We start from the raw sequence: 62,576 nt of genomic DNA, 5'->3' as shown, positions 1-62,576 counted from the left end.
CAGCCTCCTCCTCTACCACACTGTCTTCAGTATCTCTACTGTGATCAGCCTCCTCCTCCACCACACTGTGTTCAGTATCTCTACTGTGATCAGCCTCCTCCTCCACCACACTGTCTTCAGTATCTCTACTGTGATCAGCCTCCTCCTCTACCACACTGTCTTCAGTATCTCTACTGTGATCAGCCTCCTCCTCCACCACACTGTCTTCAGTATCTCTACTGTGATCAGCCTCCTCCTCTACCACACTGTCTTCAGTATCTCTACTGTGATCAGCCTCCTCCTCCACCACACTGTGTTCAGTATCTCTACTGTGATCAGCCTCCTCCTCCACCACACTGTGTTCAGTATCTCTACTGTGATCAGCCTCCTCCTCCTCATCCACACTGTCTTCAGTATCTCTACTGTGATCAGCCTCCTCCACACTGTCTTCAGTATCTCTACTGTGATCAGCCTCCTCCTCCACCACACTGTGTTCAGTATCTCTACTGTGATCAGCCTCCTCCTCTACCACACTGTGTTCAGTATCTCTACTGTGATCAGCCTCCACCTCTACCACACTGTGTTCAGTATCTCTACTGTGATCAGCCTCCTCCTCCACCACACTGTCTTCAGTATCTCTACTGTGATCAGCCTCCTCCTCCACCACACTGTCTTCAGTATCTCTACTGTGATCAGCCTCCTCCTCCACCACACTGTCTTCAGTATCTCTACTGTGATCAGCCTCCTCCTCCACCACACTGTGTTCAGTATCTCTACTGTGATCAGCCTCCTCCTCCTCATCCACACTCTTCAGTATCTCTACTGTGATCAGCCTCCTCCTCCACCACACTGTCTTCAGTATCTCTACTGTGATCAGCCTCCTCCTCTACCACACTGTGTTCAGTATCTCTACTGTGATCAGCCTCCTCCTCCACCACACTGTCTTCAGTATCTCTACTGTGATCAGCCTCCTCCTCCTCATCCACACTGTCTTCAGTATCTCTACTGTGATCAGCCTCCTCCTCCACCACACTGTCTTCAGTATCTCTACTGTGATCAGCCTCCTCCTCCTCCACACTGTCTTCAGTATCTCTACTGTGATCAGCCTCCTCCTCCACCACACTGTGTTCAGTATCTCTACTGTGATCAGCCTCCTCCTCCACCACACTGTCTTCAGTATCTCTACTGTGATCAGCCTCCTCCTCCACCACACTGTGTTCAGTATCTCTACTGTGATCAGCCTCCTCCTCCACCACACTGTCTTCAGTATCTCTACTGTGATCAGCCTCCACCACACTGTGTTCAGTATCTCTACTGTGATCAGCCTCCACCACACTGTGTTCAGTATCTCTACTGTGATCAGCCTCCTCCTCCACCACACTGTGTTCAGTATCTCTACTGTGATCAGCCTCCTCCTCCACCACACTGGGTTCAGTATCTCTACTGTGATCAGCCTCCACCACACTGTGTTCAGTATCTCTACTGTGATCAGCCTCCTCCTCCACCACACTGTGTTCAGTATCTCTACTGTGATCAGCCTCCACCTCCACCACACTGTGTTCAGTATCTCTACTGTGATCAGCCTCCACCTCCACCACACTGTGTTCAGTATCTCTACTGTGATCAGCCTCCACCTCTACCACACTGTCTTCAGTGTCTCTACTGTGATCAGCCTCCTCCACACTGTCTTCAGTATCTCTACTGTGATCAGCCTCCTCCTCCACCACACTGTGTTCAGTATCTCTACTGTGATCAGCCTCCTCCTCCTCCACCACACTGTGTTCAGTATCTCTACTGTGATCAGCCTCCTCCTCCACCACACTGTCTTCAGTATCTCTACTGTGATCAGCCTCCTCCTCCACCACACTGTCTTCAGTATCTCTACTGTGATCAGCCTCCTCCTCTACCACACTGTGTTCAGTATCTCTACTGTGATCAGCCTCCTCCTCCACCACACTGTGTTCAGTATCTCTACTGTGATCAGCCTCCTCCTCCACCACACTGTGTTCAGTATCTCTACTGTGATCAGCCTCCTCCTCCACCACACTGTGTTCAGTATCTCTACTGTGATCAGCCTCCTCCTCCACCACACTGTGTTCAGTATCTCTACTGTGATCAGCCTCCTCCTCCACCACACTGTGTTCAGTATCTCTACTGTGCTCAGCCTCCTCCTCCACCACACTGTCTTCAGTATCTCTACTGTGCTCAGCCTCCTCCTCTACCACACTGTGTTCAGTATCTCTACTGTGATCAGCCTCCTCCTCTACCACACTGTCTTCAGTATCTCTACTGTGATCAGCCTCCTCCTCTACCACACTGTGTTCAGTATCTCTACTGTGATCAGCCTCCTCCTCTACCACACTGTCTTCAGTATCTCTACTGTGATCAGCCTCCTCCTCTACCACACTGTGTTCAGTATCTCTACTGTGATCAGCCTCCTCCTCTACCACACTGTCTTCAGTATCTCTACTGTGCTCGTACATCTTGTTAACTCAGTTGGAATGATACTGAGGCTCACCTCATCCAAGCCGGGTGATGGGTTAGGGTTAGGGTTAGGGTTAGGGGCAAGGCACATATTTACACAAGATGAAGAGAAAAGTATTGGATGGATCATTGCCCATGTTATCACCCCTAATGACAAGGCTTTAGACTGGATCCTTGCCCATGTTATCACCCCTAATGACAAGGCTTTAGACTGGATCCTTACCCATGTTATCACCCCTAATGACAAGGCTTTAGACTGGATCCTTGCCCATGTTATCACCCCTAATGACAAGGCTTTAGACTGGATCCTTACCCATGTTATCACCCCTAATGACTAAGCTTTAGACTGGATCCTTACCCATGTTATTACCCCTAATGACAAGGCTTTAGACTGGATCCTTACCCATGTTATCACCCCTAAAGACAAGGCTTTAGACTGGATCCTTGCCCATGTTATCATCCCTAATGACAAGGCTTTAGATTGGATCCTTGCCCATGTTATCATCCCTAATGACAAGCCTTTAGACTGGATCCTTACCCATGTTATCACCCCTAAAGACAAGGCTTTAGCTTCCTGTATTTCTCTCTCCTCCACAGGAACAATTTACAGCCATGAGAGATCTGTACATGAAGAACGGCCAGGGCTTTGCCTTAGTATACTCCATCACAGCCCAGTCCACGTTCAACGATCTGCAAGACCTACGAGAACAGATCCTCCGAGTCAAAGACACTGACGATGTAAGTTATCACATACACACACATGAATACACACACACAGAAGACACACAACTACACTCACACACACATACACTGAGATCCTAGGAGAGCAGATAGCATGCTGCTACCTTGGGCAGATAGCATGCTGCTACCTTGGGCAGATAGCATGCTGCTACCTTGGGTTGATGGCATGCTGCTACCTTGGGCAGATAGCATGCTGCTACCTTGGGCTGATGGCATGCTGCTACCTTGGGTTGATGGCATGCTGCTACCTTGGGCAGATAGCATGCTGCTACCTTGGGCAGATGGCATGCTGCTACCTTGGGCTGATGGCATGCTGCTACCTTGGGCAGATAGCATGCTGCTACCTTGGGCAGATAGCATGCTGCTACCTTGGGCAGATAGCATGCTGCTACGTTGGGCAGATAGCATGCTGCTACCTTGGGCAGATAGCATGCTGCTACCTTGGGTTGATGGCATGCTGCTACCTTGGGCTGATGGCATGCTGCTACCTTGGGTTGATGGCATGCTGCTACCTTGGGCTGATGGCATGCTGCTACCTTGGGCAGATAGCATGCTGCTACCTTGGGCAGATAGCATGCTGCTACCTTGGGTTGATGGCATGCTGCTACCTTGGGCTGATGGCATGCTGCTACCTTGGGCAGATAGCATGCTGCTACCTTGGGCAGATAGCATGCTGCTACCTTGGGTGTTTCATTTCATTCCTCTCTCTCTACAGTAAACCAGGGGAGGATACTCACAGCAGAAACCCTTCATACCTAAGTGTTTAATGTGACCTAGGATATTATAAAACGTATCTCTCTCTCCCTATATTCTCTCCCTCTCTCTTTCCTGTCTCCACTCCTCCCTCCTCCCCCCCTCCTCCCCTCCCCCCTCCTCCCTCCTCCCCCTCCCCCTTCCACCTCCTCCTTCCCTCCCCCCTCATCCTCCATCCTCCCTCCTCCCCCCCTCCACCTCCTCCTCCCCTCCCCCCTCATCCTCCCTCCTCCTCCTCCCCCCTCCTCCCCCCCCCTCCTCCCCCCTCTCCCCCTCCTCTCTCCAGGTTCCGATGATTCTGGTGGGTAATAAATGTGATCTGGAGGATGAGCGTGTTGTGGGGAAGGAACAGGGACAGAACCTGGCCAGACAGTGGAGCAGCTGTGCATTCCTGGAGTCCTCCGCAAAGTCCAAGATCAACGTCAACGAGGTGAGCACAACACACTCACACCTCTCACACCCTGCATCAGTACACACACCCTGCATCAGTACACACACCCTGCATCAGTACACACACACCCTGCATCAGTACACACATCCTGCATCAGTATACACACCCTGCATCAGTACCCACACACCCTGCATCAGTACACACACCCTGCATCAGTACACACACCCTGCATCAGTATACACACCCTGCATCAGTATACACACCCTGCATCAGTATACACACCCTGCATCAGTATACACACCCTGCATAAGTACACACCCTGCATAAGTACACACCCTGCATCAGTATACACACCCTGCATCAGTATACACACCCTGCATAAGTACACACCCTGCATCAGTACCCACCCTGCATCAGTACACACACCCTGCATCAGTACACACACCCTGCATCAGTACCCACACACCCTGCATCAGTACACACACCCTGCATCAGTACACACACCCTGCATCAGTACACACACCCTGCATCAGTACACACACCCTGCATCAGTACACACACCCTGCATCAGTACACACACTCTGCATCAGTACACACACCCTGCATCAGTACACACACCCTGCATCAGTACACACATCCTGCATCAGTATACACACCCTGCATCAGTATACACACCCTGCATCAGTACACACACCCTGCATAAGTACACACCCTGCATCAGTACACACCCTGCATCAGTACCCACACACCCTGCATCAGTACCCACACACCCTGCATCAGTACCCACACACCCTGCATCAGTACACACACACCCTGCATCAGTACACACATCCTGCATCAGTACACACCCTGCATCAGTACACACACCCTGCATCAGTATACACACCCTGCATCAGTACACACACACCCTGCATCAGTACACACATCCTGCATCAGTATACACACCCTGCATCAGTATACACACCCTGCATAAGTACACACCCTGCATAAGTACACACCCTGCATCAGTATACACACCCTGCATCAGTATACACACCCTGCATAAGTACACACCCTGCATCAGTACCCACCCTGCATCAGTACACACACCCTGCATCAGTACACACACCCTGCATCAGTACCCACACACCCTGCATCAGTACACACACCCTGCATCAGTACACACACCCTGCATCAGTACACACACCCTGCATCAGTACACACACCCTGCATCAGTACACACACCCTGCATCAGTACACACACTCTGCATCAGTACACACACACCCTGCATCAGTACACACATCCTGCATCAGTACACACACCCTGCATCAGTACACACATCCTGCATCAGTATACACACCCTGCATCAGTACACACACCCTGCATCAGTACACACACCCTGCATCAGTACACACATCCTGCATCAGTATACACACCCTGCATCAGTATACACACCCTGCATCAGTACACACACCCTGCATAAGTACACACCCTGCATCAGTACACACCCTGCATCAGTACCCACACACCCTGCATCAGTACCCACACACCCTGCATCAGTACCCACACACCCTGCATCAGTACACACACACCCTGCATCAGTACACACATCCTGCATCAGTACACACCCTGCATCAGTACACACACCCTGCATCAGTATACACACCCTGCATCAGTACACATACCCTGCATCAGTACACACACCCTGCATCAGTACACACACACCCTGCATCAGTACCCACACCCTGCATCAGTATACACACCCTGCATCAGTACACACACCCTGCATCAGTACCCACACACCCTGCATCAGTACCCACACACCCTGCATCAGTACACACCCTGCATCAGTACCCACACACCCTTCATCAGTATACACACCCTGCATCAGTAAACACACCCTGCATCAGTATACACACCCTGCATCAGTACCCACACACCCTGCATCAGTCCCCACACACCCTGCATCAGTACCCACCCTGCATCAGTCCCCACACACCCTGCATCAGTACCCACACACCCTGCATCAGTACCCACACACCCTGCATCAGTACCCACCCTGCATCAGTACATTCCACATCTGGACACTCATTCGAGAGAATGATTGTTACTATTGACACTGGAGTCTTTTCTAATCCAGTTTCAAACAACAGGTTCTCTACCTCCTATCAACAGAAACTTGAAACAACAGGTTCTCTACCTCCTATCAACATAAACTTTAAACAACAGGTTCTCTACCTCCTATCAACATAAACTTTAAACAGGTTCTCTACCTCCTATCAACAGAAACTTTAAACAACAGGTTCTCTACCTCCTATCAACAGAAACTTTAAACAACAGGTTCTCTACCTCCTATCAACAGATACATTTAAACAACAGGTTCTCTACCTCCTATCAACAGAAACTTTAAACAACAGGTTCTCTACCTCCTATCAACAGAAAATGTAAACAACAGGTTCTCTACCTCCTATCAACAGAAAATTTAAACAACAGGTTCTCTACCTCCTATCAACAGAAACTTTAAACAACAGGTTCTCTACCTCCTATCAACAGAACATTTAAACAACAGGTTCTCTACCTCCTATCAACAGAAACTTTAAACAACAGGTTATCTACCTCCTATCAACAGAAACTTTTAACAACAGGTTCTCTACCTCCTATCAACAGAAACTTTAAACAACGGGTTCTCTACCTCCTATCAACAGAAACTTTAAACAACAGGTTCTCTACCTCCTATCAACAGAAACTTTAAACAACGGGTTCTCTACCTCCTATCAACATAAACTTTAAACAACAGGTTCTCTACCTCCTATCAACAGAAACTTTAAACAACAGGTTCTCTACCTCCTATCAACAGAAACTCATAGGACTAAACTAGGTTGCTGTTGTCAGTAGCAGTGTGGGATATTTAGATATTTAGTCTGAGGTTAATCAGTAACCTCACTGTCCATGGAGTTGAGCCTTCCTTCCTTCTGGGCACACTGTGATCGCCACTGTGTTTATAACTGCCACTCTGATGTCACCCTACCTCCCGAGTCACACAATGGTGCTCTGTGTGTATGTGTGTGTGTGTGTGTCTGTGTGTATGTGTGTGTATGTGTGTATGTATGTGTCTGTGTGTGTGTGTGTATGCCACCAGAGACTACCAGCCAGCGACGTCCCCTCATCTGGCCTGCATCACCTCTACACACACACACATAAAACAAACAAATAGCAGCCTCACCCCCCTCCGTACACATACAAATCACTTTCCAACCTCTAGTCAAACACACACACAAATGTCAGGCCGTCTACTTCAGTCAACAACCTTGTGTTTAGTTCCACCGGGACAGGTGTTTGACAGTTGATTTTTGAACGCTGTAGCTGTTGCTTCAGAATAACACGTCTGATTTTTAGCAGCTTTGTGTTTCTTGCTCTGCGTTCAGTTTGATTAGCAGCTCCAGATATTGGGCCCTGGCCTTGGTGTTCATCTCTTCCTAAACAGTGGTTAGCCATGGGTATAATGTTAATAAACAGTGGCTAGCCATGGGTATAATGTTAAGAAACAGTGGCTAGCCATGGGTATAATGTTAAGAAACAGTGGCAAGCCATGGGTATAATGTTAAGAAACAGTGGCTAGCCATGGGTATAATGTTAATAAACAGTGGCAAGCCATGGGTATAATGTTAAGAAACAGTGGCTAGCCATGGGTATAATGTTAAGAAACAGTGGCTCATGGCCATGTATTGACTCAAGGGGTTGAATACTTATGTAATGAAGATATATTAGTGTTTAATTTTCCATTAATATTTTACAGATTTTACAGAATTTTCTTTCTACTTTTACATTACAGAGTATTTTGTGAAATCGCTGACAAAAAAATTCATTTTATTCTCAACTTGCAACTCAACAAAATGTTGGAAAAAGTCAAGGGGTGTAAATACTTTCTGAAGGCACTTAGATAATGAAGAGATGGCATTGGGGTTGAATTGTCTCAGCATCAGCAGAGGCCAAACCCTGTTCTGCCCTGAGCCAAGAGTCCACCAGCCAAGGCAGCACGTACCTGCCCCAGGCCTCATTCATTCATTCACTCATTCATCACTGTGATAGGCTACAGTATCTGTGAGGTCAGTCAGTGGGGTTTAATATGGGTTGACCCCTGACCCCAGAGGAGTTACACCACTATAAACCAGTTATCCCATTAAGCACCAGTCTCTAGCTGGTCTGAGCCCTGCTTTTGGTTTAAGTGGTGATAGAGATGATTAATTATAATACAGATTACTCATTCTAATTGAAATGATTCATTCTAATAGAGATTATTCATTATAATAGAGATTACTCATTCTAATTGAAATGATTCATTCTAATAGAGATGATTCATTCTAATAGAGACTATAGGACTTTGGTTGATCCACAACCTGTGTCATTGACAACCAGCTGACTCCATCAGAATTATGTAATTGACAACCAGCTGGCTCCATTAGAGAGATGTCATTGTCAACAGGAAATGGGCTTTATGGGTAATGCCAGCCTAAGAGACATCGTTGTCTCCTGGCATGATAGCAGCCTCGCTCTCTCTCTCTCTCACTCACTCACACACCTGATTGATATTGGTTTAATCACTATAATTATGCAATTGGCATCGAGCTGTAACCATTGATTATGTCCAAGGGGTTTGTTTTATGTCCAAAGCTTTTATTGCAGAGTGCAGATTCAGGACAGGAGGATGTCTGCTCCTAATGGACGTGATGTGGTGTGGTGTGGTGTGGTGTGATGTGGTGTGGTGTGGTGTGGCGTGACGTGGCGTGGCGTGGCGGTGTGGCGTGGCGTGGCGTGATGTGGTGGTGTGATGTGGTGTGGCGTGGTGTGATGTGGTGTGGTGTGGTGTGGTGTGGCGTGATGTGGTGTGGTGTGGCGTGGCGTGACGTGGTGTGGTGTGGTGTGATGTGGTGTGGTGTGATGTGGTGTGGTGTGGTGTGGTGTGGCGTGGCGTGGCGTGGCGTGATGTGGTGGTATGGTGTGGTGTGGTGTGGTGTGATGTGGTGTGGTGTGGTGTGGCGTGATGTGGTGTGGTGTGGCGTGGCGTGACGTGGTGTGGTGTGGTGTGATGTGGTGTGGTGTGATGCGTGTGGTGTGGCGTGGTGTGATGTGGTGTGGGGTGGTGTGGTGTGGTGTGGTGTGATGTGGTGTGATGTGGTGTGGTGTGATGTGGTGTGGTGTGATGTGGCGTGGCATGACGTGGCGTGGCGTGGCGTGGCATGGCATGGCGTGGTGGGGTGTGGTGTGGTGTGGTGTGAGTTATGTAACTCTCTGGGTGTGTGACAGTGACAGCTACTATTACCCCTAGTCATACAGCTTTGTCTGGTGAAATAAAATAATCAGACCATTCATTCATTCTGACCAGTTTGTGATACTATAAATACACTATTGTCTAAGATACTTCATATAATCTAAAATACTTCATATAGTCTAAGATACTTCATATAATCTAAAATACTTCATATAGTCTAAAATACTTCATATTGTCTAAGATACTTCATCTTGTCTAAGACACTTCATATTTGACTGCAACATTTTGAGAATATATCTACAGTTGCCCTGAAGGAGTCATTATCTATCATTATCCATAAATATACCCTTGGGTGATGTTCATCGAGTTCTCACAGATTGAGACATGATTTGTCTGTCTAGTAAATATTGTGGCCTGAGGTGTCATCTTGCTGTCTGGTTGGGATGTGGGTCACGTCACTCACACTGTCCACTGAGATCTGGTCTGAGCCTTGGGCCCGACTGACTCTAAAACCATCTATCTGACAGTGTGTGAATCGATCTAAAGGCACTATGGGTCACTGGATAACAGTAAAGTCCAATGGCACTCTGCTATCTACATGTGTTCTCTCATGGTCTTGCTTTTTGAAACCAAGACACCTTTGACTGTTTCTTAACATTATACCCATGGCTAGCCACTGTTTATTAACATTATAACTATGGCTAGCCACTGTTTATTAACATTATAACTATGGCTAGCCACTGTTTCTTAACATTATACCCATGGCTAGCCACTGTTTCTTAACATGGGACCGTGTCTAACTTGTATCTAACCATTGTTGTGTCTCTCTGTGTTTCAGATCTTCTATGACCTGGTCAGGCAAATCAACAGGAAAACCCCGGCGCCAGGCAAGGCACGCAAAAAGTCCAACTGTCGGCTCCTCTAATATACACAGCCGCTCCGTTGCGCTGAGCCAGGTGAGAACCACCTGTAGGAGTCAGAATGCCACTTGCCTAATTGAAAAAGAGAGTTGAGGCATTTGGCTGCGGCCTCCTTTTGTCTTAAAAACCCAGGAATACCTTGTGCGAGTATTTCTCCCACTCATATTTAGTGACATAAAATGTTGCAGTTAGAATTGTAATTAATTGTAATTAATGTATTTTCTCCTCTCTCTCTCTCTCCTCTCTCTCCATCTACCCCCCCCCCCTTCTCTCTCCCACTCTCTCTCAGGTCTGATTTTCTGCTGTCTCTCTCAGCAGTGCCAGCATTCCGACGTTACTAAAACCTAACATCGAATGGACTTTCCTGTGTGGTGACGCCCCTTTAACAACAACAACAACAACAAACAAACCGACCAACGGATTCAAAGCTACAATACATCAGTTTTTGCACATAGATTAACCATTATCACTCTCCAGTGTCGCGAGAACAAGATTTCTACTTATAAATATATATATTCTAACTGTATGCAACTGAAATGGAAAAAAAATTAAGTCAATAAAATAAAGTAAATTTATAAATAAAATAGGTAAAATCAGTCGATATGAATCAAAATAAATCCCGATCTCCTTACACAGTGTTATTGCTAATGGAGACAGTAACCGTAGCAACGGATGTCTAACCAGAATGTGCACGTTGCCGTGGTGAGTAGCTACAATGATGCGGTATTTATAAGCACCACTATTTTAGCCGGATAAATAAAAGAGAACGTTCCAGAGAGCGCCTATATAGCCCAGTTCATACAGCTAACTTGCTCCTGTGGTTTCTTTTCTAACTTTTTATTTGTGCTTTTTTTCATTTTCCTTCGATCATTCAACATTCATTTTTTCTGTCTTTTTTAAATGACTAGATTTGTCTCTACGGAGACATGCTATACTGCGCCAGCTATTGATATGAGTTTTATTTTGAGGGGTAAACCTGTGAATCCAACAGTGATTATTATATGTGAGTTTTATTTGAGGGGTAAACCTGTGGATATTATATGTGTAAAAAGAAGAAAAAAAGTTTAATGTTTTTTCAGTCACTATCATATTGTCTTTTTAGCCTAAATATGTTGCCTTCAAATGTGTTTTTTTTTTCTATCTGGAGAATCCAACTATGATCCAATCATCCTTCTATCTGGAGAATCCAACTATGATCCAATCATCCTTCTGTGTCATGCCTGGGTTTTGTTGTGTGCGTCTGAAATGGCATCCTAGTGCACCACCTTTGACCAGAGCCTTATGGGTTTTCCTATGAGCCCTGGTCAAAAGTAGTGCATTATATAGGGAATAGGGTGCCATCTGGGAGGCGGCCCTTGTGTTGTTTACAAAGATGTTTGTACAGTGGGGTTTTTCAATTGGGGTTGTGGTCAAAGAGGTACTGGACATTTTAACAAGCCACCCAACTTCTGAGACACCAATGGCCGACGTGACTGCGCGATCCTCATCAGGTTTTTTTTTCTTTATCCTTCCAAGGCCGTCTCTCATTGGTTGGTTTGTCCAGTTAGCCAATACCCTCTCACGGAATCTGCGATCTACAACAGGAAGTATAGATTTTTTTTAAATGAGGGTTTTTAATATGAAACAAATAAACAACAAAATGTCATTGGTGATGTCATTCTCCACACTTCTGTCGTTGTAGAGCAGAGTTTCTCAAACTGGGTCCTGGGGACCCCAAAGGGTGCACCTTTTATCACTACACAGCTGATTCAAATAATCAAGCTTGATGATTATTGGAATCATCTGTGTAGTGCTAGGGCAAAAACCAAAACATGCACCCAGGTGGAGCCCCAGGACCGAGTTTGGGAAACGCTGCTGTAGATTCTCACCAGCCTCTTTCCCCTTCTCCCTCCCTCCCACAGTCCCTCTCCCCCATCTCCCCCTGTCCCCTATCTCCCTCCCTCCCACAGCCCCTCTCCTCTATCTCCCCCTGTCCCCTATCTCCCTCCCTCCCACAGCCCCTCTCCTCTATCTCCCCCTGTCCCCTAGCCTCTTTCCCCTTCTCCCTCCCTCCCACAGCCCCTCTCCCCCATCTCACCCCTGTCCCCTAGCCCCTCTACCCCATCTCACTCCTCTCCTCTAGCCCCTAGCCCCTCCCCCCATCTCCCCCAGCCCCTCCCCATTGCTTGCTAATGCATCTGTTGTCAGCTGAGGATATGAAAACCAAATATTGGATCCTGTCAGTAAAGAAACTTGCCTGTTAGTGACTGTTTCACCTGTGTAATACTTGGTTTGACCTGTTTCCTGTCAGTCAGTCTGTCGGATGATGATGATGATGATGACGTGATGAAGATAGTGATGATGAGGAACCGTGTGGGGTTGTTATCTGTTCCATAGTGAATGTGGGGGGAGGGGGGACAAACTAATGTGTTCGAAGCAGCAGGGGAAAATATTGAAATAAAAGAAAAGAACCACAGCAACGTAGTGATGATGATGATGATGATGATGATGATGAGGAGGAGGCAGAACTTGGATGATAGGGGGTTGCGTCCCAAATGACACCCTATTCCCTACATAGTGCACTACTTTTGACCAGAGCCCTGTGTGCTTAGGTTGCCATTTGAGACACATCCAGGGAGGGAGGGAGTGAGGGAGGGAGGGAGGGGGGGGTTAAAGTTGCACGTTTGTTGTGAGTTGCGTGACCTCTGTAGACCTGTGAGTTGCGTGACCTCTGTAGACCTCTTGTAAGAGAATGCCTTTGCCGCTTTGTGTACTGTGATGACAACCAACAACATCAGTCCTGGTGGATGGACCATGTGTACCATGTCCCCTTACAGAGCCACAGTATTTGAAATGCAACATCACCTGCTTATTATGGGGGAGGGGAGGGGAGGGAAAAGGGGGGTGGCCAAATGTAAACTAAAAAGCCTTAATTGAAGTGGTGTATTTTGTATAACCCAGCATCTGTAGTTCAATAAATTGGATTGCCATGCAACGGCGTCGCCATGACGCCGGTCCGCCGCCGGAATCATCTGTGTTGTTGTTGTTTTTGCCATACAGATTGTTTTGTCTCTGTGGTTTAACCATACAGATTGTTTTGTCTCTGTGGTTTAACCATACAGATTGTTTTGTCTCTGTGGTTTAACCATACAGATTGTTTTATCTCTGTGGTTTAACCATACAGATTGTTTTATCTCTGTGGTTTAACCATACAGATTGTTTTGTCTCTGTGGTTTAACCATACAGATTGTTTTATCTCTGTGGTTTAACCATACAGATTGTTTTATCTCTGTGGTTTAACCACCTCCCCATCTTCTGATGTGTCAAACTCATTCCACGGAGGGCAGAGTGTCTGTGGGGTTTCACTCCTACTTGATTGATAAATGAAGGTCACTGATTGGTAAGGAACTCTCACCTGGTTGTCTAGGTCTTAGTAAGGAACTCTCACCTGGTTGTCTAGGTCTTAGTAAGGAACTCTCACCTGGTTGTCTAGGTCTTAGTAAGGAACTCTCACCTGGTTGTCTAGGTCTTAGTAAGGAACTCTCACCTGGTTGTCTAGGTCTTAGTAAGGAACTCACCTGGTTGTCTAGGTCTTAGTAAGGAACTCACCTGGTCGTCTGGGTCTTAGTAAGGAACTCACCTGGTTGTCTAGGTCTTAGTAAGGAACTCACCTGGTTGTCTAGGTCTTAGTAAGGAACTCTCACCTGGTTGTCTAGGTCTTAGTAAGGAACTCTCACCTAGTTGTCTAGGTCTTAGTAAGGATCTCACCTGGTTGTCTAGGTTTTAGTAAGGAACTCACCTGGTTGTCTAGGTCTTAGTAAGGAACTCACCTGGTTGTCTGGGTCTTAGTAAGGAACTCACCTGGTTGTCTAGGTCTTAGTAAGGAACTCACCTGGTCGTCTGGGTCTTAGTAAGGAACTCACCTGGTTGTCTAGGTCTTAGTAAGGAACTCACCTGGTTGTCTAGGTCTTAGTAAGGAACTCTCACCTGGTTGTCTAGGTCTTAGTAAGGAACTCTCACCTAGTTGTCTAGGTCTTAGTAAGGATCTCACCTGGTTGTCTAGGTTTTAGTAAGGAACTCACCTGGTTGTCTAGGTCTTAGTAAGGAACTCACCTGGTTGTCTGGGTCTTAGTAAGGAACTCACCTGGTTGTCTAGGTCTTAGTAAGGAACTCACCTGGTTGTCTGGGTCTTAGTAAGGAACTCTCACCTGGTTGTCTAGATCTTAGTAAGGAACTCACCTGGTTGTCTAGGTCTTAATTGAAAGGAAAACCCAAACCAGCAGACACTAGGCCCTCCATGGAATGAGTTGGACACCCCTGCTGTTATGTTATTGGTTTCCTCTTTATTCCTCACTAGCTTTGAGGTAGAGGAGGGTGGGATAGTCAGGTACACAGACATACATACATGAATAGAATGAAGACGTGAAGGAAAGTTTCTAGTCTGTAATGTAAGTCTTGCAGTAAGCAGTTGAAAGACAGCTTAGTTAGCAGCAGCACCAGTCACACTAGTTACCATACTCCAGGCAGTCGGATGAATACAAGATCACAGCACAGCAGAGCACAGCAGAGCAGACTAGGGTTCATACAGAAGTCATCTATCACTCCATTGGCAGATATTCTTTCATGTACCTCTCTCTCGCGCTCTCTCTCTCTCTCCCTCACTTTCTCGCCCACTCTCTCTTTCTCTGGTGCTCTCCCTCTCTATCTCTCTCCCTCCCTATTACTATTTATCTCCCTCACTCCCTCTCTTTCTCTCTCTCCCTCTCTCTCTTTCTCTCGCGCTCTCTCTCTCCCCCACACTCTCTCGCCCACTCTCCCTTTCTCTCGTGCTCTCTCTCTCCCTCTCTATCACTCCCTCTCCCACTCTCTCTTTCTCTCTCTCTCCATATCTCTCTCTACATATCTCTCTCAGTCAGGGGAAATGTCATTATCAGACTCTGGCTAGAGCAGAGCTGCATGCTGGACAGTCAGACTCCATACCATACATATCCTACATATCTCTCTGTGGACTACAGGAGAAGAGGACCGAGCACGCCCCCATTCTCATCGACGGGGCTGTAGTGGAGCAGGTCGAGAGCTTCAAGTTCCTTGGTGTACACATCACCAACAAACTATCATGGTCCAAACACACCAAGACAGTCGTGAAGAGGGCATGACAAAGCCTATTCCCCCTCAGGAGACTGAAAAGATTTGGCATGGGTCCTCAGATCCTCAAAAAGTTATACAGCTGCACCATCGAGAGCGTCCTGACTGGTTGCATCACTGCCTGGTATGGCAACTGCTCGGCCTCCGACCGCAAGGCGCTACAGAGGGTAGTGCGTACGGCCCAGTACATCACTAGGGCCAAGATTCCTGCCATCCAGGACCTCTATACCAGGCGGTGTCAGACAAAGGCCCTACAAATTGTCAAAGACTCCAGCCACCCTAGTCATAGACTGTTCTCTCTGCTACCGCACGGCAAGCGGTACCGGAGCGCCAAGTCTAGGTCCAAAAGGCTTCTTAACAGCTTCTACCCCCAAGCCATAAGACTCCTGAACAGCTAATCAAATGGCTACCTGGACTATTTGCATTGCCCCCCCCCACCCCACCCCACCCCCTCTTTTACGCTGCTGCTACTCTGTTTATTATCTATGCATAGTCACTTTAACTCTACCTACATGTACATATTACCTCAATTACCTCGACTAACCTGTTCCCCCGCACATTGACTCTGTACCGGTACCCCCTGTATATAGCCTCCCAACTGTTATTACCTCCACTAACACATTGACTCTGTACCGGTACCCCCTGTATATAGCCTCCCTACTGTTATTACCTCCACTAACACATTGACTCTGTTCTGAGATCTGTAGCTCAGCTGGTAGAGCACGGCGCTTGTAACGCCAAGGTAGTGGGTTCGATCCCCGGGACCACCCATACACAACAAAAAAAAAATTATGCTCGCATGACTGTAAGTCGCTTTGGATAAAAGCGTCTGCTAAATGGCATATTATCATTATATTATCTGTACCGGTACCCCCTGTATATAGCCTCCCTACTGTTATTACCTCCACTAACACATTGACTCTGTACCGGTACCCCCTGTATATAGCCTCCCTACTGTTATTACCTCCACTAACACATTGACTCTATACCGGTACCCCCCTGTATATAGCCTCCCTACTGTTATTACCTCCACTAACACATTGACTCTGTACCGGTACCCCCTGTATATATAGCCTCCCTACTGTTATTACCTCCACTAACACATTGACTCTGTACCGGTACCCCCTGTATATATAGCCTCCCTACTGTTATTACCTCCACTAACACATTGACTCTGTACCGGTACCCCCTGTATATAGCCTCCCTACTGTTATTACCTCCACTAACACATTGACTCTGTACCGGTACCCCCTGTATATAGCCTCCCTACTGTTATTACCTCCACTAACACATTGACTCTATACCGGTACCCCCTGTATATAGCCTCCCTACTGTTATTACCTCCACTAACACATTGACTCTGTACCGGTACCCCCTGTATATATAGCCTCCCTACTGTTATTACCTCCACTAACACATTGACTCTGTACCGGTACCCCCCTGTATATAGCCTCCCTACTGTTATTACCTCCACTAACACATTGACTCTGTACCGGTACCCCCTGTATATATAGCCTCCCTACTGTTATTACCTCCACTAACACATTGACTCTGTACCGGTACCCCCCTGTATATAGCCTCCCTACTGTTATTACCTCCACTAACACATTGACTCTGTACCGGCACCCCCTGTATATAGCCTCGCTACTGTTATTTTACTGCTGCTCTTTAATTATTTTTGATTTTTTTAGTTATCTATTTTTTACTTAACACTTATTTTTCTTAAAACTGCATTGTTGGTTAAGGGCTTGTCAGTAAGCATTTCACTGTAAGGTTGCCAATACCTGTTGTATTCAGCGCATGTGACATACAATTTGATTTGATTTGATTTGTGTATAGGAGCACATAGCACATGATCTATTGAAAATATGCCTGCTGATCTCTACTCTGGAATAATTCAATTTCTTCTTTAATCCCGTGGATGACATGTTTGATTTGAGGATCTGAGGCCCTCTGGTCCTGTAGTCTCATTACTTCCTACAGGGTCTGCTATTCAGTGGGATGGGTCTTTAGGAATGTCTATGGCGACTGAAGTGAAGCGCTGCCTTGGGCTTTGTGTGTGTGTGTGTGTGTGTGTGTGTGTGTGTGAGAGAGATCTGTGTTTCTCACTATAACGAGGCAGTGTAGAGATGTCTAGTGTAATCTCTATCTCTCTAGTGTACACACAGTAAGCCAGTAGCAAATGAACTCATCAGCTGCTCTGGGCCTCTGCTGCTGCGTCCACGGCTAGCCTAGCAGAACGGATATGCCTGTCAGGGATAGGTGGAAGCAGCTGTCAAATCAGAGGAACTGAGTCATTCAGGCCAATGAGTGGACTCCTTGGGGGGGGGGTGGGAATAAAGGAAATCGGGCCAAGGAAGCAGACTATAGTTAAGATGCTGAGTGATACGAGGAACTCGCTGGCCAGAGTGAGGTAACTCCATGGAGTTCAGGCTCATAGCATACTGTAACATGCAATGGGGCAAATAACAGTCTGGTCCCTTAGGAGAGGGAGTGGTCTTTTATCAGATGAACACAGACATAAACACTCACAATGTGTTATTGGGATACATGTTCTCCCTCCAGTCCCTTCCATGCCGTACCTTTTTAATAAACCGTTTTTACAACTGAACTTCCGTTGGTCCTCAACAGTTATTTAACCACTTCTTCTATACTGTCAGTATTGTCCTTTCTGTGCTGACAACGCCAAGGGTGTGTCTCAAATGGCACCCTATTCCCTATATAGTGCACTACTTTTGACCAGGTCCCATAGGTCTCTGGTTAAAAGTAGTTCACTATATAGAGAATAGGATGCGTCCAGGCTCTGGTCAAAATAAGTGCACTATATAATGAATAGGTTGCCATTTGGGCTTCTCCAGCCTCTCCCAGGGTGTGACCACTCAGCCTGTCTGGACGTTTGTCTCAGGAACACATGGCATCCTTGGAAAGCCTGAATCATATAAACACACCCCACAACACACAGCAGTGCTATTCTGGGTCTCCAGGAAACTCTGTGGACTGATATACTTCCTGTTCTTCAACATGCAGGACAATAACATGGACTCTGATGAAACATTGATATGGCTCTGCACTCTCCGTCTGAAAGGGACTGATACTGACCACATGAAAATACATGGACTTAAAAAAAAAAAACGATTTAAGACAAACTGTGTCAAAGTGAAACATTCTGCACTCATTGCTGATGATAAAGGGTTTGTTATCTATGTGTTATTGTATAGCTTTACGTGCTACAAGTTCATGTTTAATACATTGACGTGATATCACGAAAGAATGCCTTGGTAAAGGAGATCATTTAATGAAGTGTAGGCCAAGAGAATAACCAGTTCTTGAAAATAAAAAATATATATACTGACGTTTAACTGTTGCTACCCGAAGGTGGCGCTATAGGAATGGTCCATTATTAAGTGCAAAATGACTGCTCTTTACAGCCCGTCGAGTGGATGACGCGCAGCAGTCATAGAGAATAATAGAGGCCTGTAATGGCCAAAAGGCCGTTTAAGCATGTCTGATCCCTCCTGAAGACACTGTTGGAGTCATGTCCATCCGGGTCATCAGGAGGGATCAGCCAATCGTGAAGAAGAAAACTGACTACTTCAAATAGAGATTGACTCAATGGCGCTGCTATAGTGGCACAGATATAAACATGAGTTCTCTATCCATCTCTATAGCAGCAGCGGTTATATTTTTTTCATGCATTGTTTCCAGTCCAAAGTAATCGAGTATATTCTCAAATATGATTGAACAACTAGTAAACACTGATTTGCACATTTAAAATTACTTAATTTAGATGTTACGAATGATTTTCCGTCGCTAAAGAATGGGATAATGGCTCTAGTTAGGGGGGGATGTATTAACAATATTGGAGCTCGATTGTAATTCCTTGTCGAGCGGGAACAAAAAGTAGAAGCTAGCAAGCAGGATTAGCTTTCGTTGGAGTTAATATCCTGCTGTCATGGACTGGTAAAACGCTTTTTATGCTGATAGAAAAATACGAATTACAGGGATGTAACATTTGTTACAGTATTTAGCGATTATACTACATGAGTACGCTGTCTGTAGATTTGTAATGGCAGGTATACATGTGTTAGCTAGTGTTAGCAATAATAGCTAGCTAGCTAACAAGTCGTTTGAACGTGTCTTGCACCTTGTCTAGCAAGTGGTTTGTTTGTACCACCAGCTATTTAGGTAATGGGCCTTTATAGTAATTAACGTTTTCTGGCGTTTTATTTCATTTGAAGTGTTCAGTAACTTGTGATTGTTATCAACGGAATATATTGATTCTGGATGACAGCTAGCTAGCTTAGTTTTTGCTCTGGTCTAGGGTGTTATGCACTTATTTTTCTGTGGGCATTGCGTATACTCACGTCTTAATCCCCACGATGCGTGTCAAAGTAGTGTAGTGGAGGTATACGCTATATCCATTAATATGGAACAGATCAGGGCCCGGTTTCCCAAAAGCATCTTAAGGCTAAGAGTAAGAATGAATCTCAGCTAACTCAAGAAATGTGTAATGAATTTTGACGTTTTTGACAAGGATGTTTTAGTTGTGCAATTTTTACATCTAAGGTGTTTGGTGCAGTATTTCTCAAGTAAAAAAATAAGAAAAGTGCAATGTGTTGTCTTATGTAAACAAAGTCAGCTGCTGGACAGGTCTGTCTCACTGTCTATGCTATTGGATAGAGGGCAATCACCGCAGCTGTTCACCCCATGTTAGTGGGCATATGTACATTGTCAAATCAAAACCCAAACTGAATTGACCTGTCGTGACACACAGAGTCCAAACTCTGTTTTAGACGGGACTGACTTTATGACCAAAATTATCCTATGTGTAGTCAATTTTGACACTAGAATAAGCTAACTGTTCACATTGAGGCCACATGGGCTGTTTTTCAAAGGGATTTGTTGCTTTATAAAGGCAGTCACACTTTAAGATGCTTTTGGGAAACCGGGCCCAGAATGTTTAGTGTAAAAATGTTGATATAATATTGTTTCTTAGCATTTTTAGGCACAGCAATGTGCACACAGCAGTAGGCCTACGCTCAAATGTTCAAAATGCAATTTGCGGGAGAACGTTGTTAAGAGGCTTCATGGACGGATAAGGAAATATCCATTAGAAATGTAGAAAGAAGGGAGATCTAAAGATGCAACAACTATCATTGGTTGCTAATAGTACTAGGATAATACCTTTTGGTTGCTAGACAATGAAAGAAAACCAATAGAACAGGAGAACACATATGAGGAAGTCTTTATAAACTAATTGCTTCCACGTTTCTATTGTAAGATTTTGGCTATAGGCTACTTTGAAGCAAGGTAAGACAATTTTTAAGGAACAGGAAAAATATAGCAAAGCTAATGGTAGGCCCAAACCGTCTTCTGGTAGATGGAAAGGCTTTCCCAAAAACCTTCTCAATTACATTTTTAACTAGCTACAAAGTAGTAACCTGGCAGAATTATATATTGATTATTTGCATCAATCCAGTGGCCATTTGTTTTGCAAACTCCATCACATGTGCTACAGATACAGTGCTAGGTGCCTGCGCACTTGAATTACACTCAACATTTCTTAGATTTCTCCCAGACATCAAAAGTGGTCTCCTGATGTGATTTTAAGCGTTGTTATGGACTTAGAACATTCCATTTAGTTGTTTTTCTATTAAAGTGTGAATTTGAGAGTGCAGAAATCTTTTGAAAAATCAGAAACCTGTGAACTTTCTTACTCAGTTGACAGCCTAATTTATCCCAATATGGGATTGATCATTTTAGGTAATTCAGAGTATGTCACTGTTTCTCATATCATTTTTCACACAGGGCACCTATCCTCTGGTGGGGCGGGCCGTTTGGGGAAATTATTGGCAACATTTCTCCAGGCACCACTACTGCCAGGGTTCAATATTCTGTCGTTACTCAGAGAAGTAAAGATATTTCTAGAACGCTGGTGAACTTTTCTTTGTATGCGCAAACTGTCGTTTCTTCAAAATAAATGACTTCTGAGCACTTTGTTTACCGCCAAACTATCTCTGATCAATGCGCATGCGCGCAGGTCCGACGCATGGACCAGAGCAGGTCACGCGTCTCCGTGTAGGGCTGACGCAAAACCCTGCTTTTACTGTATCTGAACTAACATGGTTCCTCTGTGTAGGGACCAGAATGAGTTGCTGTCGCCTATTGTACGGGATGCTGAAGTGACCAGAGCGGCACGCCGAAAGAGTTCAATTCAGAAGAAGGCTCAATTCAACTGTATCCTTATTGGGAGGTTGACAAGGGAAAAACCTTACCTACGTGTTGTCTTTGTGGATTGTGCAATGTCTGTTATACCATTTTTAAGACCTCCTATTACTGCTGCTCATTGCTCACACACTGTTCAGACTAATAGTTAGCGAACGGAGGAGTCATGGGGATGTAATGTGACTGCATAAGGTGTCTTTTAGTTCCAGTAACTAGCCAGTTGTATTCCCTGACCGTTGTTGTCCAGTCCATTCTCCTGGTGATGACAGCCAAGGTAGTACCACCCCACCTGCCCGCTCCCTGCTCCGCCACACACCTGGATCCCTCTTCAAACAGTCCTGTAAGTCTCTCCTCTTCAAACAGTCCTGTAAGTCTCTCCTCTTCAAACAGTCCTGTAAGTCTCTCCTCTTCAAACAGTCCTGTAAGTCTCTCCTCTTCAAACAGTCCTGTGAGTCTCTCCTCTTCAAACAGTCCTGTAAGTCTCTCCTCTTCAAACAGTCCTGTGAGTCTCTCCTCTTCAAACAGTCCTGTAAGTCTCTCCTCTTCAAACAGTGCTGTAAGTCTCTCCTCTTCAAACAGTCCTGTAAGTCTCTCCTCTTCAAACAGTCCTGTAAGTCTCTCCTCTTCAAACAGTCCTGTAAGTCTCTCCTCTTCAAACAGTCCTGTAAGTCTCTCCTCTTCAAACAGTCCTGTAAGTCTCTCCTCTTCAAACAGTCCTGTAAGTCTCTCCTCTTCAAACAGTCCTGTAAGTCTCTCCTCTTCAAACAGTCCTGTGAGTCTCTCGCTATGAGAGTATATTGTTTGGCTAAAGGTAAAAACCGGTGTCAACCACGATGAAGAAATCTAGATCAAAGAAGACGTATGTCCAGTTTCTTAACCCAGGCTCTCGTCATCCGCTAGTTGGTGTCTCCCAGAATGACTGGAGACGAGGCTGTACCGTTGTATCAGATTGTACTCTATTGTAACCGCTGTAGTGGTTATGCCTGCTCCCTCTCCCCCTACAGTCACCCCGAAGAGCGCTGCTAGGAACCCAGATGTGTCAGCCATCTTGGCGACCGGGGGCAGGACTCCTCGCTTCATCCATACACCACGACCTCCCCTGGGAAGTATGAGCGTGGTGAGGAGATGGATACCAGTCTTGAGTGGGTGTTTTGTCTGCTGACAGACACTGTGTGGTTCTGTATGTCTCCAAAGAAGGAAAGAAGGGGACAGATAGTGCCAGTACAGGAGACAGAAGAACCTAGCTAACAGAATAGCCAGTTAAACCACACTGCATCATCATCATTCATCACTTATTAAAGGTAGACTCAGTGATATGACGGTGATGCACAAAGTAAACAGTACAGTGGGTTAATTTCCGCAACAACTAAGAGCGTTGGAGCGCGAGGCTGAACTTCTCCGCTGTTTTGGTCACGTAGCTACCATGTTGTAAGAGCGTGAAGCGAACCTGTGCAGATATTGTGTGAGAGCCAAGTGTTGCATCTTGCTCGTCGTAATATCTGCGGCGCTGCCCGTGCATCGTCGTTTCGCTGACTCTCTTAACTTAATCAAGTATGCAACTTTGAGGCCGATCCACACGTTGATTGTTTCTGTGTTTTTGACTGTTATCGTTGTGTCTCTGTCTCTGACTCCCTGTTTACCTCTGTGCTCCAGAACCTGGATGACAGTGATTGGACCAACAGCCTGTATCCTTCTCCTCTGTCTGGGCTGGGGCTGGGGAACACCAGCTTTACTGACGACATCAACATGTCCTCGGTCATGCTGAAGGAGGAGGATCCCGGAGAGGCTGGTGAGATTATTTATTTTCTGGCTGGTTATTAACATTTTAATTGATTGATTTTTAATATCGATGATGAGCCAGCAGTTCCACTTCCCCCGGTGTCCCAGCCAGGTCTGAAAATCAGCACGTATAACTGACATCAAGGTCCAGATTTGGGGAAAGGGGTTACAGAGGATAGTGGCTAGGTGTCGTTCTGGAAATGTGTAGGAAAAACAACACTGACCTTTTGACCTCTCTCTCTCTCTCTCTCTCTCTCTCTCTCTCTCTCTCTCTCTCTCTCCTGCTGCTCCTGTGTCCTGCAGCATCAGTCAGTCTGTTCCCAGAGTTCCTCCATTCCTATCTCAGACACTCATCCAGCGCTGTCTTTGACCTGCTGGAGGAGTATGAAGCCATCTGTCAAGATAAGGTACCGTTCTCTCACTCTCACCTGACGCAGGTTCCCTCTACTGTGTGAAGGCTAGTGAGTGAGTGAGTGTCTGTCTGTGAGAGTGTTTTTAGAACACGTGTGTGCAAGCGTTGGTGGAGCAGGAGGTTCGCTCCTCAAGCATGCATGTCCAAGCGTTTGCGTATGTGTGTGAGTCATTGTGTGTGTGTGTGTGTGTGTGTGTGTGTGTGTATGCAGAGCTGTGTGCTACTCTTATGAACACCCAGTGATGGTGACAAAACATTAAGAACACCTTCCGACTAGTGAGTTGCATGAACACCCAGTGATAATGGTACATGTGTAGCTATGCTGCTATTAAACACCCAGTGATAATGGTGTATTGTGTTGTACCAGGTGGGCATGCTCCAGAGGCTGGTATCGAGGGCAGCGCCAGGGCAACAGAAGTCCTCTAAGACCGCTGGTATTAGATGGCTTTTACAGCAGGAGATGGTCACCTGGCGCCTCATCACTTCTCTATACAGGTTGGTTCTTTCTTTGTTTGTTTGTTTGTTTGTTTGTTTAATGGTGTTATGGAGACACATGGTTTGACTTTGTTACATCATTGTGTTTCTCCCCTCAGAGACAGGATCCAGTCGGAGCTGGAGGATGACATCATGATGGATGTGGCTGTGAGTAGGACTCTAGAACTATGATGTCATTCGGTAACTACAGGTGTTTCTTGCTGTGTGAGAAATGGAGTAACCATCCTCTCTCTCTCTCTCGTGTGTGTGTCCATTTCTCCTCTCTCCTCAGGCTCCCAGTGTTAGTGAGAAGGAGGTGATGGAACAACTCTTCCAGAGAGATGCTGTAGTGCGGCAGAGTCAGGTTAGAACTCACAGACACAAACACACATCCTCCCCTATATCTGTCTCTAGTGGTTCAGTCCTGTTAAGTCTGATGGATGGTTGTAGGCCCCTATATCTGTCTCTAGTGGTTCAGTCCTGTTAAGTCTGGATGGTTGTAGACCCCTATATCTGTCTCTAGTGGTTCAGTCCTGTTAAGTCTGATGGATGGTTGTAGGCCCCTATAGCTGTCTCTAGTGGTACGTTCCTGTTAAGTCTGATGGATGGTTGTAGGCCCCTATATCTGTCTCTAGTGGTTCAGTCCTGTTAAGTCTGATGGATGGTTGTAGGCCCCTATATCTGTCTCTAGTGGTTCAGTCTGGTGGATGGTTGTAGGCCCCTATATCTGTCTCTAGTGGTTCAGTCCTGTTAAGTCTGGTGGATGGTTGTAGGCCCCTATAGCTGTCTCTAGTGGTACGTTCCTGTTAAGTCTGATGGATGGTTGTAGGCCCCTATATCTGTCTCTAGTGGTTCAGTCCTGTTAAGTCTGGTGGATGGTTGTAGGCCCCTATATCTGTCTCTAGTGGTACGTTCCTGTTAAGTCTGGTGGATGGTTGTAGGCCCCTATATCTGTCTCTAGTGGTACGTTCCTGTTAAGTCTGGTGGATGGTTGTAGGCCCCTATATCTGTCTCTAGTGGTTCAGTCCTGTTAAGTCTGATGGATGGTTGTAGGCCCCTATAGCTGTCTCTAGTGGTACGTTCCTGTTAAGTCTGATGGATGGTTGTAGGCCCCTATATCTGTCTCTAGTGGTTCAGTCCTGTTAAGTCTGGTGGATGGTTGTAGGCCCCTATAGCTGTCTCTAGTGGTACGTTCCTGTTAAGTCTGATGGATGGTTGTAGGCCCCTATATCTGTCTCTAGTGGTTCAGTCCTGTTAAGTCTGGTGGATGGTTGTAGGCCCCTATAGCTGTCTCTAGTGGTACGTTCCTGTTAAGTCTGATGGATGGTTGTAGGCCCCTATATCTGTCTCTAGTGGTTCAGTCCTGTTAAGTCTGGTGGATGGTTGTAGGCCCCTATATCTGTCTCTAGTGGTACGTTCCTGTTAAGTCTGGTGGATGGTTGTAGGCCCCTATATCTGTCTCTAGTGGTACGTTCCTGTTAAGTCTGGTGGATGGTTGTAGGCCCCTATATCTGTCTCTAGTGGTTCAGTCCTGTTAAGTCTGATGGATGGTTGTAGGCCCCTATAGCTGTCTCTAGTGGTACGTTCCTGTTAAGTCTGATGGATGGTTGTAGGCCCCTATATCTGTCTCTAGTGGTTCAGTCCTGTTAAGTCTGATGGATGGTTGTAGGCCCCTATATCTGTCTCTAGTGGTTCAGTCCTGTTAAGTCTGATGGATGGTTGTAGGCCCCTATATCTGTCTCTAGTGGTTCAGTCCTGTTAAGTCTGATGGATGGTTGTAGGCCCCTATAGCTGTCTCTAGTGGTTCAGTCCTGTTAAGTCTGATGGATGGTTGTAGGCCCCTATAGCTGTCTCTAGTGGTTCAGTCCTGTTAAGTCTGGTGGATGGTTGTAGGCCCCTATATCTGTCTCTAGTGGTTCAGTCCTGTTAAGTCTGATGGATGGTTGTAGGCCCCTATAGCTGTCTCTAGTGGTTCAGTCCTGTTAAGTCTGATGGATGGTTGTAGGCCCCTATATCTGTCTCTAGTGGTTCAGTCCTGTTAAGTCTGGTGGATGGTTGTAGGCCCATCTGTCTTGCCGATGCACAGAAAACCCAGCCAACTGTATATTATCCATGTCGTCGTTCAGCCACGACTCGGTGAAACATAAGATAGTACAGTTTTTTTTTTATGTCCCGTTGGTAGGATAGTCTTGGAACGGAGCTCATCCGGTTTATTCTCCAGTGATTGCACGTTGGCCAATAGGACGGATGGTAGAGGCGGGTTACCCACTCGCCGACTAATTCTCACAAGGCACCCGGACCTGCGTCCCCCTGTATCGGTGTCTTCTCTTCATGTGAATGACAGGGATTTGGGCCTGGTCTGGTATCTGGAGTAAATCCTTGGCGTCCTGTTTAGTCTGATGGATGGTTGTAATAGAGACATTGTACATTTTTACATTATGGTTTCACTTCCTCTCTCTTAGCTGGTTGTGGATTGGTTGGAGAGTATCGCCAAAGATGAAATCGGGGACTTCTCTGACAACATTGAATACTACGCCAAGTCTGTGTACTGGTAAGTAAGCTGGAGTCATTTTGAGAGACAAGCACTTCCGTGTTTTCTCAAGTGTTGTATGTAGTTTAGGAAGACCCCGTGTGACTTGGCTAATATTCTGTGTGTTTGACTTTCAGGGAGAATACCCTTCATGCTCTGAAACAGAGGAGAAACGCATCCAGCACAGGCTTCAATGTTCCCCTGGTTACTGAGCTGGTAGGAGGGGCTATCTAGCTCTCATACATACACACACACTCACACACACACTCACACACACTCCCTCTCCTACAGACACATGCTCTTGTGCCATGATAGGGAATACGTTGTTTTACTTAGAACGTAAAGTAACTCTGTCTGTCTTTAGGACCCCGACGCCCCCATCAGACAGAAGCGTCCCCTGGCAGACCTGGACAGGGAGGATGACGCCAGGCTGCTGAAGTACCTGTTCACCCTCCTCAGAGCGGGCATGACGGACGAGGTGAGACGCCGGCCGCCTCCCAAATAACACCCTATTCCCTGTGTAGTGCACTACTTTAGACCAGAGACCTCTTGGCTCTGGTCAAAAGTAGTGCACTATACAGGTAATAAGGGTGTCATTTGAGACAGATCTCAGTACGGCGCCACCTGGTGGACGGGAGGGTATACTGAGCGGATTTCTAGTCTCAGTGGTGTGTGTGTTTGTGTGTAGGCCCAGAGGCTTTGTAAGCGCTGTGGACAGGCATGGAGGGCTGCTACTCTGGAGGGATGGAAGCTTTACCACGACCCCAACATCAACGGAGGTCAGTTCTCAACCTTACACTCTCACCCCAACACATGTTTAACACAAGTAGGGCTGTGGCGGTCATGACATTTTGTCAGCCGGGTGATTGTCAAGCAAATAACTGCCGGTCTCACGGTAATTGACCGTTTTTAATTAACATACAAATGTTTAGCATCTCCTGGCTAACATTCATAGCCTACAAGCCATTGATGCAGACCTTTTGGAACATCTATATTTTAAAAAAAAGTCTACTAAATCCATGTAATATAGCCTACACCTTCACAATAAATCCCATTATTTATTTTAGACAGGTCTAAAGAAACATGATATGAAGAAAATGTAGTCTATTTCAGAAGAACAGAATAGCATACTCTGAGTCGTCCTTATGTTATGCCCTGATCTGGCTCTGCCATACGGCTGTGGGCTACACTAGTTCATTTAGCAGACCAGATCTGCTTAGAAATCCCGTGGCATTATTTTATAGTATGAAGAATACAATTGAACAAAGCTGAATAAAATAGAGAGGATATTTTCTCCAAACGATTTGAGGGAGTGTGCACATGCGGAAAAATAAATCCATGTCATCTATGCACTTAAATAGCGAATGGAGGAAGCTTTTCCCGTGGTTCAGTTTCATGCCAGCCAGGTAGGCTATACTCCTGTTGTAAAGCGAAGCAGTGTGCTTAATATTAGGAAAGTAGATAAATAAATATAGTAGGCCTAGCCTATAGAAAGCTGATGGGATCCTCCTCTTTTTAATAGAGGCCATCACTCTGTTTTCTCAAGCAATAGCACAGCCTATAGAAATGTTGCGCAACGTGAGCTCATGGGCTCTCATGAAGTGTTTGATTAGATTTGCATTGATGTCAGAGTGATTTAGAGGGACAATAGAGTGCTGAGTACCAGGCAGTTAGCAAGTTAGGAAGGCTACTAATGACCAGCAGCATCAGAGCTTGGAGAAGCCTAGTTACCGTGACTAAAAACACTCACGTGGAATGTGACTGCGGTCATGACTTGTGGCGGTAATCCGGTCACCATAACAGCCCTAAACACACGTCCCTATGTATGGTCTGTAATGGAACTGCGGGGTGTCCCCAGGCGGTGCAGAGCTGCTACCAGTGGAGGGGAACCCTCACCGCTGTGTATGGTCTGTAATGGAACTGAGGGGTGTGTGTGTGTGTCCAGGCGGTGCAGAGCTGCTACCAGTGGAGGGGAACCCTCACCGCTGTGTATGGTCTGTAATGGAACTGAGGGGTGTGTCCAGGCGGTGCAGAGCTGCTACCAGTGGAGGGGAACCCTCACCGCTGTGTATGGTCTGTAATGGAACTGCGGGGTGTGTGTGTCCAGGCGGTGCAGAGCTGCTACCAGTGGAGGGGAACCCTCACCGCTGTGTATGGTCTGTAATGGAACTGCGGGGTGTGTCCAGGCGGTGCAGAGCTGCTACCAGTGGAGGGGAACCCTCACCGCTGTGTATGGTCTGTAATGGAACTGCGGGGTGTGTGTGTCCAGGCGGTGCAGAGCTGCTACCAGTGGAGGGGAACCCTCACCGCTGTGTATGGAAGGTGTGCTGTTGGAGGATGGCTGACGACGAACACTTCAGCAGATATGAGAGAGCCATCTACGCTGTTCTGAGTGGGAACCTCAAACGGGTATGTAGTGTGGTGTATCTCCCTGAGCCCCCTCTCTGGGTGGTGTCATGTGGAGGAGGGGGGTGTCATGTGGAGGAGGGGGGTGTCATGTGGAGGAGGGGGGTGTCATGTGGAGGAGGGGGGTGTCATGTGGAGGAGGGGGGTGTCATGTGGAGGAGGGGGGTGTGTCATGTGGAGGAGGGGGGTGTCATGTGGAGGAGGGGGGTGTCATGTGGAGGAGGGGGGTGTCATGTGGAGGAGGGGGGTGTCATGTGGAGGAGGGGGGTGTCATGTGGAGGAGGGGGGTGTCATGTGGAGGAGGGGGGTGTCTGGTGGAGGAGGGGGGTGTCTGGTGGAGGAGGGTGGTGTGTCTCAGGGAAAGCTGAAACACCTTGTCAAAGTAAACCTATAACAACAATGTTCACATAAGACAGGACTATGCTCGACTGGTAATGGCCAGGACTATGCTCGACTGGTAATGGCCAGGACTATGCTCGACTGGTAATGGCCAGGACTATGCTCGACTGGTAATGGCCAGGACTATGCTCGACTGGTAATGGCCAGGACTATGCTCGACTGGTAATGGCCAGGACTATGCTCGACTGGTAATGGCCAGGACTATGCTCGACTGGTAATGGCCAGGACTATGCTCGACTGGTAATGGACTGATTTGTCTCTCTCTCCTCTAGCTGCTCCCAGTGTGTGAGTCGTGGGAGGACAGTGTGTGGGCCTACTTCAGGGTCCTGGTAGACTCTCTGGTGGAACAGGAGATAAGGTCCTCAGGAATGGGCAGCGAGGAGCTGGAGGAGCTGCCACGAGAATACCTGGAGGCCAAGTAAGATCCCCAGCCTCTAGTAGGTAGCCTTACCCAGGGACAATATACTTTAGTGGGCAGCCCTGCCTAGAGAATACATCCTCTAGTAGAGAATACCTGGAGGTCAAGTAAAATACCCTCTAGTAGAGAATACCTGGAGGCCAGTAAGACCCCCATCCTCTAGTAGAGGCAGCGGAGGGCTGGGTATCAGGACCCTAACCTTCCTCAGTGCATCAGCTTATATTTCTAAATGCAAATGGTAATATCTCTCCCTTTTCTCTCCAGCTGGACACTAGAGAAGGTGTTTGAGGAGCTGCTAGCAACAGAGTCAAAGGTGAGCATCTGTTTGTCTGCTCTGTCAAACTAGCTAGCTGTGGACATCAGACCAGTCTGCTAGCTGTGTACATCAGACCAGTCTGCTAGCTGTGTGGACATCAGACCAGTCTGCTAGCTGTGTACATCAGACCAGTCTGCTAGCTGTGTACATCAGACCAGTCTGCTAGCTGTGTGGACATCAGACCAGTCTGCTAGCTGTGTACATCAGACCAGTCTGCTAGCTGTGTACATCAGACCAGTCTGCTAGCTGTGGACATCGGACCAGTCTGCTAGCTGTGTGGACATCGGACCAGTCTGCTAGCTGTGTACATCGGACCAGTCTGCTAGCTGTGTACATCGGACCAGTCTGCTAGCTGTGTACATCGGACCAGTCTGCTAGCTGTGTACATCAGACCAGTCTGCTAGCTGTGTACATCGGACCAGTCTGCTAGCTGTGTACATCAGACCAGTCTGCTAGCTGTGTACATCGGACCAGTCTGCTAGCTGTGTACATCGGACCAGTCTGCTAGCTGTGTACATCGGACCAGTCTGCTAGCTGTGTACATCGGACCAGTCTGCTAGCTGTGTACATCGGACCAGTCTGCTAGCTGTGTACATCAGACCAGTCTGCTAGCTGTGTACATCGGACCAGTCTGCTAGCTGTGTACATCAGACCAGTCTGCTAGCTGTGTACATCGGACCAGTCTGCTAGCCGTGTACACTACCGTTCAAAAGTTTGGGGTCACTTAGAGATGTCCTAGTTTTCGAAAGAAAAGCAAATTATTATTTTTTTTGTCCATTTTTAAAATAACATAATTGATCAGAAATACAGTGTAGACATTGTTAATGTTGTAAATGGCTATTGTAGCTGGAAACGGCTGATTTGAAATGGAATATCTACGTAGGCGTACAGAGGCCCATTATCAGCAACCATCAGTCCTGTGTTCCAATGGCACGTTGTGTTTGCTAATCCAAGTTTATCATTTTAAAAGGCTAATTGATCATTAGAAAACCCTTTTGCAATTATGTTAGCACAGCAGTTTTTTTGCAAAAGGGTTTTCTAATGATCAATTAGCCTTTTAAAATGATAAACTTGGATTAGCAAACACAACATGCCATTGGAACACAGGACTGATGGTTGCTGATAATGGGCCTCTGTACGCCTACGTAGATATTCCATTTCAAATCAGCCGTTTCCAGCTACAATAGCCATTTACAACATTAACAATGTCTACACTGTATTTCTGATCAATTTAATGTTATTTTAATGGACAAAAAATTTGCTTTTCTTTCAAAAACAAGGACATTTCTAAGTGACCCCAAACTTTTGACCGGTAGTGTACATCAGACCAGTCTGCTAACTATGTACATCAGACCAGTCTGCTAGCTATGTACATCAGACCAGTCTGCTAGCTGTGTACATCAGACCAGTCTGCTAGCTGTGGACATCAGACCAGTCTGCTAGCTGTGTACATCAGACCAGTCTGCTAGCTGTGGACATCAGACCAGTCTGCTAGCTGTGCACATCAGACCAGTCTGCTAGCTGTGGACATCAGACCAGTCTGCTAGCTGTGTACCTCAGACCAGTCTGCTAGCTGTGGACATCAGACCAGTCTGCTAGCTGTGCACATCAGACCAGTCTGCTAGCTGTGGACATCAGACCAGTCTGCTAGCTGTGCACATCAGACCAGTCTGCTAGCTGTGGACATCAGACCAGTCTGCTAGCTGTGTACATCAGACCAGTCTGCTAGCTGTGGACATCAGACCAGTCTGCTAGCTGTGGACATCAGACCAGTCTGCTAGCTGTGGACATCAGACCAGTCTGCTAGCTGGGTACATCAGACCAGTCTGCTAGCTGGGTACATCAGACCAGTCTGCTAGCTGTGGACATCAGACCAGTCTGCTAGCTGGGTACATCAGACCAGTCTGCTAGCTGGGTACATCAGACCAGTCTGCTAGCTGTGGACATCGGACCAGTCTGCTAGCTGTGTACATCGGACCAGTCTGCTAGCTGTGTACCTCAGACCAGTCTGCTAGCTGTGTACATCGGACCAGTCTGCTAGCTGTGTACATCGGACCAGTCTGCTAGCTGTGTACATCAGACCAGTCTTACGGACTCCCATAGTCCTGTGAAAGACCCTGAATGTCTCCTTCCTTCTTCTCCACAGAAAGTCCTGGAGGAGACCAAAGAACATTACCACATCATCCAGAAGTTGGTCATCCTGGGAGACCTGGATGGTGAGTCTGTTTAATAACCTTAAAGGAACGGTTTTAGTGTTTCCACATTTTTATGAAATATGACCTATAATTAATTACAATGTGAGTGAAATAGTTTTCCTTACTATTGTTTAATTATGTTAAAAAGCAGCCAATGAGCCTCTATGAGGAAATGGCAAGCATTTTTTTTTAAATGGTCAGTTTGAGATGGGTTTTTTAAAGTGTTTTTGTGTTTCTTCCTCCAATTTATGCTTTGGCCACAAATTATAAGTATAGGACGAGTCAACAACATTATTTATTATGAATATAACTTTTAAAAGTGAGATTTTTCTCTGGACCGTTACTTTAAATCCATGGCCATGTCTGTGTCAGCCTATGGAAAGACCGTACAGACAGACGAAAGTCATGAGGTAGTCAGTCGGTATCCAGTTGGACTGTGATTCTGGTTATCAGGTACATGAGGTAGTCAGTCGGTATCCAGTTGGACTTTGTGGTTCTGGTTACTGCAGGTATGTTACTGCTTTATGAAACGGTCCCAGTATAAAACAGTATTTTGTGTGTCAGGTCTCCTGGAGGAGTTCAGTAACTGGTTGACCAGGAGTCCAGCGCTGCCCTCTCACCTGCTGCGATTCATGACTCACCTGCTGCTATTCTACCGTAGCCTGGGCATGCAGCTCAAGGTATCATCTCCACACACACACACACACACACACCGTGCTGTTCTACCGTAGCCTGGGCATGCAGCTCAAGGTATCATCTCCACACACACACACACACCGTGCTGTTCTACCGTAGCCTGGGCATGCAGCTCAAGGTATCATCTACACACACACACACACACACACACACACACACCGTGCTGTTCTACCGTAGCCTGGGCATGCAGCTCAAGGTATCATCTACACACACACACACACCGTGCTGTTCTACCGTAGCCTGGGCATGCAGCTCAAGGTATCATCTACACACACACACACACACACACACACACCGTGGTGTTCTACCGTAGCCTGGGCATGCAGCTCAAGGTATCATCTACACACACACACACACACACACCGTGCTGTTCTACCGTAGCCTGGGCATGCAGCTCAAGGTCTCATCTACACACACACACACACCGTGCTGTTCTACCGTCGCCTGGGCATGCAGCTCAAGGTATCATCTACACACACACACACACACACACACACACACACACACACACACACACCGTGTTGTTCTACCGTCGCCTGGGCATGCAGCTCAAGGTATCATCTACACACACACACACACACACACCGTGCTGTTCTACCGTCGCCTGGGCATGCAGCTCAAGGTATCATCTACACACACACACACACACACACACCGTGCTGTTCTACCGTAGCCTGGGCATGCAGCTCAAGGTATCATCTACACACACACACACACACACACACCGTGTTGTTCTACCGTAGCCTGGGCATGCAGCTCAAGGTATCATCTACACACACACACACACACACACACACACACACACACCGTGCTGTTCTACCGTCGCCTGGGCATGCAGCTCAAGGTATCATCTACACACACACACACACACACACACACACACACCGTGCTATTCTACCGTCGCCTGGGCATGCAGCTCAAGGTATCATCTACACACACACACACACACCGTGCTATTCTACCGTAGCCTGGGCATGCAGCTCAAGGTATCATCTACACACACACACACACACACACACACACCGTGTTCTACCGTCGCCTGGGCATGCAGCTCAAGGTATCATCTACACACACACACACACACACACACACCGTGCTGTTCTACCGTCGCCTGGGCATGCAGCTCAAGGTATCATCTACACACACACACACACACACACACACACACACACCGTGCTGTTCTACCGTCGCCTGGGCATGCAGCTCAAGGTATCATCTACACACACACACACACACACACACACACACACACACACAGAGAGAGAGAGAGAGAAACACACTTTTGCTGTCATACACCTATATAAACATCAACCATTCCTCACACACACCACCTTCCACAATCCACATATCCGTTCCCCCCCTACCCCTAATCCCTCCACTCATGTTCTCCCCTAATCAGGAGGAGGTGTCGGTGGATGTCCTGAAGGCCTACGTCTCTCTGTTGATGAGGGAGAAGCAGGTGGATCTGATCGCCTTCTATGTCAGTCACCTGCCGTCAGACATTGGCACCGCCCAGTACGCTCACTTCCTGGAGGAGGTCGCCGAGGCTGACCAGAGACAACGCTGTCTGGAGCTGGCCAGGGAGGCAGGTCAGTGTCTCTCACAGAGGCTGCTGGGACGAGTGGGGGGGGGGGGGGTTCCTTTAGTCTAAAGCAGGGGTGGCAAACACATTTTTTCCCTGCGGGCCACATTTGGTCTTCACCGAGGTCCGGAGGACCGCACTTAAAATGTATTATATTTCCTGGCCATTGAAATTTGCTGAAAATAAGTCCTCTATCCATCACTTTTGGAATTTCCGATGCTTCCCGACTGTCTAGCTTTTGGTTCGATGACTGTTATCAAGCTGGAAAGAGTGACGGGACTAGATACGACTGTTATCAAGCTGGACAGAGTGACGGGACTAGATACGACTGTTATCAAGCTGGACAGAGTGACGGGACTAGAAACGACTGTAGGTTCATTATCATTTCTACCCAGTTTTGATTAGGTTTTAGTAATATCAATGTCGATTTTAAGATTGTTTATCTCCCCAAAAAACTAAAAAAATACATTAAAAAATATATAATACACATACTAAATACTCAAATCTCCAGCGGGGATGGAATGGGCCCCCTGGTCTAAAGCTACAGTCAGTCTGACATTCATCTGAGATTCGACAACCGGCAATTAAATTAGGTTGGTAAATATGTTAAAATGGACCATGTAGACTTTCGCTTTTCTGCAGCTATGGACTGTAGGAAGGGGGGGGGAAAACAATGTGTTAAACCTGCAATATGTAAATGTTTGTGCAACCTGACCAAATGCACATAGAAATCTGAGTTCTAGATCTGTCATTCTCATTGAAAGCAAGTCTAAGAAGCGGTAGATCTGTTCTATGTGTGTTATTTCTATGCTCCCCGTTCTTAAATTTAGTTTTTGCATCTTACTTTCGGTTTTTTACACCAGCTTCAAATGGCTGAAAATACAATATTTTTGGTTATTGAAAATATATTTCACAGCGGTTTAGATGGTCCAATGATTCTCTACACAACACTGGCTTGTTTTGTCATATAAACTGAAATTAGGCAAACTATTAGAATTTTAGCATCCAGGAAATGGCGGAGCGATTTCTGCATATTGCACCTTTTTAAAGGTCCAGGTATCTAAGTGTTGTGTTGTGGTCAGGTCTGGACGTGGCAGCGGTCACTAAGATGGTGGTGGAGAACATCAGAGAGAGAGACACTGAGGACTTCGCTCATCATGACCTCACCCCTGCACTGGACACTGGCACCTCAGCGGTACGAAACACACACACACTGGCACCTCAGCGGTACGAAACACACACTGGCACCTCAGCGGTACGAAACACACACACACACTGGCACCTCAGCGGTACGAAACACACACACACACTGGCACCTCAACGGTACGAAACACACACTGGCACCTCAGCGGTACGAAGGAGAAACACCAACACCATGTGGTCATGTTAACCCTGTACCTCCCTACCCCCCCCAGGAGGACCATGTGGTCATGTTAACCCTGTACCTCCCTACCCCCCCCAGGAGGACCATGTGGTCATGTTAACCCTGTACCTCCCTACCCCCCCAGGAGGACCATGTGGTCATGTTAACCCTGTACCCCCCCCCCCCCATGAGGACCATGTGGTCATGTTAACCCTGTACCTCCCCCCCCCCAGGAGGACCATGTGGTCATGTTAACCCTGTACCTCCCTATCCCCCCCCCAGGAGGACCATGTGGTCATGTTAACCCTGTACCTCCCTACCCCCCCCCCCCCCCAGGAGGACCATGTGGTCATGTTAACCCTGTACCTCCCCCCCCCCCCCAGGAGGACCATGTGGTCATGTTAACCCTGTACCTCCCCCCCCCCCCCCCAGGAGGACCATGTGGTCATGTTAACCCTGTACCTCCCCCCCCCCCAGGAGGACCATGTGGTCATGTTAACCCTGTACCTCCCCCCCCCCCCCAGGAGGACCATGTGGTCATGTTAACCCTGTACCTCCCCCCCCCCCCCCCAGGAGGACCATGTGGTCATGTTAACCCTGTACCTCCCTACCCCCCCCCCCCCAGGAGGACCATGTGGTCATGTTAACCCTGTACCCCCCCCCCCCCCCCCAGGAGGACCATGTGGTCATGTTAACCCTGTACCTCCCTACCCCCCCCCCCCCCCAGGAGGACCATGTGGTCATGTTAACCCTGTACCCCCCCCCCCCCCCCCCAGGAGGACCATGTGGTCATGTTAACCCTGTACCCCCCCCCCCCCCCCCCAGGAGGACCATGTGGTCATGTTAACCCTGTACCTCCCTACCCCCCCCCCCCAGGAGGACCATGTGGTCATGTTAACCCTGTACCTCCCCCCCCCAGGAGGACCATGTGGTCATGTTAACCCTGTACCTCCCCCCCCCCAGGAGGACCATGTGGTCATGTTAACCCTGTACCTCCCCCCCCCCAGGAGGACCATGTGGTCATGTTAACCCTGTACCTCCCTACCCCCCCCCAGGAGGACCATGTGGTCATGTTAACCCTGTACCTCCCTACCCCCCCCAGGAGGACCATGTGGTCATGTTAACCCTGTACCTCCCTACCCCCCCCCAGGAGGACCATGTGGTCATGTTAACCCTGTACCTCCCTACCCCCCCCCCCCCCCCAGGAGGACCATGTGGTCATGTTAACCCTGTACCTCCCTACCCACCCCCAGGAGGACCATGTGGTCATGTTAACCCTGTACCTCCCCCCCCCACCCAGGAGGACCATGTGGTCATGTTAACCCTGTACCTCCCTACCCCCCCAGGAGGACCATGTGGTCATGTTAACCCTGTACCTCCCTACCCCCCCCCCAGGAGGACCATGTGGTCATGTTAACCCTGTACCTCCCTACTCCCCCCCAGGAGGACCATGTGGTCATGTTGACCCTGTACCTCCCTACCCCCCCCAGGAGGACCATGTGGTCATGTTAACCCTGTACCTCCCCCCCCCACCCAGGAGGACCATGTGGTCATGTTAACCCTGTACCTCCCTACCCCCCCAGGAGGACCATGTGGTCATGTTAACCCTGTACCTCCCTACCCCCCCCCCAGGAGGACCATGTGGTCATGTTAACCCTGTACCTCCCTACTCCCCCCCAGGAGGACCATGTGGTCATGTTGACCCTGTACCTCCCTACCCCCCCCAGGAGGACCATGTGGTCATGTTAACCCTGTACCTCCCCCCCCCCCAGGAGGACCATGTGGTCATGTTAACCCTGTACCTCCCTACCCCCCCCAGGAGGACAATGTGGTCATGTTAACCCTGTACCTCCCTACCCCCCCCCCCCCCCCCAGGAGGACCATGTGGTCATGTTAACCCTGTACCTCCCTACCCCCCAGGAGGACCATGTGGTCATGTTAACCCTGTACCTCCCTACCCCCCCCCAGGAGGACAATGTGGTCATGTTAACCCTGTACCTCCCTACCCCCCCCCCCCAGGAGGACCATGTGGTCATGTTAACCCTGTACCTCCCTACCCCCCCCCCCCAGGAGGACCATGTGGTCATGTTAACCCTGTACCTCCCTACCCCCCCCCCCCCCCCAGGAGGACCATGTGGTCATGTTAACCCTGTACCTCCCTACCCCCCCCCCCCCAGGAGGACCATGTGGTCATGTTAACCCTGTACCTCCCTACCCCCCCCCCAGGAGGACCATGTGGTCATGTTAACCCTGTACCTCCCTACCCCCCCCCCAGGAGGACCATGTGGTCATGTTAACCCTGTACCTCCCTACCCCCCCAGGAGGACCATGTGGTCATGTTAACCCTGTACCTCCCTACCCCCCCAGGAGGACCATGTGGTCATGTTAACCCTGTACCCCCCCCCCCCCAGGAGGACCATGTGGTCATGTTAACCCTGTACCCCCCCCCCCCCAGGAGGACCATGTGGTCATGTTAACCCTGTACCTCCCTACCCCCCCAGGAGGACCATGTGGTCATGTTAACCCTGTACCCCCCCCCCCCCAGGAGGACCATGTGGTCATGTTAACCCTGTACCTCCCTACCCCCCCAGGAGGACCATGTGGTCATGTTAACCCTGTACCTCCCTACCCCCCCCCCAGGAGGACCATGTGGTCATGTTAACCCTGTACCTCCCTACCCCCCCAGGAGGACCATGTGGTCATGTTAACCCTGTACCTCCCTACCCCCCCCCAGGAGGACCATGTGGTCATGTTAACCCTGTACCTCCCTACCCCCCCCCCCCCCCCAGGAGGACCATGTGGTCATGTTAACCCTGTACCTCCCTACCTCCCCCCCCCCCAGGAGGACCATGTGGTCATGTTAACCCTGTACCCCCCCCCCCCCCCAGGAGGACCATGTGGTCATGTTAACCCTGTACCTCCCCCCCCCCCCCCCCAGGAGGACCATGTGGTCATGTTAACCCTGTACCTCCCTACCCCCCCCAGGAGGACCATGTGGTCATGTTGACCCTGTACCTCCCCCCCCCCCCCCAGGAGGACCATGTGGTCATGTTAACCCTGTACCCCCCTACCCCCCAGGAGGACCATGTGGTCATGTTAACCCTGTACCTCCCTACCCCCCCCAGGAGGACCATGTGGTCATGTTGACCCTGTACCTCCCTACCCCCCCCAGGAGGACCATGTGGTCATGTTAACCCTGTACCTCCCTATCCCCCCCCCCAGGAGGACCATGTGGTCATGTTAACCCTTTACCTCCCCCCCCCCCCCAGGAGGACCATGTGGTCATGTTAACCCTGTACCTCCCTACCCCCCCCCCCCCAGGAGGACCATGTGGTCATGTTAACCCTGTACCTCCCCCCCCCCCCCCAGGAGGACCATGTGGTCATGTTAACCCTGTACCTCCCCCCCCCCCAGGAGGACCATGTGGTCATGTTAACCCTGTACCCCCCCCCCCCCCCCAGGAGGACCATGTGGTCATGTTAACCCTGTACCTCCCCCCCCCCCCCCCAGGAGGACCATGTGGTCATGTTAACCCTGTACCTCCCTACCCCCCCCCCCAGGAGGACCATGTGGTCATGTTAACCCTGTACCTCCCTACCCCCCCCCCCCCCAGGAGGACCATGTGGTCATGTTAACCCTGTACCTCCCCCCCCCAGGAGGACCATGTGGTCATGTTAACCCTGTACCTCCCTACCCCCCCCCCCCCAGGAGGACCATGTGGTCATGTTAACCCTGTACCTCCCTACCCCCCCCCCCCCAGGAGGACCATGTGGTCATGTTAACCCTGTACCTCCCTACCCCCCCCCCCCAGGAGGACCATGTGGTCATGTTAACCCTGTACCTCCCTACCCCCCCCCCCCCAGGAGGACCATGTGGTCATGTTAACCCTGTACCTCCCCCCCCCCAGGAGGACCATGTGGTCATGTTAACCCTGTACCCCCCCCCCCCAGGAGGACCATGTGGTCATGTTAACCCTGTACCTCCCTACCCCCCCCCCCCCCAGGAGGACCATGTGGTCATGTTAACCCTGTACCTCCCCCCCCCCAGGAGGACCATGTGGTCATGTTAACCCTGTACCTCCCCCCCCCCAGGAGGACCATGTGGTCATGTTAACCCTGTACCTCCCTACCCCCCCCCCCAGGAGGACCATGTGGTCATGTTAACCCTGTACCTCCCTACCCCCCCCCCCAGGAGGACCATGTGGTCATGTTAACCCTGTACCTCCCCCCCCCCAGGAGGACCATGTGGTCATGTTAACCCTGTACCTCCCTACCCCCCCCCCAGGAGGACCATGTGGTCATGTTAACCCTGTACCTCCCTACCCCCCCCAGGAGGACCATGTGGTCATGTTAACCCTGTACCTCCCTACCCCCCCCAGGAGGACCATGTGGTCATGTTAACCCTGTACCTCCCTACCCCCCCCAGGAGGACCATGTGGTCATGTTAACCCTGTACCTCCCTACCCCCCCCCCCCCCCAGGAGGACCATGTGGTCATGTTAACCCTGTACCTCCCTACCCACCCCCAGGAGGACCATGTGGTCATGTTAACCCTGTACCTCCCCCCCCCACCCAGGAGGACCATGTGGTCATGTTAACCCTGTACCTCCCTACCCCCCCCAGGAGGACCATGTGGTCATGTTGACCCTGTACCTCCCTACCCCCCCCAGGAGGACCATGTGGTCATGTTAACCCTGTACCTCCCTACCCCCCCCCAGGAGGACCATGTGGTCATGTTAACCCTGTACCTCCCTACCCCCCCCCCCCCAGGAGGACCATGTGGTCATGTTAACCCTGTACCTCCCTACCCCCCCACCCCCCCCAGGAGGACCATGTGGTCATGTTAACCCTGTACCTCCCTACCACCCCCAGGAGGACCATGTGGTCATGTTAACCCTGTACCCCCCCCCCCCCCCCAGGAGGACCATGTGGTCATGTTAACCCTGTACCTCCCTACCCCCCCCCCCCCCCAGGAGGACCATGTGGTCATGTTAACCCTGTACCCCCCCCCCCCCCCCCAGGAGGACCATGTGGTCATGTTAACCCTGTACCCCCCCCCCCCCCCCCCCAGGAGGACCATGTGGTCATGTTAACCCTGTACCTCCCTACCCCCCCCCCCCCAGGAGGACCATGTGGTCATGTTAACCCTGTACCTCCCCCCCCCAGGAGGACCATGTGGTCATGTTAACCCTGTACCTCCCCCCCCCCAGGAGGACCATGTGGTCATGTTAACCCTGTACCTCCCCCCCCCCAGGAGGACCATGTGGTCATGTTAACCCTGTACCTCCCTACCCCCCCCCAGGAGGACCATGTGGTCATGTTAACCCTGTACCTCCCTACCCCCCCCAGGAGGACCATGTGGTCATGTTAACCCTGTACCTCCCTACCCCCCCCCAGGAGGACCATGTGGTCATGTTAACCCTGTACCTCCCTACCCCCCCCCCCCCCCCAGGAGGACCATGTGGTCATGTTAACCCTGTACCTCCCTACCCACCCCCAGGAGGACCATGTGGTCATGTTAACCCTGTACCTCCCCCCCCCACCCAGGAGGACCATGTGGTCATGTTAACCCTGTACCTCCCTACCCCCCCAGGAGGACCATGTGGTCATGTTAACCCTGTACCTCCCTACCCCCCCCCCAGGAGGACCATGTGGTCATGTTAACCCTGTACCTCCCTACTCCCCCCCAGGAGGACCATGTGGTCATGTTGACCCTGTACCTCCCTACCCCCCCCAGGAGGACCATGTGGTCATGTTAACCCTGTACCTCCCCCCCCCACCCAGGAGGACCATGTGGTCATGTTAACCCTGTACCTCCCTACCCCCCCAGGAGGACCATGTGGTCATGTTAACCCTGTACCTCCCTACCCCCCCCCCAGGAGGACCATGTGGTCATGTTAACCCTGTACCTCCCTACTCCCCCCCAGGAGGACCATGTGGTCATGTTGACCCTGTACCTCCCTACCCCCCCCAGGAGGACCATGTGGTCATGTTAACCCTGTACCTCCCCCCCCCCCAGGAGGACCATGTGGTCATGTTAACCCTGTACCTCCCTACCCCCCCCAGGAGGACAATGTGGTCATGTTAACCCTGTACCTCCCTACCCCCCCCCCCCCCCCCCAGGAGGACCATGTGGTCATGTTAACCCTGTACCTCCCTACCCCCCAGGAGGACCATGTGGTCATGTTAACCCTGTACCTCCCTACCCCCCCCCAGGAGGACAATGTGGTCATGTTAACCCTGTACCTCCCTACCCCCCCCCCCAGGAGGACCATGTGGTCATGTTAACCCTGTACCTCCCTACCCCCCCCCCCCAGGAGGACCATGTGGTCATGTTAACCCTGTACCTCCCTACCCCCCCCCCCCCCCAGGAGGACCATGTGGTCATGTTAACCCTGTACCTCCCTACCCCCCCCCCCCCAGGAGGACCATGTGGTCATGTTAACCCTGTACCTCCCTACCCCCCCCCCCAGGAGGACCATGTGGTCATGTTAACCCTGTACCTCCCTACCCCCCCCCAGGAGGACCATGTGGTCATGTTAACCCTGTACCTCCCTACCCCCCCAGGAGGACCATGTGGTCATGTTAACCCTGTACCTCCCTACCCCCCCAGGAGGACCATGTGGTCATGTTAACCCTGTACCCCCCCCCCCCCAGGAGGACCATGTGGTCATGTTAACCCTGTACCCCCCCCCCCCCAGGAGGACCATGTGGTCATGTTAACCCTGTACCTCCCTACCCCCCCAGGAGGACCATGTGGTCATGTTAACCCTGTACCCCCCCCCCCCCAGGAGGACCATGTGGTCATGTTAACCCTGTACCTCCCTACCCCCCCCAGGAGGACCATGTGGTCATGTTAACCCTGTACCTCCCTACCCCCCCCCCAGGAGGACCATGTGGTCATGTTAACCCTGTACCTCCCTACCCCCCCAGGAGGACCATGTGGTCATGTTAACCCTGTACCTCCCTACCCCCCCCCAGGAGGACCATGTGGTCATGTTAACCCTGTACCTCCCTACCCCCCCCCCCCCCCCCAGGAGGACCATGTGGTCATGTTAACCCTGTACCTCCCTACCTCCCCCCCCCCCAGGAGGACCATGTGGTCATGTTAACCCTGTACCCCCCCCCCCCCCCAGGAGGACCATGTGGTCATGTTAACCCTGTACCTCCCCCCCCCCCCCCCAGGAGGACCATGTGGTCATGTTAACCCTGTACCTCCCTACCCCCCCCAGGAGGACCATGTGGTCATGTTGACCCTGTACCTCCCCCCCCCCCCCCAGGAGGACCATGTGGTCATGTTAACCCTGTACCCCCCTACCCCCCAGGAGGACCATGTGGTCATGTTAACCCTGTACCTCCCTACCCCCCCCAGGAGGACCATGTGGTCATGTTGACCCTGTACCTCCCTACCCCCCCCAGGAGGACCATGTGGTCATGTTAACCCTGTACCTCCCTATCCCCCCCCCCAGGAGGACCATGTGGTCATGTTAACCCTTTACCTCCCCCCCCCCCCCCAGGAGGACCATGTGGTCATGTTAACCCTGTACCTCCCTACCCCCCCCCCCCCAGGAGGACCATGTGGTCATGTTAACCCTGTACCTCCCCCCCCCCCCCCAGGAGGACCATGTGGTCATGTTAACCCTGTACCTCCCCCCCCCCCAGGAGGACCATGTGGTCATGTTAACCCTGTACCCCCCCCCCCCCCCCCAGGAGGACCATGTGGTCATGTTAACCCTGTACCTCCCCCCCCCCCCCCAGGAGGACCATGTGGTCATGTTAACCCTGTACCTCCCTACCCCCCCCCCCAGGAGGACCATGTGGTCATGTTAACCCTGTACCTCCCTACCCCCCCCCCCCCCAGGAGGACCATGTGGTCATGTTAACCCTGTACCTCCCCCCCCCCAGGAGGACCATGTGGTCATGTTAACCCTGTACCTCCCTACCCCCCCCCCCCCAGGAGGACCATGTGGTCATGTTAACCCTGTACCTCCCTACCCCCCCCCCCCAGGAGGACCATGTGGTCATGTTAACCCTGTACCTCCCTACCCCCCCCCCCCAGGAGGACCATGTGGTCATGTTAACCCTGTACCTCCCTACCCCCCCCCCCCCAGGAGGACCATGTGGTCATGTTAACCCTGTACCTCCCCCCCCCCAGGAGGACCATGTGGTCATGTTAACCCTGTACCCCCCCCCCCCAGGAGGACCATGTGGTCATGTTAACCCTGTACCTCCCTACCCCCCCCCCCCCAGGAGGACCATGTGGTCATGTTAACCCTGTACCTCCCCCCCCCCAGGAGGACCATGTGGTCATGTTAACCCTGTACCTCCCCCCCCCCAGGAGGACCATGTGGTCATGTTAACCCTGTACCTCCCTACCCCCCCCCCCAGGAGGACCATGTGGTCATGTTAACCCTGTACCTCCCTACCCCCCCCCCAGGAGGACCATGTGGTCATGTTAACCCTGTACCTCCCCCCCCCCAGGAGGACCATGTGGTCATGTTAACCCTGTACCTCCCTACCCCCCCCCCAGGAGGACCATGTGGTCATGTTAACCCTGTACCTCCCTACCCCCCCCAGGAGGACCATGTGGTCATGTTAACCCTGTACCTCCCTACCCCCCCCAGGAGGACCATGTGGTCATGTTAACCCTGTACCTCCCTACCCCCCCCAGGAGGACCATGTGGTCATGTTAACCCTGTACCTCCCTACCCCCCCCCCCCCCAGGAGGACCATGTGGTCATGTTAACCCTGTACCTCCCTACCCACCCCCAGGAGGACCATGTGGTCATGTTAACCCTGTACCTCCCCCCCCCACCCAGGAGGACCATGTGGTCATGTTAACCCTGTACCTCCCTACCCCCCCCAGGAGGACCATGTGGTCATGTTGACCCTGTACCTCCCTACCCCCCCCAGGAGGACCATGTGGTCATGTTAACCCTGTACCTCCCTACCCCCCCCCAGGAGGACCATGTGGTCATGTTAACCCTGTACCTCCCTACCCCCCCCCCCCCAGGAGGACCATGTGGTCATGTTAACCCTGTACCTCCCTACCCCCCCACCCCCCCCCAGGAGGACCATGTGGTCATGTTAACCCTGTACCTCCCTACCACCCCCAGGAGGACCATGTGGTCATGTTAACCCTGTACCTCCCTACCACCCCCCAGGAGGACCATGTGGTCATGTTAACCCTGTCCCTCCCTACCACCCCCCAGGAGGACCATGTGGTCATGTTAACCCTGTACCTCCCTACCCCCCCCAGGAGGACCATGTGGTCATGTTAACCCTGTACCTCCCTACCCCCCCCAGGAGGACCATGTGGTCATGTTAACCCTGTACCTCCCTACCCACCCAGGAGGACCATGTGGTCATGTTAACCCTGTACCTCCCTACCCCCCCCAGGAGGACCATGTGGTCATGTTAACCCTGTACCTCCCTACCCCCCCCAGGAGGACCATGTGGTCATGTTAACCCTGTACCTCCCTACCCCCCCAGGAGGACCATGTGGTCATGTTGACCCTGTACCTCCCTACCCCCCCAGGAGGACCATGTGGTCATGTTGACCCTGTACCTCCCTACCCCCCCAGGAGGACCATGTGGTCATGTTAACCCTGTACCTCCCCCCCCCCCCCAGGAGGACCATGTGGTCATGTTAACCCTGTACCTCCCTACCCCCCCCAGGAGGACAATGTGGTCATGTTAACCCTGTACCTCCCTACCCCCCCCCCCCCCCCCAGGAGGACCATGTGGTCATGTTAACCCTGTACCTCCCTACCCCCCCCAGGAGGACCATGTGGTCATGTTAACCCTGTACCTCCCTACCCCCCCCCCCCCCCAGGAGGACCATGTGGTCATGTTAACCCTGTACCTCCCTACCCCCCCCCCCCCCAGGAGGACCATGTGGTCATGTTAACCCTGTACCTCCCTACCCCCCCCCCCCCCCAGGAGGACCATGTGGTCATGTTAACCCTGTACCTCCCCCCCCCCCCCAGGAGGACCATGTGGTCATGTTAACCCTGTACCTCCCTACCCCCCCCAGGAGGACCATGTGGTCATGTTAACCCTGTACCTCCCCCCCCCCAGGAGGACCATGTGGTCATGTTAACCCTGTACCTCCCCCCCCCCCAGGAGGACCATGTGGTCATGTTAACCCTGTACCTCCCTACCCCCCCCCCCCCCCCAGGAGGACCATGTGGTCATGTTAACCCTGTACCTCCCCCCCCCCCCCAGGAGGACCATGTGGTCATGTTAACCCTGTACCTCCCTACCCCCCCCCCAGGAGGACCATGTGGTCATGTTAACCCTGTACCTCCCTACCCCCCCAGGAGGACCATGTGGTCATGTTAACCCTGTACCTCCCTACCCCCCCAGGAGGACCATGTGGTCATGTTAACCCTGTACCCCCCTACCCCCCCCAGGAGGACCATGTGGTCATGTTAACCCTGTACCTCCCTACCCCCCCAGGAGGACCATGTGGTCATGTTAACCCTGTACCTCCCTACCCCCCCAGGAGGACCATGTGGTCATGTTAACCCTGTACCTCCCTACCCCCCCAGGAGGACCATGTGGTCATGTTAACCCTGTACCTCCCTACCCCCCCCAGGAGGACCATGTGGTCATGTTAACCCTGTACCTCCCTACCCCCCCAGGAGGACCATGTGGTCATGTTAACCCTGTACCTCCCTACCCCCCCCCCCCAGGAGGACCATGTGGTCATACCTCCCTACCCCCCCCCCCCCCCCCCCAGGAGGACCATGTGGTCATGTTAACCCTGTACCTCCCTACCCCCCCCCCCCCCAGGAGGACCATGTGGTCATGTTAACCCTGTACCTCCCTACCCCCCCCCCCCCCAGGAGGACCATGTGGTCATGTTAACCCTGTACCTCCCTACCCCCCCCCCCCCCCCCAGGAGGACCATGTGGTCATGTTAACCCTGTACCTCCCTACCCCCCCAGGAGGACCATGTGGTCATGTTAACCCTGTACCTCCCTACCCCCCCAGGAGGACCATGTGGTCATGTTAACCCTGTACCTCCCTACCCCCCCAGGAGGACCATGTGGTCATGTTAACCCTGTACCTCCCTACCCCCCCCAGGAGGACCATGTGGTCATGTTAACCCTGTACCTCCCTACCCCCCCAGGAGGACCATGTGGTCATGTTAACCCTGTACCTCCCTACCCCCCCCCCCCCAGGAGGACCATGTGGTCATACCTCCCTACCCCCCCCCCCCCCCCCCCAGGAGGACCATGTGGTCATGTTAACCCTGTACCTCCCTACCCCCCCCCCCCCCAGGAGGACCATGTGGTCATGTTAACCCTGTACCTCCCTACCCCCCCCCCCCCAGGAGGACCATGTGGTCATGTTAACCCTGTACCTCCCTACCCCCCCCCCCCCCCCAGGAGGACCATGTGGTCATGTTAACCCTGTACCTCCCCCCCCCCCCCAGGAGGACCATGTGGTCATGTTAACCCTGTACCTCCCTACCCCCCCCAGGAGGACCATGTGGTCATGTTAACCCTGTACCTCCCCCCCCCCCAGGAGGACCATGTGGTCATGTTAACCCTGTACCTCCCCCCCCCCAGGAGGACCATGTGGTCATGTTAACCCTGTACCTCCCTACCCCCCCCCCCCCCCAGGAGGACCATGTGGTCATGTTAACCCTGTACCTCCCCCCCCCCCCCAGGAGGACCATGTGGTCATGTTAACCCTGTACCTCCCTACCCCCCCCCCAGGAGGACCATGTGGTCATGTTAACCCTGTACCTCCCTACCCCCCCAGGAGGACCATGTGGTCATGTTAACCCTGTACCTCCCTACCCCCCCAGGAGGACCATGTGGTCATGTTAACCCTGTACCCCCCTACCCCCCCCAGGAGGACCATGTGGTCATGTTAACCCTGTACCTCCCTACCCCCCCAGGAGGACCATGTGGTCATGTTAACCCTGTACCTCCCTACCCCCCCAGGAGGACCATGTGGTCATGTTAACCCTGTACCTCCCTACCCCCCCAGGAGGACCATGTGGTCATGTTAACCCTGTACCTCCCTACCCCCCCCAGGAGGACCATGTGGTCATGTTAACCCTGTACCTCCCTACCCCCCCAGGAGGACCATGTGGTCATGTTAACCCTGTACCTCCCTACCCCCCCCCCCCCAGGAGGACCATGTGGTCATACCTCCCTACCCCCCCCCCCCCCCCCCCAGGAGGACCATGTGGTCATGTTAACCCTGTACCTCCCTACCCCACCCCAGGAGGACCAGAGGAAGATCGATGTGATTGATTGGCTGGTGTTTGACCCCGCCCAGAGAGCTGAGGCCCTCAAACAGAGCAACGCCATCATGAGGAAGTTCCTGGGTACGTCACACACACACACACACACTCACACACTCACACACTCACACACACACACACACACACACACACACACACACACACACACCACACACCACACACCACACACCACACCGCACCACACACACACACACACACACTCACCAACCCAACACACACACCACACACACACACACACCACACACCACACACCACACACACACACACCGCACCACACACACACACACACACACGGTTCTGAAACAGATCAATGCTTCCTGTGTGAGATAGTTCCTCTCCCATACAAACATTGCATTGTATTGGCTACCTTTTTGAAAATCTCCCTCTTTTTCAACCATGCTGTTGACCCATTGCTATCTCTCCTCTCTCTCTCTCATCTCCTCCAGCCTCTAAGAAACACGATGCAGCCAAGGAGGTGTTTGGTAAGGTCCCAGAGGACTCCATGAGGGAGATATACCGCCAGTGGGAGGAGCTAGGCCTGGACACGCCCCTTCCTGCAGAGGATGAGAACGCCATCAGGGAACACCTGTGTATCCGCGCTTACCTGGTGAGGGGACAAGCTCTCGCAGGCGCTGTGATTGACTCGTCTGTTTTATTAAACGTTTTTAGAGGGGACTCCTGTAGTTGTATAAGGTGTGTGTGTGTGTTACCCCCCCCCAGGAAGCTCATGAGGCGTTCAATGAGTGGTTCCATCACATGAACTCCCCCCCTCAGAAGCCCAGCCCCCCGGCCCAGGCCAAGTTCACTGAGAAGGTGGCCTTCGAGATGAAGGAGAAGGAGTACCAGGTACACGATACACTCTGATCCCAGATCAGTCTCTGTGTTACGGTAGAACTGGTGAGGAGTTTTAATTTGTTAGAGTAGCTGGTCCTGGAGCAGACTAAGAACGCTAATGCTAGCAACGCTATTATTTAGCGTAACAGCCTATTGACTACATAAAAAAACAAAACAAAAAAGGGTGTTAAAGTGTGACCTCCTCTCCTGTAGATGGAACACGACAACTGGACCGGCCGTCTGGAGGCTCTGACTGAAGACGTGAAGGAGAGAATCTACAACGTCCTGCTGTTTGTGGACGGGGGCTGGATGGTCGACGTCAGAGAGGTGTGTGTGCCTGTCTGTATCTGAGTATTACCGTTAGTGATTGGTGGCGTGAGGGGCTCAGCGCTAGGTTAGCGTTTTGAGCCTGTATTAACTCTGTCTCCAGTACAACTGTGTTCTTTCTTAGGTACACATTATTACTTCTACCACTTGTTCTATTCCAGGATACGGAGGAGGACCCGGAGAGAGGCCACCAGATGGTGCTGCTCCGTAGACTCTGTCTGCCCATGATGTCCTTCCTGTTGCAGACAGTACTGCAGAGAACACAACGCCACCAGGAGAATCTCAGACTGGCTGATATCATCGCCTCAGACCAACACCGCCTCTATGAGGTCTGTACTGTTAGTCTAGAAATTATATTTCTGTGGTCTGACCTGGGCTGAGGGCATCTCAATTCAGTCGACAGTGGCTTCATCCTCTCCCCTCTCTGTCTCCTTTCCTTTTGTCTGCCCACCATCTGCTTCTCAAGTCTACTGTGACTTCAAGGAAACACTATTGAGATTCACTTAATAGTCTAGTGTGGCTTCCTCTCTTCCACGGTCATCTGACACCTGTCCAGTTCTTTCACATCAGTGCTGCTGACGAAGGCAATGCGACTAGGAGAGGAACCCACTTTAGACTATTGGAATGCAGCACCAGTGAAGCTGAAGCTCTGGGTAGACAGTGGTTGAGTGTGAGCCTGGCCTATCGACTTCAACATTATAGCTCAATACAATATCAACACCATCTCACAGCATTATAGCTCAATACAATATCAACATCTCACAGCATTATAGCTCAATACAATATCAACACCATCTTACAGCATTATAGCTCAATACAATATCAACACCATCTCACAGCATTATAGCTCAATACAACATCAACACCATCTCACAGCATTATAGCTCAATACAATATCAACACCATCTCACAGCATTATAGCTCAATACAACATCAACACCATCTCACAGCATTATAGCTCAATACAACATCAACACCATCTCACAGCATTATAGCTCAATACAATATCAACATCTCACAGCATTATAGCTCAATACAATATCAACACCATCTTACAGCATTATAGCTCAATACAATATCAACACCATCTCACAGCATTATAGCTCAATACAACATCAACACCATCTCACAGCATTATAGCTCAATACAACATCAACACCATCTCACAGCATTATAGCTCAATACAATATCAACACCATCTTACAGCATCTCTCCCTGTCACTGTATTGCTGTCTCCTCTTCCACTCTTCTACTTTACATTTACATTACATTTTAGTCATTTAGCAGACGCTCTTATCCAGAGCGACTTACAGGAGCAATTAGGGTTAAGTGCCTTGCTCAAGGGCACATTAACGTCATTTAGCAGACCCCATCCTCTTCTTCTTTTTGCTAACTATGTTCTCCTCTCTCTCTGTCTCTCTGTCTCAGGTGTTCTCCAAGGATGAGCTGAGGAAGTTCCTTCAGAAGATGAGGGAGTCGTCTCTTCTCTTATTGGATAAGAATCTGGACCCGCTGGGGTACGAGATCCAACCATAAATACACCCCACCTGGACATTTGGTTTCTTTTTTTTTGTGTTCTTTTTGTTTTTGTTGTTGCCAAATTTAAGTAATGGAGTGAATGATTTTCTGCATTTTTGTATACAATAAAAGTGACTTGACTGAAATATTGTTTGTCTTTGGGCCGTGCACAGGCTGGATGCAAATCCGTATCTGAATCTAGAAGAGTATAAGGAAGGTTTGAGAGACCTTGACTATGTCTAGAAGAGAGAGTTTAGGTTATCGCCTTCGCAACTTTCCAAAGTGTCCACGGGGAGGCGCTGTAGGGCACTGACGTGGCTAGTTCTCTTCGCAGAAAAAAACGGAAGTAAAGGTCGCTTCATCTGACGTCACTACTCCCGTTAAAGTTGCAGCCAGGCTCTTTTTTTTTTTATCTATATGATCAACATGCGATGGGGAAAAGTATGAAAGCGTTGCACAACTGTACATGCAGTTACCGAAGCGCTCTAGAATGTAATGCCGTTGTATAGATCCTGTAAATGTTTACGAAAGGGGATGTATTCCCGATCAGTCGGTAACGTCGAAGCCCGGAGAGGTACCACCGCAACTTTTCCTGATGTGTGGCAGAGGGTAGACATTTTTACTTGAATTTGTTGGTTTACATTAGCAAGCTAGCTTCATACTATACAGTACTACTGAAACCTATAGGTAGATTTTACAGGACGGTTATCAAGAGGACCATGGCTAACCGACTTTCACACCTTTTCTCGAACAGCCGCCTCGTCATTGGATTATTGGCCAACTTGCTGTCGTCGATATGCATCGTTTTCATCAACAAATGGATCTATGTTCACTATGGCTTCCCAAACATGACTCTGACGCTGATCCATTTCGTGGTGACATGGCTTGGACTATGGGTATGCCAGAAGATGGACATATTTGCGCCAAAGAGTCTCCGACCCACCAAAATTATCTGGCTCGCTCTCAGCTTCTGTGGCTTCGTGGCTTTCACCAATCTGTCCTTACAAAACAACACCATTGGCACTTACCAGCTGGCCAAAGCCATGACAACTCCTGTGATCATTGTCATACAGACTATGTATTACAAGAAGACATTCTCCACCAAGATCAAATTGACTTTGGTATGTAGGGGTTACAATGTACCAATGCTGCTGCCTGCTACAATGTAGCTAGCATTCCATACAGAATGGTCAGATTGGCATTTATTGAGATGACACTTTTTGTTTTAAAAATAAAATACTTTGTACAATTAGAAAACATATACCGAAGTTGAATTATACATTCAAAATGAACATTTAGCAAAGTACATAATCAAGCACACAGGTTTAAGAAAACAAACTTTTACAAACATCACAGAGGTCTTATATACATAAAATTAGACATATGTATGTTTCAAAGGTAGCAGTGAGTTTCCGGTCATGTTTGTTTTTAACCAATCTTAATGATTGCAAAAAAATATCAAGCTGTCTTTAAAAAAATAAATAAGGGGGTAGCCTTAAAAAATCTGTGTTTGTGTATAAAGAATTTGGTTAATACAAATACATTTTTGACCATCTTGGAATAAACCAAATCTGACGACCTATGTGAAATTGGCAATATTAATATAATTTGAAAATAATAAATCATAACCACCCAGAAAGTGGTAATATGATCACAACTAAATAAATTATGTTCCGTAGTTCCAATGACATTCCCACAAAAATGTACAGGGATTACGCTCTACAATGAATAGAGATGATTGATGTACTGGAGGCAGCTCTGCAGAGTGGTCACTAGCTGGCAAAGTCAGAAAATCTCAGTGTCCAGTATGAAGGACATTAGAGGTACTTTCACGAGCAGATATCCATAGACTTCTAGTCATTGCGCTAATGCTAGTTAGCGACTTCCTTCAAACTGCATGCATTAGCCATAAAAATGGTATCCACGAGTTCATCTGATTCTGGGGAAGTAGATAAAGGGCCTCATTGCCAACATCCCGAAGTATCCCATTAACCCTAACCACACACTAACCCTAATGCCTAACCCGAACTTTTTTCCATTAATTTTTATGATTACAGTTACAGTAACGCTATTTACCTGATGTGTGTCTGTCTTTTCCCACTACTAGGTGCCCATAACATTAGGTGTGATCCTGAACTCCTACTATGATGTGAGGTTCAACCTCCTGGGGATGGTCTTTGCCACACTAGGGGTGTTGGTCACCTCCCTCTATCAGGTGGTAAGTAGTGATGCTTTGAAGTGCACTTGGGACCTGGTGAACCCGGGATTCAACAAACATGGCTGTCTCCCAAATGGCACCCTATTCCCTATGAGCCCTGGTCAAAAGTAGTGCACTAGAAAGGGAATAGGGTGCCACGGAATAGGGTGCTAGTTGGAATGCAGACATAGACTAGAACACGTTACTTATTACTCTTATTATCAAGGTTGATTCTACTATTATCTCAGGCCTAATAATTGATTGATAATAAATCTCTCTCTTCCTCCCTCTCTCCCCCCCACCTCCCTCCCTCTCTCCTGTCCCTCTCTCTCTCTCTCCCCCCACCTCTCTCCCGTCCCGTCCCTCCCCCCACCTCTCTCCCGTCCCGTCCCTCCCCCCATCTCTCTCCCATCCCTCCCTCCCTCCCCTCTCTCCCGTCCCGTCCCGTCCCTCCCCCCACCTCTCTCCCGTCCCTCCCCCCACCTCTCTCCCATCCCTCCCTCCCTCCCCTCTCTCCCGTCCCGTCCCTCCCCCCACCTCTCTCCCATCCCTCCCTCCCCTCCCTCCCGTCCCGTCCCTCCCCCCACCTCTCTCCCGTCCCTCCCCCCACCTCTCTCCCATCCCTCCCTCCCTCCCCTCTCTCCCGTCCCTCCCCCCACCTCTCTCCCATCCCTCCCTCCCCTCCCTCCCGTCCCGTCCCTCCCCCCACCTCTCTCCCGTCCCGTCCCTCCCCCCACCTCTCTCCCGTCCCGTCCCTCCCCCCACCTCTCTCCCGTCCCGTCCCTCCCCCCACCTCTCTCCCGTCCCGTCCCTCCCCCCACCTCTCTCCCGTCCCGTCCCTCCCCCCACCTCTCTCCCATCCCTCCCCTCCCTCCCTCCCCTCCCTCCCTCCCTCCCCTCTCTCCCGTTCCCTCTCTCCCCCCACCTCTCTCCCATCCATCTCTCACACCACCTCCCTCCCTCTTTCCCCCCACCTCTCTCCCTTCCTCTTTCCCCCCACCTCTCTCCCCTCCCGCCCTCTCTCCCCTCCCGCCCTCTCTCCCCTCCCGCCCTCTCTCCCCTCCCTCCCTCCCCTCCCGCCCTCTCTCCCCTCCCTCCCTCCCCTCCCGCCCTCTCTCCCCTCCCTCCCTCCCCTCCCGCCCTCTCTCCCCTCCCTCCCTCCCCTCCCGCCCTCTCTCCTCTCCCTCCCTCCCTCTCTCCCATCCCTCCCTCTCCCCCGTCCCTCTCCCCCCCATCTCCCCCGTCCCTCTCCCCCATCTCCCTCCCTCTCACCCCCCACCTCCCTCCCTCTCTCCCACCACCTCCCTCCCTCTCTCCCACCACCTCCTCCCCTCTCGCCCCACCTCTCTCCCTCTCGCCCCCCACCTCCTCCCCTCTCTCCCCCCACCTCCTCCCCTCTCTCCCCCCACCTCTCTCCCTCTCTCCCACCACCTCCTCCCCTCTCGCCCCACCTCTCTCCCTCTCGCCCCCCACCTCCTCCCCTCTCTCCCCCCACCTCTCTCCCGTCGCTCTCTCCCACCACCTCCCTCTCTCCCACCACCTCCTCCCCTCTCTCCCCCTACCTCTCTCCCTCTCTCCCCCCACCTCCTCCCCTCTCTCCCCCCACCTCCTCCCCTCTCTCCCCCCACCTCTCTCCCTCTCTCCCCCACCTCCTCCCCTCTCTCCCCCCACCTCTCTCCCGTCCCTCTCTCCCCCCCACCTCCCTCTCTCTCCCGTCCCTCCCTCTCTCCCTCCCTCTCTCCCACCACCTCCTCCCCTCTCTCCCCCCACCTCCTCCCCTCTCTCCCCCCACCTCTCTCCCGTCGCTCTCTCCCACCACCTCCCTCTCTCCCACCACCTCCCTCCCTCTCTCCCACCACCTCCTCCCCTCTCTCCCCCCACCTCCTCCCTCTCTCCCAGTGGGTAGGTGTGAAACAGCATGAGCTCCAGGTAAACTCTATGCAGCTACTCTACTACCAGGCCCCCATGTCCTCTGCCTTCCTCCTCTCCCTCGTGCCCTTCTTCGAACCTCTCTCTGGGGAAGGAGGCATCTTCGGACCCTGGTCCTTCCCAGCACTGGTAAGAGACAGAGAAAGAGCGAGAGAACAGCGAGGGAGGGGAAGAGAGACCACCAATCAGTTAGCTAATGGATAGTACACCTAATCAGATCTCAGTATTGACTCTACAGTTTCCTCTCTCTCTCTCTCTCTCTGAGACACACAGGGAAACATACTTGGAAGAACTCAGCAGAACTCGATGAATGCCATGGCCTTGGTTGCATTGTGGTTGGTTTAGGGATGGTTCTGTATGAGTGCAGTTGTAAGCACACTACCTACCTCGCACTGCGTGACTGGGGTAAGGGGTAAGAGACTGGGGTAAGGGGTAAGAGACTGGGGTAAGGGGTAAGAGACTGCGTGACTGGGGTAAGGGGTAAGAGACTTTGAGACCAGGCCTAAGCAGATGGGCCAAAGAAACGATCAGCTCTTTTGCATGTAATTCCTGGCTTAGCCTAAATATTCAAATGGTCTATTTTGTTAATGCTTGTGGAGATAGAGGTGTTCCATACTTTCAGATTGTCTTCAGAATGAGTGAGTGACTACTTCCTGTGATGGATGACTCATATAAGATGAGTCACTGAAGGCACACAAGCAATAGTCCTCTACAAACATGTCAAAGCATGTTCAGCTGTGTGGGGCCAGTAGTCTGCCCAGCAACCAAACCTGCCACCCGGTCAAAGGAGCTCACTTCAACGCCATTGTTCTGACCCCTAAGGTCTACAAGACTCCACTGGGGAGAGACTAGTAACAACAAACAAGGGGACAATACTGATGCTGCTAACATGCTACAGTGCTGTTACCTTCAGGCCATGGTGATGCTAACATGCTACAGTGCTGTTACCTTCAGGCCATGGTGATGCTAACATGCTACAGTGCTGTTACCTTCAGGCCATGGTGATGCTAACATGCTACAGTGCTGTTACCTTCAGGCCATGGTGATGCTAACATGCTACAGTGCTGTTACCTTCAGGCCATGGTGATGCTAACATGCTACTGTGCTGTTACCGTCAGGCCATGGTGATGCTAACATGCTATTGTGCTGTTACCTTCAGGCCATGGTGATGCTAACGTGCTACAGTGCTGTTACCTTCAGGCCATGGTGATGCTAACATGCTACTGTGCTGTTACCTTCAGGCCATGGTGATGCTAACATGTTGTATCTCTACCTTCAGGCCATGGTGATGCTAACATGTTGTTGTATCTCTAGTTTTGGATTTCCATTGAAAAACATTTTGCTAAGTTTTGCACTAATAAATATGTTGTTGTATCTCTCCTCCAGGCCATGGTGATGCTATCTGGCCTCATAGCCTTCCTAGTCAACCTGTCCATCTACTGGATCATAGGGAACACCTCTGCTGTCACGTATCCTTTTGTCCTGGCTGGAGGTCAAGGGTCAACCACAGGGAATGTCAATTCATCTGTCCTCGATTCCTCACATCCTCTCTCCTTTGTCTCCTTCTCAAAACTCATTGGAGAATAAGGTCAGAGGGGAGGGTATCCTCCCCTCGGGTTGATAAGGAGGTGAGGAGATATGATGTGAGGAATCACGATGACGACTAGTATAGCTCTGGGGTTAATATTACAGTTTGTGATCAATTGAAAATTCACTGTGTGCTCCTTCTTTTTCTATTTGTCCTTAACCGTGAACTCCTACAGCTACAATATGTTTGGCCACTTCAAGTTCTGCATCACCCTGTTGGGGGGTTATGTTCTCTTCCAGGACCCCCTGTCTCTAAACCAGGGCCTGGGCATCCTCTGTACCCTCACTGGCATCCTCTCCTACACCCACTTCAAGCTGGCAGAGCAGGACGAGGGCAAGAGCAGGCTGGTCCAGAGGCCATGATAGGCCCACCGTAGTGCCAATCATAGAGGCTGCTGCTCTCATTGGTTGCTCGACAACTCACTGGTTCCCTAGGACTGTGGCGGGAGGGCCAGGTTGGAATCATAGAACTAGAATTCTATAGTTGAATGTGATTTGTTGACTGAAAGGGGAACTGGCCAAACAGTGAGATAAAGAGAGAGTTCTGGTATGGGACACTAATGATCATGCTTTGTAAGATGATGATGATGATGATGATGATGATGATGAAGATACAATGCTAAAGAAGTGGAATTTATACTGTATCGGAAGATGTGGGCGCTCAGCAAGCCTAGTATTTAATTTTTTGCATTACTCAAGATGTTGTCTGATATTTCAGTATTTTTGCCGGTTACGATCAAAGAGAGGACAACTTGCTCTTAACAATGTCCAAATGCTGAAGATACTTTTTGCATTATTTAATGATTTTTTTTCATACAGTGATCTTCAATAAATTGTATTTTATTGATAGTTTTTTGTTGTTGTTGTCTAATTTAGGAAGCTTGGGGAAATGGTGTTACCTGAACCTGCCATACAGCATTGAGAGACCCATTGAAATTAGTCTACAGAGATTGTTTCATGGGGAAAAAAAGGACTAAATCACATTATTTTTGAACATTTTGATTGCTGCTCTGACAGCCCTGAGAAACAGGAGTACATACACCTCGCCCTTTACAAGTTAGCCAACATGATGTCATACAGGGCTGGAATAAGAGTTGGGTCGTATTCGTTAGGGCACACTGTAGCAAAACTTTTTGCATCGAAAAACAAAAAACAAGCGTTTCTTATTGGACAAGTTCAGGTATTCCCTCCCTGTTTCAGTCCGTTTTCTTATGTTTTTGGCGTCTAGTGAATACGAACCTGCAATGGGAGTTGGTGTGGACGAGAACATCTAGGTGGGGACTGTGCTACAAGGTACAGGTAAGTTCCCTGGTCTCAGGAGAGTGGCCTCAGTGTTCTGCTTGTCCGCTCAGCCTCTCTAGGTTCACAGGCCCGCCGTTGTGCCTCTCAGTGTAGTGTGTACACACCCAACCACCAGAGGCCAACAAAAACACATGAGCCGCCAAATAACAAGGGCATGTCTGTGGTGGCAACAGAACTTCAGTCCCAGGGGCTTTCTCCCAAATGCCACTCTACTCCCTATAGAGTGCACTAGCTTTGACAAGAGCCCCGTGGGAAGTAGTCCACTAGATAAAGGGAATAGGATGTAATTTGGTTTTCACTGGCTATTTTTAACTCTTCGACATTACCCGATCCTGCTCATTTGCAAAGTCAATGAAGTCGGTGAGAGGCTTGCCGAGAGACTGATGAGACTACAGATTTAGTATTATAGGATTATTTCCAGTCCGCCGGAGACGCATCAAACCCAGACAAATAAATAGTGTAAGTAAATCTAATCACAATGTCAATTACTTTTATCAAATTACTTTACAAATTCTATAATCATCCCATTCGTTGAAGCAAGTGGATAACTTGACTTAATCGTAAACGTTAATGACTTAAGGCTTTAAGACATTTAAGGCTAAATCCAAACGTGTGTTAATGGCCTTTGTCATTCTAGTTGTACTAATTAGAAGTTTATAAAGGATTAATAACACTTATTGGAGGTTATAGGGCTTAATTTACATTTTAGCAGACGCTCTTATCCAGAGCGACTTACAGTTAGTGAGTGCATTTTTTTTTTTCATACTGGCCCCCCGTGGGAATCGAACCCACAACCCTGGCGATGCAAGCGCCATGCTCTACCAACTGAGCTACAGGGGACCTAACATGCCCTAACATGTTGAGGCTGTGAAAGAACATGTTCTAAAATAACATCTGACTCATTATTTTACCCCTTCTAGGAAAGAGGAAGAGAGGGGGAGCAGACTGAGAAATATGCCAACAATACCAGAGAAGACCAAACACTTTCTGCTGGTTCAACGACAAATAGAGGTTTTTATGTATTTTGATGCACACACAGTTATCAACAAAACAGACCATTTATAATGAATCTTCCACTTTCCATTTTGTCCATCAATAAACACATTTTATGAATTATTTAAGTAATCCAAATCAAGGAGCTGGTTGGTACATACTTAGCCATTTCTGACCAGTAGGCCTTTCCTTTTTTCAAGTTGTAGTTTGACTTTCATTAACCAAGAAAAGTTGTGACACTTCTCTGTCTCAATGACCATTATTTCCAAGTATCTTCTGTTGTAGATTCACCGACACCAGTTTGTTCTCTCTCCTCTAACCAAGTTCACTCAAATTACTCAAATTAGGTTGGTCCTCTGTAGCTCAGCTGGTAGAGCACGGCGCTTGTAACGCCAAGGTAGTGGGTTCGATCCCCGGGACCACCCATACACAAAGAATGTATGCACGCATGACTGTAAGTCGCTTTGGATAAAAGCATCTGCTAAATGGCATATTATTATTATTACCAAAGGACTAGCGTCATGGCACTCTGTGATCATGGTAATGATGATGAAGTGTAAACAGCCAGGACATGTCTAAGCATCTGACCAGACCAGGGGTCATGTTATCTTATTCATTGTGATCTAAAAGGCAAAACAGATCCTGGATCAGCACTCCTACGCTTGATACATGGCCCTAGAGCAGAGCTGGCAGACAGAATAACTGAATGTAATACAAACAACACACTCTTATCTCTGGCAGACAGAGGCAATGATTTCACAGTCCGCGAGCAGCCATGTGAAGAGTCACAATGTCGCTCTGTCTCAATGGATCAAGTGACGTGTCAAGGGATTGACCCATATTGGAGTAAAGATACAGAAAAACGCTGATATATTCCTCTCTCGGGGGAATAATGATGATGAATACACTTATAAAGTTACACATGCAGAAACCCGTCTATTATATCAATTCGATGTGATTGATTTCTTCTTCACACTGACTGTGATTTGAATGAAGACCAATGCCCTTTCCCCTCTGATGATTGTATCAATGATTAGGCAAATGCATAAATCAACCCAATCAAGTATTGGCTGAGCTCATAGATAGTTCCCATGTTTCTTTCCACTATAAAACTATGAACATTCCCCACACGCAGGTAGTCTTATTTTTTCTTGTAAAAAGTGAAAACAGATGGGTTTAAAAAAAAAAATACGTTTGATTGATTAGTCAACCTGATTCATCTTCAGTAAACGTGCAGTTCTTTGGAGCCGTCACTAGGGCGACAAAATTAACGTTCGTTTGCCTCGCTAACGTTAGAAACAAGTTATTGGATTGTGAAAGTAACGTAAGTGAAGCCAATAATGTGCTCTAAATCTATATAACTATTGCTATGAAAGTTAAATGCAAGCTGTTGTGTAAAAATCGTTTCACTTTGCGTTATGTTAATATTTTGACGTAATTTCTACAACAACTTCATTTTATATAGCTAATGTTTGAATAGCATTAGCCACATGCTACAAGGCCTCTCATCCTCGTGTTTTCCTGATGGCTAAAGTGGAAACTATTAGTAAGCAGTTAACGTTGGATAGCTAGCTAGACGTCAACACATAGTAGCGAAGTTGTGGTAGCTAGGAGTTCAACGGCTAAACATGCAATGCGATGTTAACCTAGCAAGAGTGTCGTCGTATTTTTTTTCTGTGGTGTCGTAGTTACCTAACAAAATGCACATGAAGATATAGCAAAAAGCGCTGCCTGTTCAGCAATACCAACTTTTCAAGTCAACCTCCGGACTAGTTGCTCGTTCAACAGTTTTTATTTTGGCGGTGCAGCGTAACGTTAGTGGTTAGCTAGCTAACAAAGTTATTGTAAATACCACACATTGAAGCTAGCTAGCTGGCTATTTTAAATACATTTGGCTGTAACGTTGCTATCAGCTATATTAACATGTCAATATTGCACACTGGTCTACTCTCCTGGCGTCCAGAGCCCCACAACCTGGTCGTGGGTCTTTCCAAGGTGTTTGACAGATTGAAAGGAAGCTATCCCATTTGGTTAGGTCGCAATAAAAGGATGAGGATTGAAGTGTATGTAACGTTCGCAGGTCAGTTTCTTTCATACAATGAAGTAAAATTGATGGATATCTGCAGCAGAAAAACTAAACACGTCATGACCAATTGTTAGATCGGATAACAATTGTTATCAATCAGTAAAAAGACTGACGCTATGAGTCCAGATGTCAAACCCATCTTAATGTTAGTGACAAATCGTTACTTTGGCTTTAATCCCGTACTTTGTAATTGCATATCCACGGTGGTATTATCCAGTGACAACCAGCTTTCATGCCCAATATTTCACCTGTCAACTTGTATGGCTCTTTCTTTGTTTGGAAAAGCAATAGCTAAGGGAGTCAGTCGAGACACCCTTCCTCCAAACCTGCCCACGTCAGTCAAACAGCTGATTATTACATAATGCGGAGCTGTAGTAAACTGGGACATGCCCGGGCATATCCAACTCGGCACTAAGGGTGGAGGGGGGTGCACAGACGCAGGGTGACCGCTAGGTGGGCTGAGTCAAAGCGGTGTGCTCGTCATGCTTCGACATGTCAAGGGAGGGTAGTAATCTGGCTTCAGCCCTACACCCGCGTCAACAGGCGGAGCAATGCTAGCCCTGACATGTCTTTCCGAGCCTATTTAAATCCCGGGGAGACGGGGAAGTGGTTCCTACTGCTAGCATCCGAGCTGAAGCACTTTATGTACAGAATATGAAGGTTGTATTATAGATGTGTGTGTGTGTATATAAGCGACGTCTACTCTTTAGTACTTCTATTTATTTAGATAGGTAAGCTTGTTTCTGTCTTCCAAAGCTTGTCTTGACGTGTATGTAATTGTATACTTTTATAAGGCATTGCATGTTAACTTTGACATTTTAAATGTATTGTTTGCTCTACTCTTCAACAGGTGAAAGACAGAATGGCAGAGAATTGTGAGAGAATGTCAGAATGGCATAGAACTGGTTCCCAAATAAATACGTTGGACAATGAGAAACTTGTAAGTATTAACTTAAATCTCTCTCTCTATCACACAGTTTACATCATATTTGTTTACAATTACATTGAATCTAAAATAACGTTTTTGTTTTATGTGCAATTTTTTCCCAGGTACGACCAAAAGAGAAACTGCACATCTTATTA

The 62,576-nt window shown here is 49.6% G+C and overlaps 4 protein-coding genes across 10 annotated transcripts in view; all 4 read left to right on the top strand.

The window, feature by feature from the left end:
- The first annotated feature begins 3,009 nt into the window (after positions 1–3,009).
- LOC311117533 (ras-related protein Rap-1b) lies at positions 3,010–12,136 on the top strand. The gene is made up of 4 exons (XM_084192453.1): positions 3,010–3,201; positions 4,244–4,387; positions 10,436–10,553; positions 10,807–12,136. The coding sequence occupies exons 1-3, from the start codon at positions 3,076–3,078 to the stop codon at positions 10,520–10,522; spliced, it is 357 nt and encodes a 118-aa protein (XP_084048579.1). The 5' UTR covers positions 3,010–3,075; the 3' UTR covers positions 10,523–10,553; positions 10,807–12,136.
- Positions 12,137–19,307: 7,171 nt separating this feature from the next.
- On the top strand, positions 19,308–51,545 carry LOC311117546 (nuclear pore complex protein Nup107-like). Of its 3 annotated transcripts, none has more exons than XM_084192469.1 (26): positions 19,308–19,601; positions 21,781–21,878; positions 22,114–22,206; positions 22,871–22,983; positions 23,520–23,655; positions 23,949–24,052; positions 24,425–24,552; positions 24,651–24,699; positions 24,824–24,895; positions 26,994–27,082; positions 27,199–27,277; positions 27,426–27,539; positions 27,750–27,840; positions 29,331–29,470; positions 30,139–30,284; positions 30,549–30,597; positions 32,747–32,816; positions 33,360–33,475; positions 34,891–35,080; positions 36,156–36,268; positions 48,681–48,783; positions 49,167–49,327; positions 49,441–49,566; positions 49,768–49,881; positions 50,043–50,210; positions 51,310–51,545. In XM_084192469.1, the coding sequence occupies exons 1-26, from the start codon at positions 19,594–19,596 to the stop codon at positions 51,415–51,417; spliced, it is 2,778 nt and encodes a 925-aa protein (XP_084048595.1). In that variant the 5' UTR covers positions 19,308–19,593; the 3' UTR covers positions 51,418–51,545. The 3 variants fall into 3 exon arrangements, with proteins under 3 accessions (XP_084048595.1, XP_084048593.1, XP_084048594.1); XM_084192467.1 differs by having other exon boundaries at positions 28,920–29,470; XM_084192468.1 differs by having other exon boundaries at positions 19,521–19,601; positions 22,114–22,233.
- Positions 51,546–51,760: 215 nt separating this feature from the next.
- LOC311117553 (solute carrier family 35 member E3) lies at positions 51,761–57,961 on the top strand. 2 transcript variants are annotated; one of them, XM_084192480.1, is made up of 6 exons: positions 51,761–52,008; positions 52,154–52,520; positions 53,507–53,617; positions 55,496–55,654; positions 56,912–56,994; positions 57,289–57,961. In XM_084192480.1, exons 1-6 carry the CDS (start codon positions 51,995–51,997, stop codon positions 57,473–57,475), a joined length of 921 nt encoding a protein of 306 aa, XP_084048606.1. In that variant the 5' UTR covers positions 51,761–51,994; the 3' UTR covers positions 57,476–57,961. The 2 variants fall into 2 exon arrangements, with proteins under 2 accessions (XP_084048606.1, XP_084048605.1); XM_084192479.1 differs by having other exon boundaries at positions 51,761–52,520.
- Positions 57,962–60,668: 2,707 nt separating this feature from the next.
- The window catches only part of LOC311117550 (E3 ubiquitin-protein ligase Mdm2-like), an 18,596-nt gene continuing 16,688 nt past the window's right edge, over positions 60,669–62,576 (top strand). Inside the window, exons 1-3 of one of the 4 annotated variants that reach the window (XM_084192476.1) lie at positions 60,669–60,731; positions 62,344–62,433; positions 62,544–62,576. The exon at positions 62,544–62,576 is cut by the window's right edge and continues 42 nt beyond it. In XM_084192476.1, coding sequence (XP_084048602.1) covers positions 62,356–62,433; positions 62,544–62,576 — 111 coding nt within the window. In that variant the 5' untranslated portion in view covers positions 60,669–60,731; positions 62,344–62,355. Of the gene's footprint in view, positions 60,732–61,538; positions 62,225–62,343; positions 62,434–62,543 lie in introns of those variants that run through there. The other 3 variants (XM_084192474.1, XM_084192477.1, XM_084192475.1) reach the window with 3 other exon arrangements.

The sequence above is a fragment of the Coregonus lavaretus genome (genome assembly GCF_964263955.1).
Source record: "Coregonus lavaretus genome assembly, contig: HAP1_SCAFFOLD_175, whole genome shotgun sequence".
Lineage (NCBI taxonomy): Eukaryota > Metazoa > Chordata > Actinopteri > Salmoniformes > Salmonidae > Coregonus > Coregonus lavaretus.
This window is presented reverse-complemented; position numbering and strand designations above follow the sequence as displayed.

What these genes read in the sequence shown, in the direction of transcription:
- LOC311117546 (XM_084192467.1), top strand. An exon ending in ATCCCTCTTCAAACAGTCCT is followed by an intron (nt 22,207 to 22,870) that starts GTAAGTCTCTCC and finishes CTCCCCCTACAG; the next exon opens with TCACCCCGAAGAGCGCTGCT. An exon ending in GAGCGGGCATGACGGACGAG is followed by an intron (nt 27,540 to 27,749) that starts GTGAGACGCCGG and finishes GTTTGTGTGTAG; the next exon opens with GCCCAGAGGCTTTGTAAGCG.
- LOC311117553 (XM_084192479.1), top strand. Translation starts at nt 52,119, where the DNA reads ATGGCTAACCGACTTTCACACCTTTTCTCGAACAGCCGCCTCGTCATT. An exon ending in CCAAGATCAAATTGACTTTG is followed by an intron (nt 52,521 to 53,506) that starts GTATGTAGGGGT and finishes TCCCACTACTAG; the next exon opens with GTGCCCATAACATTAGGTGT. An exon ending in GGGAACACCTCTGCTGTCAC is followed by an intron (nt 56,995 to 57,288) that starts GTATCCTTTTGT and finishes GAACTCCTACAG; the next exon opens with CTACAATATGTTTGGCCACT.
- LOC311117533 (XM_084192453.1), top strand. Translation starts at nt 3,076, where the DNA reads ATGAGAGATCTGTACATGAAGAACGGCCAGGGCTTTGCCTTAGTATAC. An exon ending in GAGTCAAAGACACTGACGAT is followed by an intron (nt 3,202 to 4,243) that starts GTAAGTTATCAC and finishes TCCTCTCTCCAG; the next exon opens with GTTCCGATGATTCTGGTGGG. An exon ending in CCAAGATCAACGTCAACGAG is followed by an intron (nt 4,388 to 10,435) that starts GTGAGCACAACA and finishes TCTGTGTTTCAG; the next exon opens with ATCTTCTATGACCTGGTCAG.